The 60948-nt window shown below is 38.8% G+C and overlaps 2 protein-coding genes across 2 annotated transcripts; both read left to right on the forward strand.

The window, feature by feature from the left end:
- Positions 1-8529: 8529 nt before the first annotated feature.
- Positions 8530-23535, forward strand: EPHX4 (epoxide hydrolase 4; the record flags this gene model as incomplete). The annotated part of the gene is made up of 7 exons (XM_080623893.1): positions 8530-8772; positions 10980-11065; positions 14502-14659; positions 15855-15983; positions 18114-18217; positions 19074-19222; positions 23301-23535. 7 exons carry the CDS (start codon positions 8530-8532, stop codon positions 23533-23535), a joined length of 1104 nt encoding a protein of 367 aa, XP_080480019.1.
- Positions 23536-26454: 2919 nt separating this feature from the next.
- BTBD8 (BTB domain containing 8) lies at positions 26455-59689 on the forward strand (the record flags this gene model as incomplete). The annotated part of the gene is made up of 18 exons (XM_080623718.1): positions 26455-26564; positions 26643-26828; positions 34351-34619; positions 35517-35634; positions 38852-38941; positions 41091-41171; positions 42144-42240; positions 42873-42961; positions 43180-43282; positions 46911-47093; positions 47877-48014; positions 49060-49189; positions 51607-51668; positions 52707-53343; positions 53675-53762; positions 54314-54453; positions 55571-57907; positions 59220-59689. 18 exons carry the CDS (start codon positions 26455-26457, stop codon positions 59687-59689), a joined length of 5328 nt encoding a protein of 1775 aa, XP_080479844.1.
- Between the last annotated feature and the right edge of the window lie 1259 nt (positions 59690-60948).

Below are 60948 nucleotides of genomic sequence, written 5' to 3' on the forward strand. Positions count from 1 at the left end.
TAAGGCCTAAAGAGCTTCTGTGGGTTTCTCATGTTCCACCCACTCCATCACTCAGGATCTTGGAGCAGTTCATGCTCTAAATCCACAGTGCTGATGTAAGAACTCGCCCTCACTACCACAACACAAATGAAATCTAATTCTTCCCTGGTGTTTACAGAAGCTGGAGCTGCAACCACTGATCAGATCTTCTACATCTTTAATCCTGCAGCTGTAAGGTAAGAACCCACATGTTTAGCACTTCAGAACATAGTTTGAAGTCTATCTTCTCTTCAAGGTATTCAAGATCAAGTCCTTGGGTGTCCCCGCTGCTGGGTTCAAAAAAGGTGAGAAAAGAATAGGTTTACACAATTCAAATCAAATGCAGAACATGGCCGGCAAGGGAGCTGCTGATTCAATATCACAGAGTCAGTAACCAAGTATGTATTGTCACTGTGCTGATATATGGGTGGAAAGTTCTAATTAGCGGCTTTTTCATAGTACACCTGGATTTTCATCCCAGAAGCCCTTAGAAAGGAATAGAACAATACATAAAAATAAAAATTAAATTAAAAGCACAGCACAAACACCTATCCTACAACACTGCTTTTGTTAACTGAATGGTATTCCACCCAGTCCGTAGTATTACCAATGTCTCGTTTCAGGCTTACCATAGTGACTGTAGGAAACTTTTGTCTGTTCCTGCATTTTAAGTGTTTTGAAGTCTTGAAGGGGTTTGGGGAAGTGTTTCTCTCACAAAATGATTTGGCTCTTGTTCAGTAACACCACAAATCAGAAGTTTGTCTGAGGCTAGGACTGTCAGAATAGCACTTACTCTTTGCCTCTGTAAGTGGTGGGGCTATTTTCCATCCCAAGTACTGAAGAGCCAACAGCAGTATTCACACATGCTCTAGGCTCCTGGAAATGTGCCGATCAACCTTTCCTGGATGACCTATCTGCTCTAAACCAAAACAAACAGAGGCTGGAAAGCTTTAGGCAAAATGACTTTACATGATAAAGGAGTACTCCTAAAGAATGCTGGAGTCAAATGGAAGAGGTACTGTCTTGAAACTTTCTGACCAGACTTTTTGGGACCTCTCCTAGAATTGTCCAGGAGTTAATTTCTCATCTATAGTTGAGCTTAACCAAGCCCTTCCTTGTCCAATCTCAAGAGGTCCAGTCTAGTTCAGCTTCATCTTAGTAAACGTTTAGCAGCATTTCTGTCATTGTGAAACAAAGAAGAAGAAACTGCACTGTCAATTCTTAAGTCACCTTCTAGAACAACTACATTTTTATCACTGAAATTTAAGGAAACGTAGTCCATAAAATCAACATGAGTAAAAAATCTTCTTTCTTCTTCCATCAGGACACTGTACGCCAAATGCTAAACCTAATGGCACAAACAGGCTAGAGACAAAAATCTGAAGTTCTTCCAAGAAAGATAAGTATTGCTCAAGTTCTATTTGCTGAGCAGAGTTTGAGTATACTTACCAAGATCAGGAATTCCCTGTCCTGGGATCTTCTCTGAAAATCTAGTTTTGGGATTCAAACAGTTCCTGTCTGAGAGGTTCTGACAGGTCTCCGGTTTTGTTATAATCTGTGGGGATTAACCTCACCTCTAGTGCTATAAACAAACACAGAAACAAACATCTATGGATTTGGACCTCTGCAGAAGGTAAATAATATGACATTCAGTTAGAAGTAACACATCCATTTTGTCATTAGAAACACAGCTTACCTCATCCAGTTTTAATATTGAAACAATGACCAGCATTCCTGGAACTAGTTCTAATATTCAAGATATTAGCGTGCTCTCCCTTGCTGATCCAGCAACAGAAGTAAGAGTGGCGTGTAAACAGCCCTGGGTACTATTGGAAAACCTGCTGGAAACAGCCTTTTGAGCCCTTTTAAAACTAACTTACTGCTTGTATTGGTGTAGGCAACAAATGTTTCCTAGATGCTACCTTTACTACAGTAAACATTTTTTAAAACCTCATAATATTGTACAATGGAACGTAAGAACTGCAGTGTGAGTTCTTGCTAAATTCAGATACGGGCTACTGAAGCTTTCAATCTGTTCAGCTCTATTCAGAGAGGGCTGCAGGATCATGCACACATAAACTTGTAATAACAGAGGAAGCATATACTATTTGGATAGAAGCTTTGCAATTCTTTCTTAATTTTTTATTACATATTGAACCTGCATAGTATTCCTTGATATCTGACTGCTCTGAAAATATATTCATGTGCTTTCTTGCAGAAAGAGTCTGGATTAGATGTATATCAGCGGAGGGATATGTAGACAGCTTTTGAACAGCATCTTGAAGGAGACTCAAGTTTGGACAGAATTTCAAGACTACTAGAAACATTATAGTTTATTAAATGTTCTAGTTATGAGCTTAAATATTAATACAACTTTAAAAAGTATGGTATCAACTCTAAAACATTCAATAAACTTGTATATTGATAGCTGAAGCATCACAAGTTCTTTTTGCATTACATTCTGATTACAGGTTCATATGAGAAAATACCAGCTTCCCAATTTTTTGTCATTCTTGAAAAAGCTGTCTTACCCAAACTCTTGTTTGACTAATAGTAATGTTACAACCATTTTCAGTGTATGCAAGCTCCTCTGAAACACTAATAATAAATGTTTGTTCATTGACACCTGAAGCCTCACAAGTTCTTTTTGTTGCTTGCTTATGTTCTAGGTAATCTAGTCTGCTACACAGCAGAACAGGAGTTGTTCTTTTCATTACAGTTTCATATGTTGTGTGTATGTGTATGAGTAAGTATCAGCTGATTGAATTCTTCTCACTTTTTGAAAGACCTTTATATTTTTCAGAAGCAGTTGAGACTCTGTCGTACTGAGCAGAGCCAAGCTCTTTTCTGACTGTATTAAGTCATAATATACTAAATGAGCACAGACAGAAACTATTTGAAAAGTTCTTGTCAATTATGTGATTGCTATTAAAGCAATCACTTTACTATGGCACACTTGCACAGAATCTAGCCTGTGACAAAAGATCTCTATAATAGCGATCATTTCTAAAAGGTGTGCAACATTATTTATAATTGCAAAAAGTTTCCTGGAACTCTGTGATTTCAGCAGCAAATCCTCTGTACTTGCATGCCCTTTAAGGCCCTGACATGTTGATCTTCTGTTTCATGTATTTTATGTTAATAGAACATTTGGGTAAGGGTGCAAGCATGTTTGCCCAACAGTTCTGATTCTTCACAGAAAAAAATCACCTAAAATATCCCCCTTCTGTCCCACTTTGAAAGGCTTTCTGATCAATGCAAGACTTTATTAATGTTGGACTACTTGTCTGAAGTAGGCACTAGACTGTAAAAACCCTATGTTTGTTTATTACAGCTATTGCAAACGAAGTACAGGACTAAGAAGACATGGTTCTATAGAATTAATACCAAACCACAATATGTACAACAGAACTGTTGGGTGGAAGAGGTCCTCTCAAGATGGTACAGTTCAGTGGCCTCCAAACCTTTTTCATCATGCACCCACTTCATCATTAAAAAATTTTAAGCATGTGTATTTATTTCTTTGCAAAACATATACATGTTCTACTGTGCCAATATGTTGTTTATATTATAAAAAATCCACAAAAAGGGAGCTCAACTCTTTTAAATTGTGTTTATTTAATTTTGCTTACTTTTTTTTTTTTGTAATTTAAAAAAATATTTTTATTTTTATTAAAGATTTTCTTCCCACTCTCCACTTTGGGGACCAGAGATTTAGTTGAACCTCCCACTCAAAACTCCCTGTTCCTGTGAAGACCTCTGGCTCGCTGAGTTCCTGAATCAAAGCTGGCAGTGAAGGTAACACTGCCAGCATTGTGGTGAGGGTCTGTCAAAGGGCATCCAACCAAGTAAACAAAGTGGACAAGACTTTCTACAAATAACTGAATTTTCAGATGAAGGAAATGAATTGCATCTGAAGTCGTAAGTGACAGCTAAAACATGCTGAAAAATAGCAACCTGGTCTTTCAGGTCACAGGCTGATGATCTAGTGCTAGCTCCAGAATACCTATCCTGCAACAAAATCCTGCTCTCTATCTTCTACTCTTGCCATAGCTGGAATGGCAGTATTTCATTCAATAGCAGAAAGAGTATGTATTGACAAATGCTCAGCTTGGGGTACCACCCCTTCAAATGCCTACAAGGTCCTCTTACATGAGCTTTGCCTGGATGCATGCTCAAGCATACGTTGTCTGGGAGACGTGTACTTAAATAGGAAGGGGATTCGGGGTGAAAGATGGCTCCTAATGCAAAGTGATGCTGTTAGGAGTTTTGTTTCAGATCCACATCAAAAGTGATTTAGGCCTACCTTCATTTGTAGTATATACATCATTAATAGCTGTTTGTCCTGCAATAAAATATTACAGTTCATACTCAGGACTCCTACACTGCTGTCATCTAGACATACTTTCTGACTGGATTAATGCAAGCTCAAGACCTCTTGCTTTGGAAATAGGAGGTGATGGAGGGTAGGGCAAGAATTTATTTTCTGCATTTCACCCATTCTATATAACCCTATGGGCACTGCTGATAGTATGAACTGGTACTTTTGCCCCTTGAAAAACCAATTCCAGCTTCCACAACTCTACATTGTCATGAAGACTTAAAAGTCACAATGTCAGGGCTGCTAATGCTAATCTGATAAATCCTTCATCTGCAACCTGCAAGTCAGTTAAAGAGGATGATCAGTTCCTACCTCCAGACAGACGGCTGAGTTCATAGGAAAGAGATATGGCCTCCAAACTCAAGTAGCAAGCCTATAACGGCTGAGTTTGCCCAAAGCTATCACCACACTCAGGGAAGCAAGAATACCACTTGCACAGGCACCTCCTGCAGACAACAAGCTGCTTAAACTACTTTTTGTTGCCTAACAGTTAAAATGTATGCTAAATTCTGGCGCTAATTTCTCTTGATAATTTATGCAAATAGCTGCACTAATGTGTCCATTTTATACTTTTGTCTACACCAGTAATTCTTATCTGCATGTAAAAAAAGGGTTAGATAGTTAAAAGCTTTAACAGGTTCCTCAGTCACTAATAAACTAATAAACGGAACATTAGATTTTTCATTATCAACTAGCAGCTGGTCAGGCTGGAGTTCAGTGATGGGCAAAGTTGTCCTCTTTTGTCTCTCAGCTGAACTGACAAAAGATTAGCGAGCAGATGGCACGTTATGGAGCGCAAAGCACGCTGTCAAAGCACATAAGACTATCTACCCTGGGGTTGGCTTGGCTTGGCACCCATTAGAACAACAATTTGGAGCAGAAGATAGGAAAATCGAAGTATAAGGAAGCTGGAAAAACCATTGGGATTCTGCATTTTTCATATGCATACAAGATACATAGAAGATTTTGAGCTTTCTTCTGCAAGATGCAGGACAATGTGTGGAAGGTGTCTGCCTTGTATAAACAGGTTTGCTACACATGTAGCCAGCCTGGTCCTGGAGTACAATGAAAGCACTCCTCAATAAAAGGAATTATAATGCTTCCTTGGCCAACAGGACAGCAAAGATAGTGCAACTAGAGGTGCCCAGAAATGCTGAGCTAGGGCATACAGCAACCTCACTGTGCAGAAGCTGCTCAGAACTGCTAGGTTCCCAGCTCTATCTTCTTTCCAGCTCTGATACTGGATCCCTAATATCTGAAAATGACGCAGCTAACCTCCACAGGCAAAAAGTTTGTATAATTTAAGACATTTGGTATAAAACTTCCCAGGTAGTTAGTGATGTACAAATAGACTTATTACTATTCTTGCGAAAACACTGCTTTTTGTACAAGAAATGTGGCATAACTTGGCTAAGTAACTGCTTATAGTAAGGCACATCACACTTCCATCTTTAATCCTTCTGGCATTCTAGATGACTACTATCATTTTGTGAATGCTGTGTCTAACCTGTTGCTGGGCTTTCATTAACATTTCTTTAGCAGTAAGAGGAAGCTTGTGGTCAACTCCAGGATTTCCAGCCTCGGTTTACTGATTTTTCTTAGAGGATGTTTTCTGCTAATTCATTCTGATTACTGGTTTACTAAGGAATTTGATGACTATCATGATACAAACAACAACACTGGTTGCTTTGCTCCTGCCAAACTTTCTAATTCTTTTAACTGGGTTTACCGAGGTATACTGCAGGGAAAACCCTGTGGCAGTTAAGTCTGATATTGAGAAGCTGCAAAGTCTTTTTCCCTACAAAACAAAGATTATAAACACAAAGTCTGATTAGCTATATGCTAATCCTAAAGTTGGCACTATGAGTAATCTGAGCATGAGCGGAAGGCTCAGGCTTGGTAGACATGATTCATATAAACCTACTGGAGTCTGCAGAGGTTAGTGTCTTAACTGAATCATCAGCTTCTGCTGTTGTTCCTCCTCCTCTTGCCCAAGGGAATGAAGGAAGAAGCTTTAAACAGCCCAGCACCTTTTCCATCAGCAGCCTGATAAAGCTCCTGGCCTTAAGTTCATCCGGCTCACATTCAGACCATGAGCAGCGATGGTGAACAACAGGATTCAGTGTTGCCAGCTGATGTGGGCTAATGACACTTCCATCTGTGTTATAAGAAGAAGCTAGGCAGCTTTTTAAAGCCACCTGAAGATGCTATCTTTAGCAGTAAAAAAATAAATGCAGATAATGGTTTTGTATCTTACTTGAACTTTTAAATGCATGAAAACGCAGTAATGGATAATTCTTTGTAACATTCCTTTCCACTGCTTCTGGGGTTTTATTTGATGTTAGAAAAGAAAAATGTTGTACTTGTTGAAGTCAGTGTTAATTCTGTCACTGCCTTCAAAAGGACTAGGATTCAACATCAGTGTCTATATTTGCAACTCTGAATTTAGAACAAGTAGGAGAAAGCATTTGGTATGTTACAGACAAAAATTGCCTACAAGCTGCTGTGTTCCATGCACAGTGAAAAATGTGTATTCTGTCTGCATACATGCTCATCTGATTTGCTTCTACTGGACAGAGCAAAACAAATTTCCTTGGAAGTTAAGTTCTAATCCCTCAGACTCACCTGGACCAAGAATGAATTTTGGTCTTCGCCAAATTCAGGTAAAATCTGGCAATCCCTCTGCTCCCCAAAAGGCAGGCAGTAGCACCCAGGCTTGTGTCATTAGCTGAGACTCTCACATGGCCTCTACAGGTCTTAAATCTGCCTGTAAAACCTACCTAGCCTGAGAAGCAGGAGGTTTAGGTCAGGGAGCACAGGTGAGCAGGCCGTGCAAGGAATTGGAGCAGACTTGTCAGGATTTGACAGGCAAGCTCAGTTCTACTTTTCTTGAAGTCAGCAACTACTATGTCCACATTTTATTAACTTCCAGAACTAATAAACCCTAATTATTCATAACCTGCACTTTTATAACCTGTAAAATCAGTTACTTAATATAGTTACGCCTTTTCTTACAATTTTGAATTACCTGAACCATTCTGATTCTAAACTACCCTTTACCCTTCGTAAGAGTATGGTAATGTCAGGTAGGTGCTGACTGAAGCCTTTCTTCTTATCCCAGCACCTCTGGCCTCATCTAAGACTGTGTTTCCTTGGCTTGTGCATGTAGCAACTTACAACTGACAGGCATAATATTGTCCAGCTTCCAACGTCAGTCCTCGGTCGCTGAGCCCTCAGTTCTAAATGAACTCTGTTGGAGCAGAGTTCGTAATGATGACCAAACTTCCTCTACTAGCAGATTTCACTATTAAAATAAGTAAAAAAACCCAAATACATACATATACACACATACATAAATATGCATATATATGTATCAATTTGGTGCTGGAGCTCAAAATTTGTGTTTTTTTAAGAAATATTCATTAGTAATACCATGTACTAACTAAAGTTGTAATAGAAACATAGGATCATAGAATGGTTTGGTTTCATTAGGTACATCTTCTACTCGATCAGGTTACTCCAAGCCCTGTCCAACCTGGCCTTGAACACTGCCAGGGATGGGGCAGCCACAGCTTCTCTGGGCAACCCTCAACAGCCTCACAGGGAAGAACTTCTTCCTTGTATCTAACCTAAATCTTCCGTTTAAGTTTAAACCCGTTACCCTTTGTCCTACCACTACAGTCCTTGTTGACGAGTCCCTCTCCAGCATCCTTGTAGGCCCCCTTCAGATACTAGAGGGCTGCTATGAGGTCTCCAATACACTTACAAAATCACCTTTAAACCGGCAGTAGTGAAGCAGCAATGAAAGAATGCACAGGCTTGCAAAACACTAACTTGTAAGCACTCAGCCCCATACCCTGGTGCTTCCTTTCACGCGCAGGTAAGGCGAGTGCATCAAGTACGTGACCCGGTCAGTGAAGCCTCCGCCCGCCCGGACCTCCGGCAGGCACGAAGCGCTGCCCGGGGCCTAGCGAGCCTGGCCGGGGCGGGCGGCGAGGGCCGCGGGGGGCCGCGGGGCGGGCGCGCCGCCGCCGCCGCTCCCGGTGCCTCCGCTCGGGCGGCTCCTGGCGGCGGCGGATGCGCTCCGAGCCCCTCCCGGCCGGCGGGGACGGTGGCGGCGGCGGGGCCCGATGGCGAGACCTGGCGCTGCGTGCCCGCCGCCCGCTCGCCGGGTGATGGTGGCGGCCCGGGCGCTGCTGTTCTGGGCACTGGTGTACAGCTACTGCGGGGTGTGCGCCTGCATCGCTGGGCTGCGGCTGCTCTGGAGCATCGGCCGGCGGCCCGGAGACACCTTCCGCTGGGTGGTGCGGGAGAACCCCCCCGCCTGCCTCAACGACCCCTCCCTGGGCACCCACTGCTACGTCCGGATCAAGGTGAGGGCAAGGGCCCCGGTGCCCCGGGAGGAAACGGCGGCAGCAGCGGCGGGGGCGCGGAGCCCTCGGCGGTGTCTTGTCGCTCCCCGCACCCTCCGTTGCTCTGCTCGCTCCGGTATTTAGGGTTTGCCCGGCCGCGCCCGAGAGCGCCTGTCGTGCACCAAGCTCGCAGGGAAAATGTAGAGTGAAAGGGTAATCCCTGTCCCTAAGGTTGGACAGGTAAAGCCACCGCTCAGCTTTTATACTCGTCTCTGATCCCCACCTGAGAGCTGCTTCTCCGCCAAATGCTCTAGTGAAGCTGTATCGTTAGCTCGGTTTGCTTTGTAGCTATAGGTGAGCAGAGAATGCACGGCAAATATTGTCATGTGTTATTTTCAATAAAATAAGCACAGAGACCTCAGCTTTCAGGGATCTGTGCAGATGGGTTTCTTCCAGTACTAATATAAACTACAAAGCCTCTGAGTTTCGCATGATTCTCTTGTTTGCTTTTCCTGACATCATGAGGAGGCATGTGCATGCTGTGTTCCTCATATGCCATGTTCCTTTTCCCTATAACACCGAGCAGTGAATGAATGGGTTGCTGGAGAAGCAAGGGAAACGGCAATAATAAAAGAGCATTTCGGGGCAAATCGAACTGCTGTCAGTATGACAGTCTATCAGTACAGGAGATACAAAACCCTTTCTGATGGATAACAGCAGGGTAATGTGTTGCTTTCCAAGCGCATGCATCCCACAGATCTGTACAGATTTCAACAAAACGAAGAAAAAAGTCTGTTTCAGAAAAGATGGCAACATCCTACGTCTGTTGGGGGGCAGAAGAAAGGGGAGAGAAAGCAACAGAAAAGGTAGAGGATGGGCTTAGTTTGGGACGTACGACATTTAAACTGCTGCTGGTGGTGACTGAATTTGTATGAGGGAAGGAGATGTCCTTAAAAGCAAGAAGTAGATTAAAATGAAAACACTGAGGGTGAATCCCTAGAGGACAGAGACTGAAAGAAGAGGGATGGAGGAAGGCTTAGCCACTTCTCACTGAACTGAGGAGAGGAACTGTGGAAGGGAACTGAGAAACTTGTACTTTTTAAATATAAAAGTATCCAAGGTAGAGTGATGTGGAGAATGGTGAAGATGATCTGATGGCTCTAAAATTTGCCAGGAATTTACTTCTACCTCTAGGGACTTTAACTTCATTAGCATCCCAGAGGAGAAGTATCAGCGTAATTTTGGGCAGAACTGACCAAAAGTACCTATTAGTGAGTATAATGAGTATAAAAATATCCAGATGTTCCCTGTTCACAGCCCTTTCAAGAATCAAGCTATAGTTTAATGTTTTTGTAGCTGGTGAGTGACTGACGAGTGCTGAGGTAGCTCAGAGAATATGAAGCATCTACGTCAAGAAAAAGTTTTCATATGCCTTTGTGACCCCTGGCCTGATCCAAGCTCTTGGCGCACAGCAAAGACATGGGGGTTTTCTTCCCTTTTCAAAACAGCAGGGACAAGTGCAAGCTCTGACATTCACTCTGGAGCTGTGTAACCATTCTTCCTGCAGTTTCCTTCACATGACTTCTGAACAGCATGTTGTGTTTTGTGAGCTACCTCTTTCCCAACTTCTGTGTCCACTTCCGTGCCAGAATTCAGTAAACCCTCTGGGTCATCATTTCAGCTTATTTAAATTCTACTGGCTCTGACCTTGAGTTAGTGGAAGCTTGTGGATATCCATTCATTTCAAAGGCATTTCAGAGTTCAGCCTCAGCCCTGCTAACAATAAGGAACTTGCCTGCTGGTAATTCTCACAAGACCCATTTTCTTCAAAGATGCATCAGAAATATTGACTACAGACAGGGCGGAAAGAAGATTGTAACATTAAGGCTTTCTTTTCTGAAGCAAATCTGAAACCTTGAACACTAAAACCAAGCAAAACCTCCTTGCTTTCTCATTACTTAACTTGGATTGCTTCTGGTCCTAAGAATCCAGGCAGCCCTTTATTGTGCCAGAATGCAGTATGGTGGTTTTAAATAGTTGCATAATCTTATGAACTAATAGAAAGATTGGAAGTGCATTTAAGTATACTGTATCTTCAGCTTCAAAAACTGGTATTCTGGGCAGTGTATTGTTTCTTAGAATATTGTCTGCAAACATTTTCTTTCTCAAATCCCAGTATAGCAGTTCTATGCTGCAATAAAAACACACTTCTTTTTTTCTCATTTTAGGATTCAGGGTTAAGATTCCACTATGTGGCTGCTGGAGAAAGGGGTAAACCACTCATGTTGCTGCTTCATGGCTTTCCAGAATTCTGGTAAAACTCCCTACGCGCTTTCCTTGTACAAAAGAGGCTGTTTGAGACATCCCAGAGTGATCATCTCAGCTTAAGTATCCCCAGTGTGATCCGTTTTATGTATCTATGAGTACTAACTAATGGCATTGAGTTTTAGTAGGGAAAAAACATTGAAACATTTTTATCTGAAGCATCCACAAAAAATTCCTGATGCAAGCCAACCATCTTTTTTTTGTATTGTCAACCCATTTTTCCCAAAGTATGTACACTGTTTGTCAAACTTAAAGGAGGAACTGCTCATTTCTAATGAATTTCCTGTTTGAGTAATGTTTTTACTATATGGCTCAACTTATGAATTATAGCAGAGGATATTAAAATAAGGATCCATTATATTTTAAGTGCAATTTGAATTGCTGCATTTATTAAAAACACTATATATCAGTTTTTAACTGAGGGAGGAGGAGAAGAACTGTGAGTTCTATAGGCTATTGTGCAGCCTAATTTCAGGATGCTACTCAGGGAAAAAGGTTCTATTATTAGTACATCACAAGATGAATGATGAATCAAACCCAATCCTAAATATTTGCTTATAACAATGAAAAGCAGCCATGTGTCTAATGATTTAACCAAATTGCTCAGGCTGTCATTGCTAGGTTTAACTAGTGAGGCTTAAAGGACATGTATCAAAAAAAACCAATAAGGGAACGAGGTAGAAGTAATTCCATAAGTTAAATGATCCTCTTCCTTTCTAAACGCAGATATGGAGGTAGGGGCCATTGTTGGAACTCTGATCTTCCCAGCTGGATTCAGGCCATGAATGATAAGTTGACCCGGGTAAAACAGAGGTCAGTCCTCTTCCCTTAGCAATTTCCTATGGATACTAATGGCCTTGAGGATGATGGTACAAAGTCATACTTTAGATCAATTTTCAAAGAAGTAGATTGTTCTAATTATCAATTGCCATATAAAAGAATTAAAACTGTAAACTTTAAAAGACAGATGAAGGGTGCATATTCTATGCAGACACTATGCGTACCTTGTATAACTCATATTCTAACACAGTCAGACAGCTGAGGCTGCAGCTGATTTCCCCCACAGCAAGAATAATAACAGAAAATGTAGCATTTTACACACATATTCTGCAAAGATCCAGTATATTGTTCTACAAAAAGCAGAAAGATGTTGTTACAGTTGAGAGTGGTGAGTCATGCAGTAAGTGACAGTTAATATATTGTATTATCTGGCCATTCAAAAGGAATGAGTAAGAAAGTGTTATACAGGTCACTGGGACCATCAAGAGCATAATTTTTAAGGATGTTTACAAAAAGAAGACTACACGTCCATAGTCTATAAAATAGTCAAGCTACCAATACTGGTGTTGCTTTGGCAGTTCAACCAGTGAGGAATTTTTTATGGAAGAATACAGAGATCGTTGTGAGAGCACAATATAAAATAGTAAGAGATATTTAAAACAGCATCAAATTTTATCATTTGGCCAGGGAAAAAAAACAAAACCAAAAACCCAAACCAGATATGATTCACAGTTAGAAATGCTATAAATAGGACAAAAATAACCAGCCAGTACTGACCTTAGTATGTGCCTGGGAATGGCTAAAGGTGAAAGATCACTCGAGAGTATCATGCACCAGAGTCATTTAGTGCTTTAGATGCATAAGAACTTCAAAATCAGTACCAATGTTGTGGAAAGGCAATAATAAAGTATTTGGAATTGGGAATCGTGTTGAGACAGCTGGGTGACTGTAAGAACTGTGTGTGAGCGGCTACATATTTTACAAGCTGCCTTTCAGAAATAATGTGATCACAAAGTCACAAAATAGTTTCCATGATTCAACAATAGGAATATGAAAGCATTCACCAACATTTCCAAATTCTGCTTGCAAAGCAGTTATCCAGTTTATCCACATTTCAGGTGTGGGAAAAGGACTTCTTTGAATAGAAAATCTCCCCACTTGGTAGGTCAGACATTCAGTGACTGAGGTACTGTTGTGAAAACAGAAAATGAGAACAGCAAATAGATATTTTCCGAAAACAAAAATAGTATATTTATAGGCCTCACTGTTTCTTCTTACTGAATTATATAGGATAGTTACAACAGTTACCATGGCAAATTCAGCTCCCAAGCCATTGCATAATGCCTTTACAAATTTTATTTCTGGAGATCTCAGCTACATCTTGTATCTGCATTATATGGCACTGAAATGACAACGTTCTGACTGTTCTGTTTACATGAATACATATTTCTGTAACTAATGAATGTTACTGCAGTATTACTTATGTTCAGGTTTCCTAATCGGCTGGAGGCAAAACTGAATTAGAAGATCCAGTGCTGCGATATAGATAGTTTGAAGTAAGGTAGAATTCTGTGCATCACTCTTACTGTTGCTGATGATTCAAATCTTAACATACCTTAACATATGAGACTGCTGAAACAAGAGCAGAAGTAAAAGCTAGACCCCAGCATAGAGGGATGCAGCCATTATAAATATGGCTAGAACGATTTTGGTTTTCGTGTATCTTTCTATTACAGTGTAAGAGAAGACTGTGTCTGTCTTGGTACTGGCTATCCTGAAATTTATTATGGTTTCCATAACAGCTGAAAGGCTGTTCCTGCAGGATGAGACCCACCATTTTCTTGCTGGTTTTGCTTCATAACACATATCTAGTCACTATATAAGTGAGGAATAACCCAGGCCTTTGCCTGAGTTCTTAATTTTATGTTTTTCAATGTGTGTAATGTTATCACTCTTTTCCATAGGCACACAAGCAATGAAATACTTTGTGTAATACCAACACATTGAGAGATTATTCTGAAACAATTCTGATAGAATAGAGACACAGTTGAAACTGCACTTATATAATATAAATCATATAAACTTCACTAAGTTAATTTGTTATTCATTGTACTTCTTTCTTTGGTTTATTTGGTGTATGAATTATCTGACATTCCTTTTCTGAAAAAAACCCAAACCAAACCACAAAACAAACATGCCTTGAAGCATGTTTCCCTACTCCATCAAAATGTGCGTGGGAGAAGCCAGAGAGGAGAGAAAGCTTTTTAGAGCCTACTTTTTAGGTAATGTTACAGCTCTGAAGATAAAACAGACTAGTCCTCTGTATGCTCTGGTTTATACCTGCTTCCTTTGCATCAAAGGGACCATGCCAGAATACAAGAGCTGTTGGAACACCCAGGCTCGGGCTATGCCCCCTTTCTGGCAGTCACACTTCCTTAATGGAGAATTTAAGAAGGGATCACAAAACTACAAGAGCCACAAAGGACCATCAACATACCACAGAAAAGAGAAAGAATGTCACTGCAAACAAAGCCATGCTAATTTACCCTCAGCTATTTGAAAGCAAAAAACAAAAAAAAATCCTTGAGTGCATTTTGGTATCATACTTGACCTTGTAACTCCAACTTTTTTTCCCCCTTCGTTAGGTATTCTTGGCGCCATCAATTGCGGGAATTTAAAAGTGAATATCGAGTGGTGGCCCTGGATTTGAGAGGTTACGGAGAAACAGATGCTCCTTCCCACAAAGAAAATTACACGTTAGATTGCCTGATAACAGACATAAAGGATATTCTGGAATCTCTAGGTGCGTTAGTAGAGGACAAACTGCTCAGCTCATAGATCATTTTCTGCAGAAAAATACCTCAAAGATCCCCACACTATGTTTACATTTTCCAAACTTGGCTGCTTGTGTTAATCTCCATGGTAATGCCATGGTTATGCTTGAGAAGAGCTCTCATCCTAAGTCAATTTCATAGGGATTTAAATTTTTTTTTAAGAAGTATTTTTAAGGTTTGTTACGTTTATTTGTTCTAACCCCAAGTTAAATTCTTCTGGAGAACTCGATTATATCAAAAGTGCTTCAAAATATTTCTATTCAAGAGGGGTTCTAATGTGCTTTAACAACTGTGGCAAACTATGAACTGTTTGACTTTTATGCATTTCATTTGTAGTCTATGTGCTCAGCATTACAATACTCAGGGACGAGGGTGATGGTATCTGTCACTGGTATGTATTATATTCCAGCAGTAGTTAAAGGAGGAATGGTTAGGCTTTCTAAAAGTCAGTCATGATTTTTCTCCCCCCTTTTACTGCTGTTAAATTACCGTTTTTATTGATGGAGAAATAAGTCCGCAAATGCCAAGAATGTTAAAATCTGCCACCAAAATAGCATATGGAGAAAAGCTACAGGCCTGCTAAGTATATAAATGTGTGTATTTATGTGTGTATATATATATATAAATGATGTATGTATACATGGTTATTAAGTATAATGCCCACTTTTTGCATAATGATGATGTTCAGTGCTTAGATAACCTCCCATACTTAGAGAAATTCGTAAGGATTATTTTTGATCAGGACAGGCTTAGGAGATTGCTCAGTCCTTCTGTCTGCAAACTCCAAACTCCCTAGACATGACAAATGTACACACATCATAATGACTGCAAGTTGAACTGTATGTCTGACCCTGCATTGGCTGAGAACAGGGTGGCCATTTGGATACTGACTGACTTTAGTCTGGCATTGAGGTAGCATAGTTAAAGTGTAAGTGTTAGTCCAATTAAATAGTTGTAATTATTTGTGAATTTTTTAGCTATAATAGTGCACTATTTTTTCTAGCCATTAATTATGGAGACAGTGCAGTATTAAATAGTTATTAATTACATTAATTAAAGTGCTGAACCACCTATTTTACTAAGTAATGATTTTAATGCATTTGGTAATTTGTATGGATGCAAATTCCACTGACATAAACCCACACACCTGTGTTTATGTGGTAGGATACAACAAATGTGTGCTGGTTGGCCATGACTGGGGAGGAATGATCGCTTGGTTAGTGGCTATATGTTACCCTGAAATGGTGACTAAGCTGATTGTGGTTAATTTCCCTCATCCTTCTGTGTTTACAGGTGAGTTTTCTAGTAGTTTTTGTTAATCCAAAGTATCTCAATTTTTATTATAATTGTGTTTGCTTTGAGGTTGCTAAAGAAGAACCAACTACTTGCCCTTTAGATGTTCACTAGATGCTCTGCCAGTACATAGTGCCTTTCACAATCTGGACTGTTATGAAGCAGCCAGGTATCAAGTATTTGAGTTTTGGAAATAGGAGTGCTTGTAAACAAATTTACTGATACTTACCTTAATCCTTGAAGGTAGAGAAACACAATTCTCACACATATGAATCTGGTTTATATACTCTGACAGGATAAAATTCCCTGAAGAAGGGTGTATACTGCATTACACCTAGGTAAAAGTCTCAATGCATCATTAAATCTGCATAAAACAGCCTTCCTATAAATATGAATCAGACATTAGAATTTAATCCTGATTTAGGTGAAAAGTGACAATTTGTTGACATAATTATTATTATGATCTGGGACAAAATTCATTGGAACAAGAGAGCCTCTTCAGGTTCTTATCAGAGGCTCAGGAATAGACTAGCAGTGAGCTGAAACAAGGATTTAGGTGAACTGGCTTGTGTGATAGGCTTTGAGCTTGTATACTACCCAGAACATTTATGAAAAACATTTATTTTATGTTTATATTTATTATGGAAAAGCATTTCATAGGAATTAGATCCGTAGTCAGTAATTAAAATGAAAGCAGTATCTCACTAATTTTAATGTCTTCAGTTGCTGACCTTAGCCTGTTTCTATTTAAGCCATTTCCCCAGAAATAGTAAAAACTATTCAGTGCAGATTTAATTTGCATTAACTTTCACTACAGCTGAATGAAAATCAGACCTTACACTACTGTGGAATCAGAACCATTCACACATACTGTTCTCACAGTGTTCTTGGGCACCATCATAAGATATTAAAGAACATTTTGCAGGTAGTAAAGTCTCACTTACCCAAGGAAAGGTCTGTTCATCACCACTGGAGCAAGTAGGAGCTTTTTGCAGTATTTTCACTGAGAGCATGAGCCAGGCTGTATAGAAGACAAATACATTTTGTTAGAGTATTTCTTAGCATTTGTTTGCAGTTGAAGTACAAAATATGTTCTATAGCTTATTAAAGTCTCCCTGGCTAAAATTTCTTCTACCATGGATTAAATGAAAATATCCAGTTTATAAATTGTGCAGAGAAGTAAAGCGAGCAGTGTTGATGATGGTCCACCAAGGAAAAATATTACAGGTGATGCAATTTAAGAATGTATAAGATATGAAAGCTTAGAAGATAGCTGACACTTCAGTTTACTGTTTTAAAACCCATTCTTTTGCACTGTCAGAATTAATATTTCAGAGAGATCTCCCATGGCAGGAGTGCAATTTTGCCTTCTTGAATTTGCATCTGTAAAGGAATTTACAGATGAAAATTCTAGTTATACATGTAAGTACTAGTTCTACATTTCCTAGTAGCTGCATGCATTCTGTGCTTGCTCTGAGGAAGTCGGGTATCTGAATGTCAGTGCTGGCTCTTGCAACTCATGGGAGACACGAAGTTACAATTGAGAAAAAAAGACAAAAAGACTTAATGCAAATTTGGCAAATCATTTTCTTTTGTTATATATGCTCCAATGTCTTTAATAAGTTACACTATGTAACCTTGGCTACGGTTCTTGAAATTGCCAAGAAGACAACTGCTAGAACAATTCTGTACTTTTGTGAACAGAATCGATGCTGTCTTTAGAGTGTAAGTGGATTATCAGCTACAGATTTCGGTGCACCACAGTTCTGATGAGAGAAAAAGGCTTGTATTTATGCCTCTTATTCCATAGCTGAAAAAAAATGCTTTGGGCTCGCTACACAAATAGATCTCTAAGTGAAAACCTCTCATGCGGTTAAACTCTCCAATGTCACTTCCCTCACCCAACATTTGGCAGGCTTCTGGTTTGCTGACTGTATTAACACATCTAAAAGAAGTATGTTCTAATGGCCACATCGTATACTTACTCCTGAAATAATAATCATCTTTTGTCACATAGCATGCTCTAACGCAGTGTTTCTAAAACATTCATTTAAGTTTAAAAATAGTAATATTAGCAGTAATTTTGAGTCATCAGTTTTAATTTTTAATTCATGGGCATTTTTGTTTCAGAATACATTCTACGACATCCATCACAATTGATTAAATCTGGTTACTACTTCTTTTTCCAAATGCCATGGTTTCCTGAATTCATGTTTACACTAAATGATTTCAAGGTGAGCAAAATGAGTGCTCTTGTTTATATATTTAACTGTGAGTGTTGGGAGAGTTGCCACCCACATTGATCTCTTCTGATGTAGTTAGAATTACTCAAAAAAATTGAGCTTTCTCGTTTTTCTTTTCAAGCATTATATATTTATATGAGTAGGATATAAGTACACAGAGCCTCTGAGATTAACTTCTGCTTTTGCATTTCTGGGATACTTCACCTAGAAGATCAGCTGGTTTGACTTGTTCCCATGTCAGAGGGACATATTTGATGCCCGCGGAACTGGAGCAGACTTATTGAGGCCCCTGTGTGTGGTGGGACTTCCTCTTATCCCTCAGAGCCTGGACAGGGCAAGCAGCCTGGGAGTCTGGGCATCATATTCAGCCAGGTGATGAATTCTGCCTGAGCAACCAACAAGGCCAACACTTTACATAACTTTAAAAAATAAGTACAAACATATAGAAGGGGGAAAACCAGCTGCAGACATGTACTCCCCTACATGCACACAGCCCAGTGCAGAGCTCCCAGTGTTGCATACACACTGAGCACAGTGAGCTGGGGAGGTCCCCAAGAAAAGTGTGTGCCTGCACATGCCTTTGCCTGTCACACGTGGCAGCTCAAGGTGCAAGACTGAGAAACTTGGGAATACTAGTATTTGCCTGTACTTGATTATTCTGAACCAAATTATATCAGAAATAAGCTTAATATATGCTTTACACATAGGTCTCTAAAAAAGTTTTTAAACCATTCATTATACTCTAAAAAATGTATAAATAAGATTTTTGAAAGATGTGTCCTGTTGAAGGACAGAAATCATATTTTCTGCTTATCTTACGTAGTGGCTTTTTATGCTTTCTTTGTAGGTTCTGAAAAGTTTATTTACCAGCCAGGCCACTGGAATTGGAAGGAAAGGATGCAGATTAACAGCAGAGGATATTGAAGCGTATCTCTATGTCTTTTCACAACCTGGAGCATTAACTGGACCCATTAACCACTACAGAAATATTTTCAGGTCAGTATAACATTCTGAAGAAAAGGTAACATATTTTAGAGACTCCTCGAGGCCAACACTGTTACTGCATCTTCTGCCGCTGAAGTAGAAAAAACGCCCTCTGTCTCTGAAGTCTCAACAAGTAACAAGTGCACTCAGTGTCAAGCCGTGTGATGCAAAGTGAATTGTATCAGTTATCCACACAAAACGGTGAGACAAGCGGACTGCAGATAAGGACAATCTTTGTTTCAGAATCTCATAAAGCAAAGAGCCTGCCTCACGCACAGAACCCATGGCAACCACAAAAATCCACCTCTAAATAATACTTACAGAATTAGTATTGATTACTTGTTTGCATTACAGTTCATATTGTTTAATAACAATATCTATGAAAAGCTTATTATTAGATACTACTACCAGGTAATACGGCATCCAAGTACATTACCCTCATTTGTAAATTTACAGAACCATGTCTAACTTTAGTTTGTGTTGGGCCAGTTTTATGTTTTGGTTTGGTTTTTTTAAGGTGGGGTAGGTTTTTTTGTAACTAAGTATAAAACTAACCCTAACTTGTGGGGTCTGCATTGGTCCCATCAGACTCACCAGCAACAGTAAGCAAGTAGCAGGGAGCATGCACAGACTAAAACTGAGAGAGTATCACAATAGGAAATATTTTTGCAAGCTTCATCTCTAATACTTTATTTTCTCAAGCATTTTTCTGGTGGTTTGAACTTTCCTGGAATGAGCTGGCTTGGCCTTAGAGACTGATGCCCCCTTTTTACCTACCAAAAATGTAACAGGGCCAGAAAGTCTTTAACTGTGCATATCACATACCAATATACGTATGTACGACTTACAGCCCTAACTTGAAGGTCTGTACCAAGAAGAATGAGATCGAACTCTTTTCTTCTTTGCTGCCTCCAGTCTTTTAACAGCTCTAAATCTTCTGCATGCTTCTCTAACACAAGACCAGCTTTCCAATATTCTTTAAAAATGACAATTCCCTTCCTTCCCTAAATTCTGACAGCAGAAGTTTGAAGTAAATAAACTTTTCATTTTTCCTGGTCCAAATTTAGTGACACCTTTACTGCCCTTTCTGTGCCTTCCATGCTGTCACTGTCAGGAGAGCAGTTAGCAGGGAAATACTGTGAGGAAAATGGGGATCTAAGCTAGGTCCTGTCTTGTACAGGCGAAGAGATAAAACTGGAATGAGAAAGTAGAGAGATGGTATATTTTTTTCTAAACAAGGTAAGACCAAGTACAGACACCAATGGGGAATACATGAGATGGCTTGTGCTGGTAACAGTATAATTATTTAACGCTATTCACAGAGTGGTTGATGACATCAGTTGGGATGTCCAAGGGCAACAGGCGGCTCTTGGCCCTGCAACAGCACTGCATTAGCCCCCATGGTAGTGCTAAGGAGAAGCTGGAGAGGCATGAGCACTCTGAGCCCAGTTCTTTACATTTGCCACAGCACCTCACATCAGTGAGCACGCACATGAACCAGATGCTGCCCTGACGTTAACAGCGAAATACCTGTGGTAGCTGATAGCTTAATTGCTGTGGGATTCAAATGAGACAAATGTTAAGAGTTGGGTATGTTTAAACTATTGTTTCAGGCCTCTTCACACTCTAAAAAAACCCTAGTGTAAGTTTTTAATCAGAAAATATCTATCTTCACAGCTATTAATTCCACTGTGTGTGTGTATTTGTGCATTGTCTGGCTTATAGCTCTAATGAAAGTTACCTGTACTGAATTCAGAGAATATTATGTTAGGTACTGTCAGCCACAATGCAGGAAGCTTTGGACTGGAACGAAAAGATTAGTCTTCAGCTCATTCACTTCTTGCCACTGGTGTTGATGGTCGCACCTTATGGGATGTAAATCCTTAAATATGAAAATTGGGTTGGCATTTGCAGATCCTCCCCTATAAGACATTAAGCAGCACTTATGACTGGTATTCACCGTAACTACCAGTGGCTGGCACTGGTGGCGTATGTGTCAGAAGTATCCAACTCATTACTATCCACCCGGAGTTTCATTCTTCAGAACTTAATTTTTCTGCAGTTATTTCCAAAGAAATGACTGAAATCCCCACCTTCCATTCATCACCAAGACAACCTTGTTTAAACAGCACAGAAGTCATTCCCTTCACTCTATTTTACATACAAACACTTTTGGAATAAAAATCCTAGGTTTTGTTATCATGCAGTGCTTGCACAAAGCCCAGTAGAGTTTTCCTAAGTGAGGCTACATATCTTGCAAGGCACTCGGACACACAAGAAAAACTGTAAACCCTGCAATAGTGAAAAAATATACACAGAAATAGTGAAGAGAACAAGGATACTGGATTTAAAAGGTAAAGAGATTAAACGCACTGAATCAGAGCATCAGATTATCAATCTTTAAAACTGATGTGATGAATAAGCTATGGTTCAGCGGGTGACGTCAGGGTGTTTGCAAAATGAGATTTTAAATCCACTGCTACAAAAGCAATTTTAAGAATTTTCCTAATTAATCAAAAAGAAATTAAATTAAATCACCTTCTATTAGTATGTCTTAATATTATCTATAAGTAGACATAAAGAATGTCTGCAAAGTCTCCACTTCTTTGTCTTATTTTAAAAGTAATGCATGATATGTTCTTTGCCTTTCCATTTTTACATAGAAGAAAGAGGGCATAGTCTCTTAACTAACTCCTAAGTTCCAACCTAGCACTTAAGTATGTATAAAAATTTGTTCAAAAAATTATTTTTCTACATTACTGGTTTAATTAATCATGTTTGAGCATTAATGTAATAAAGATTTGTATCTGACCAGATGGAATCTGTTTTGAATTGTCACAGCTAGTCTGTTACAATGTGTGTAAGATTAAGCAATTCAAGCATAAACCAGATAAAATTTTCAACATCTCCGAAATAGATGAGCTGGAATAAATACTGGTGGGTTACTATGGTTTATGTGGAAACAGTCTTTCATTTCAAACTACTTGTATATTTTCTAACGTCTACATTTAATGTGAAGAAATATTTCTAAAATATTCCATTTAAAATCCTTGTATTAAGAATAAATAATTTTTACTGAAAGTTTAAACAGGTCATTGTGGTGGTATAATTTTTATTAACATTCTACTTTCTTCAAAGTATTTTCTCAGGGCTATTCTTCAAAGTATTCTTCAAATGTCTTATAATGTATTTATCTTTAAAGGCTTTCTAGTCTGCCAAATCTCTGGGTTGTGATGTTGCAGTTTTAAAGAGATTATGACTCCATGAAAAGCAAATTATTAAGAAGCAGTTTTCTTTCACTGCATACAGATGTAGGTATGTAAGTCCAAGGCCTTCAAAAACATACTGTAGTTCTTTTTAAAGGGAACTCTGATGTACTTTGAATGTAGCGTCAGTTTCATAGATGAGTGAATATAACTGAATTCTGTTCAGCATTTCAGACATTACTGGTCTACAGAATGTATTTTTCCACAAATATTTTTAGCTGTACTACATGATACGTACTTTTGACGAGGTCTGAAATACTCTAGCTGGTATCTTCCATAGTGGCCAGAAATGGCAGCCCACCTTTTCCTGGACAAACATTTTGTGGTAAGGCAGTCTGGCTACTTGGGTAGATAGATGCCTTGAACACTGTAGTCTAAATGTGATTCAAAGCATCATATTTCACTAAAATCTACGTGCAGTAAATAATACAGGTACAGAAATTTTCCACAGCATTCATCAACCAAGGGAAAGGCACTGACCTACAAAAATTCTGGCTATGTTGTTCTGTATTCCCTTCTACAGAGATCATGGGGCTCCTGAGTTTAAGCATCAATTGTGTTCCAAAAATAAGACCTCTGTTGCAATCAACTGCTGATTACAGACGTTACAATAAAAGTTATCTTCTAAAACATTCACCATCCTTAAAAACAATTCAAAGACTTTGAGTCACAGGAGTGTTTTCTTGCTATTGTAGAAGGTATCTTGGCACCTAGAAAGCCTGCAATGAGATTCACTGTTGATTTCAAAAGCTAAGCTGGCTGAAACCTGGTTTAGTGATTTTTTGTTAAAATGAGACCTAACTGCGTGTGTTTTATTTTTAAAGCTGCCTACCTCTGCAGCACCATGAAGTCATCATGCCAACCCTGCTGTTATGGGGAGAAAGAGACGCGTTTATGGAAGTTGAGATGGCAGAAATTACACGGATTTATGTTAAAAATCATTTCAGATTAACTATTTTGTCTGAAGCCAGTCATTGGCTCCAGCAGGATCAACCTGACATAGTGAACAAGTTAATATGGACATTTCTAAAGGAAGAGACAATAAGAAAAAGAGAGTGACTGTTTGTACATGTCTTAAGGGGTCTACATAAAAACTCTGCAAATTCAAAAACTAATTGTTATCAGGGCCATATTTCCAGCCTGCCTTCTATTTTGAGCTCTGTTAAAGAAAAGTGTTTTCAATGTACTGTACATCTGGACACTGATATTACTGCTAAAAGAAGAAATAAGTATAAGAATATGTGATGCCAACATTGGTTTTACCTGTATACTTGTATTTTGCACATAAAAACACCTGCCTTAAGATATACATGTATTTGTACAGAAAGAAAATCATAGAAAGTTGCTTGGTTTTGTTTTCTCCCTTGCTTTAGAGTTTTAATGTGTGGTGCCTTTTACAAATTTATAATGAAACAATAGAGTGGTGCCATACTGAAGGAAGTAATGAGTTTTCATTCTAGATTTGCCTGAATTTTTTTAATGTATTTTACCATTAAACAGTAACTAACTCTTTTTATTGATCTCTATTTTAGTGCACTGAATGACTGAAAACTTTCTGGGCACCTTTCTAGTCTTCAAGTGGGTAATGATACGTATCTTGTTGTACTGTTGAATGCAGTTGCTTTGTGCAATGTGTATTTCTTTCTTGACTAAAAATGGGAAACCTGTACACTTAAGATGTCTGACCAAGAAGAATGGAAAATTGAGATACAACGTGTATGTATTCCACCTCTGTCTAATAAAATGCAACTTAACACTACTCCCTTTGACTTTCTATGGAGAGATTTCTTACTGAAGCTAAGAACTGGGTTTGAATAGCTCAAATGTCTGCCCACTGTGCAGCCTTCCTCTTGCTAACTGTTGTAGTTTCTTGGAAATAATGCCTCATTGTTGGCGTTATCCTTCCTATGTTAGCAACCACTGTTCTTGGCTCCAAGAACTGCTGCCAAGTTCCTGTGTTTATAGGAAGAAGAAACAGTGAAACAGAGGGTAGAATTAACTTGCATGTGATGTCAGGGAGAACAAAACCGGATGCTAACTACAAAGATGAAAGAAGCACGAAACATGAGTTCCCAGAAGAGGTGAGTCACCTGCCTGCAGGGATTCCAAAGGCTCCCTCTCCACCTGCAGTGCTCTGGGAACAGGTAAGCATGAACAAGGACCAGCTGGGGAAGGCATCAGAGCCAGCTCAGCCTGAAACAACTGTTCACACCAGAGAAGAAGAGAACTGACAAGTTACTGATGAGTCCCAAACATACCACATTGCCACATGTGCCGTCTCTCTCAAGCCATGGTGTCCCCCATAGGTACTTGCCGTAGCCCCTGCTGACATGTTGCTTGGTGCAATGCTCAAAAGAAAGGGAACCAAGGCGTGCCATCAGTGACAACCTGCTCATGGCTGGCCAGCTGCTTCCTTTGGGTTGGACTCGATGATCTTGAAGGTCCCTTCCAACCTGGTAATTCTGATTCTGATTCTTTTGCGCTGTTCACAACACCTGAGGAAGCGTCCCCTCAGCATGGCGACAGCATGGTGGTAATGGTATTGGTGCACCTTTTCCATCCATGCCTGGTACCTGCCTTTCAAGGCTAATTTTCCCCAGAACACTGTCAGCATTTATCAGCTTAGATGGTTACATGCTTCTTTTACCTCAGGTTGGAGTGGCTCTTCCTTGCCTCAGTTAAATTACTTGACAAGAAAGCTGGCACTGGGGAGCACGGCTTTTCCTGAGGAGATCATGCTCACTGGGACTGCCACCCACCCGCTCAGCTGCTGAGAGCTGCCCACCAGAGCTCCTGCTTGCTGTGAGAGGTGGACCTGTAACAACAGGCAATAGCCCAAAGGCTCACACTGCTTTTCTAAAAACTGGGGCTGCTGTCCCAGTCAAGGCAGGCACCAACAGGCCTTTACGAGGACCAGGTCACAGAATCATAAATCACAGAATCAACCAGGCTGGAAAAGACCTTTAAGACCATCAAGTCCAACTTTTTTCCCAGCATTGCCAAGGACATCACTAACCCATGGCTCTGAGGGCCTCATCTAGACAGTTTGTGAACACTTCCAGGGAGGGTGACTCCACCACTACCCTGGGCAGCCTCTTCCAATGCCTGACCACCCTTTGGGGAAGAAATTGTTCCTAATATCCACTCTAAACCTCCCCTGGTGCAGCTTGAGGCCATCTCCTCTTGTCCTACCCCTTGTTCCTTGGGAGCAAAGAGCAGCCACCTCCTGGCTCCATCCTCCTTTCAGATAGTTGTAGAGAGCAATATGGTCCCCCTGGAGCCTTCTCCAGACTAAACCCCACAGGTCCCTCAGCCATTCCTCATCACACTTGTGCTCCAGAGCCTTCACCAGCTCCGTTGCCCTTCTCTGGACCCACTCCAGCACCTCAGTGTCTCTCTTGTAGTGAGGGGCCCAGAACTGAACACAGGATTCAAGGTGCAGCCTCACTCATGCCGAGGAACATCCATTCACTCCAGGAGTTTCATGGCAGAGGTGCAGCCAAGGCTGTAAGTATATCTCCTTCCCACAGCTGCATCCCGGTAACCCTCTGAGATGCAGCTTAGGTCCAAAACCACCAACCGGCGGCGGCTGCTGCTGCTGCCGCTGCTGCTAGCCACCGAGGCCTGCAGAGGGCTCCCTCAGCGCGGCATTGGAAGGCGCCCCCTGCCGGCTCCGCCCCGCACAGGGCCGCAGAGGAGGGAGCGTGGAGGACCTGCCGGCCCTGGGAGGGGGGCGTGGCCAGGCGGAACGCCGCTGACCCTCATTGGCGGAGGCCGGTGCTGGCCCCGCCCCCCCAGCGGGAGCGGGGAATGCACCACAGCAGGGCACTCCCGTGCTTTGCTGCGAGGAGGTCTCGTGGCTCTCGGTGTCAAGAACAGTACCGGTTGGCCTCTTGAGTATCACGTGACGAACCTGTGGCCTCGTCTGTCGATCCCCTGTTCCGGCCATCGCACCGGGCGCGGAGCGGTTGCGGGTACATGGCGCGCTGCGGTGGCGGCGCTGCGCCGAAGGGCCCCGGTCCGGCGGCGGTGGAGAGGCAGCGGCTGAAGGAGGCGGTGGCCGAGCAGCTCCGGCACGACCTCGGCAGGTAGGCGCGGGGCGGCGGCGCGGGGTGGTGGGATACGGTGTGGCGGGCCTGGCCGGTGGTAACGGTGCGCTTCTGCAGGCTGCTGGCGGAGGGGGTGTGCTCCGACGTGACCATCTGTGCCGGCCCCGCTACACTGCGGGCGCACCGGGCCGTGCTGCTGGCGCGGGCTCCGCGGCTGTTCGCCGCACTGGACGGCGGGCGGCCGCCCCGAGAGGTGCTGCGCATGGACAGCGTAGAGCCCGCGGAGTGCCGGCGCTTCCTGCGGTGAGTGCGCGGCCGCGCTGCGGGCACCAGCCTCGCTCCTCGGCGCTACCTCTCCTCTGTCGTTCCTCCTCTTTTTTCCAGTATTAACACCTGTTCTACAGCTTTCCCAGTATCCTCACAGCCTTCCTGCAGTGTCTGTACTTTCCTGTAACTTCTTTCTTTGCCTTGGTCCCTCTGCTGACAGCACGTGGATATACTCTCCGTATGTAAAGGCTTTATAATAGAACAAGAGAAAAAGCAGCAAAAATCCCGAATGTATCCTTTTAAATTAGCTGTGTTTACTAATACCCTTGTTAGCAAGATTACCTAGCAAAAACAACAAAGCAAAACCACTCCAGTGTAAGGTTAAAAAGAAAAAAAATCAAGTTACGGATTTGGAAATCTAGGAGGGCTTCATCATGTTAGATGAAGATGCATCAAGAGATGCGTCAAGTTAGAAACTGTGTGGTCAGTACTTCAGCCCTAGTGATCCATGGGCTAGGCTGAGCATAGCCCAGCTTTCCCAGCAAGGTGGGATCCTGGCATGTGGCATGGTGCAGCATGTGGGTCAGCTGCTCCCCAGGGACTTACTGGTGCAAGGGCCCACGTGTTCTCTCATTGCCAGCTATTGGCACATGTCTGGCATCTCACTCGTCTTGCTCATGCTTAGGTGACTACATGAGGGGTGTTGGCTGGTGCCGCCACCAGACCTTGCAATCATCCTTGCCTGTAAGTGCTTCTAATCCTTCTTTCAAAGAACTGAGCAGCGTTGGCTCTTCTGGAACAAAGCTGTGGTGGTGCCACCTTCCTCCTATAAAACAGCGTTGATGCTGGAGCCAGTCGGCACTTTGGAGCATGCATGGGAGCAAAGCAGTAGGCACTCTGGGACTACAGGTGAATTCAGGATGTATGCACTACAGGCTCTTGAGATTGTTCACCGAAAGAAGGGGAATGCATTGTAGTTTAGTGCTTAAAATAAAACTGAGGCTGACCTCTCCCTATTGGTTTTGCTCATTCTCTCCTTAGATCTGTGAATAAGGCAGCAGATGGCTAAAAAGATGTATTCAGGGGACTAAAATTATAATAAGTATGAAAGAAAACCTTTTGACCTGAGAATAATACGTAAAACACAGAATCATCATGATGGAACAGGCCGATAAACTGGCATTTGTCAGCTTACTGTCAAAGTCTGGCAGGAGCATTAGCAGAACAAGCAGTTAAGAAACAAAACAACGTGGCATTTGTCTCCCATTTTTCTGAACTCCATTATTCCTTCCATTTCATTCATTTTCTTCACATTCATGTGAGAGGTGATACAGAAGGTTTCATGCAGAAGCAGCATGTAAATTTAAAAAAATCCAAATTATTTTAATTTGGAAAATTATTATTTTGAATAATTAATTATTTATATACTGTTATACCACTCATTTGCTTTCCTAATGGTAAGCACTTACTATGTCTACAGTTTATAGAGCATTTTAACTATGTCTACAGTTCACTGATACTTGATTCCACTTCTGTCTGTGTTTGCTATACTTATCTCTGGAGTCCCGCATGTTCTCCAAAAAGCACACTATTGAAAAGCACCTTTAAACCCAAACCAGCTCATCCAATTATAAACCTTTTATCTTTTCACTGTGAAAATGAACTTCCACATATATTCTAAGCTATGTATGAAATGCATTTTGCACAATGGTTGGTTTTTCTTCACTTGGGTTTCAGTACTGTCTGATACTCCACTTTTTGAATCCTCTAATGTAGTGCAATCTGTGAGTTTGTGTCTCAGAATGCACTGGAGTTTGACCACAGTGAACCACTTTGGACCAAGGAAAGGAAGCAGCTTTGGCTGAAAAGAGCTTGATTTCATTGTTCAGATGATTTCTGCTAGTATCAGTGGCTGCTGAATCTCAGTGATTTCTTATAATTAAGATGCAAATTAATTAGATCTTCATAAATTCAAACCAATGCCTTACATTACTGCTTGAGGTTTACTGGAAACTAGCCTGGTTCTTGGAGCATGTGAATTGCCACCATGAGTTGTAACGAAGACCTGTAGCTGCAGCTGAACTCCTGAGAGAAAGTTGTAGTCTTCTACAAAACATCTGTTTTCTGGTTATAAATACTGTTTCCCTGCAGAAGTGGAATATTAGTACAGTATTGAAGAGTTCATCAAAACTGTAACAAAATCTCATTCCTTTTTCCCGTTTGTATTTAGCTTTTATCTTCCCTAGTAAAAAATATCTCTCTTTGGGGATTTGGGGATTTGATTTTCTCACAAGCTGTATCTGCCACGCATCTCAGTGAGATGTACTTCCTTTGGACCTCTGTCTCTCTTCATCACGAGAGATGTGGGCTACGTGTCACTTGTGTGCTGAAGGCTGTGCAACGTGGGGAATTTGATGGTACTGACTTAGACTTTGGAAATGATAAATCCTAAATTGTGGAAGTTAAAATGCTCTATAAAGGCCTATCTCCAGTGAACAGTGAAAGCTGAGAAAGTTGAGACCAAATTGTGAACCAGAACCTTTATTTCCCATGTTAGGGAATTAAGGAATTTACTCCTCTGACTAGCTGAGCTGTTCTAACTTAATGGCTTTAATTCATACAACCATATTCTCTTGTCTGAGTTTGTTACTACAGCACCAAGTTGTTTGTTGTGGTTGTAAGTATGAACTAAACTAGTCATTGAGAATAATTAGACTTCAATAACCAAGGAAGAGGGCAGCGAAAGAAGATGCTACATGAAGCTTGTAGCTTAGATTTTATGTTGGGGAAAGAAAGCCTTCACCGTGATGACTTGCTTCGCTTGACAAAAACAGGCTTTAAATACATGCTAAGTGATGGCAGCCTTATCTCCTTTCCATTTACATTGGAATGAGTTTCCCGTTTTTTCTTACTGCATTTTTTTTTCTTTGCTACATGTTTATATCCAACCTCAATTTCTCAGAGGAAGTTGAGAAGTTGAACTGTGAAGTCACAGTATATTTGGTAAGTGTGTGATGTTAACATCTTGCTTTGGACAGCATAGTATCTCAATGCCATGGATTTATGCCCAATGTGAGAAATGGCAGACACCTTTCCCTGGGACCATGGCTGCTTAAGAGGTAAATTCTTCTTCTGAGATGCTTGGCTTTCACAAGGAAGCTGAAAATTTAAACAGCACCTGTGTGAGGCAGAGAAGCAGTTGATGTTGCATCTCATGAGAAGAAATTTACTGGAATACTTGTCTCAAGAAATCAATTAAGTTAAAATAACTGTCTTAGCTGCAAAAATCAAGCAGATGGTTCTTTTAGCAAATCTAAAAGGAAATAGAAGAGTCTTAAGTGATTAAGGTAGCTTGAAGTTGTGCATATGACATGCCTAACTTGCATTAACATCAGGAACTACATAATCTTTAAGGTCCCTTCCAAACCAAATCGTTCTGTGATTTTGTGACATTCTGGTATGTGCTATGCCAAGTTCCTACTGCAAACAACACGACATCTGTACAACTTGTAAATAAAAGGAAAACATGATTTGTTTTGTCTCTTTTCATTAATTGTATTACACCTACACTGCCAAGGAAGTATCCCATTTGGGACACCTGTACTTGTCCCTCTATTCTAAAGTTACCATAGTATCTTTTTTTCAGGGCAATTAAACTGATGCACTATCAAATAGCAGAATTTCCCCTTTTCATGTGTCTGACTCTTGTGCTGGCAGTTTCTTACCATCCATAGTATTTATGAAGGAAAAAGTTTCTGATTTTCTGATAGACTTAAGCATGAACAGTCTGTGTTGCTAGCTGATAGGGAAAAAACCAAATCAATAGAAAAAATGGCATTAATGGCTTTTGTTCAAGCCTGCTTTGTAATCTCTTTACTAACACCCTATGAATCTGGGCATATATGGAACAAATCCATAACAACATATAAAAGCCTGTTTAAACAGCTAATGTCTAAGAACTCAAAAGCACTTCTCGAGTGGCATCAATGATGTGTGTGCATGTATAACTTGAAGGAGAATGTGGATAAGAAGGGAGAAGGTAAACGTCTTCTCCAGATGGGCTCTCAGTGAAGAACTCCCACATAGAGCAAGTGGAAGCTTCTGTAGGAAGCATTTCAAAGGTGGGGTGCTTAATTAGTTGATATTATTATTATTATTTAGTTAATAATTTATTTGGTTAACAAGTACTTTGGAATAACAGGAGAGGCTGTCCTAACAGCTTTCAGTAAAGGTTAGTGATGATGGTGCAAATAACAAAAATGGGTTCCTTGCGCTTTTAACGATGGTATTTCATGAAAATAAACCCTGCCCTTTCTTCCCTTTTATTTGTGTTGTCTCCATGTTTGCTAGTGGCATACAACATACCTGCTTGGGATTTTTACATTCCTGCAGACAGTGGGTATGGCCCATAGTAAAGAAATGTACCTCTTCATTGGAAGGACTAAAGAAGTGGATCATAACTCCAAATTCTTTTTCAACCCAACTATTAACATGGGGTTTCTTTGTGATTGTGTTTTTTGTATTTTTAGTGAGCATATAGATTTGTTACTGATTCTAGTTTGTATGGCTTTGTGGCTGTTCTGAGAACAGAACTGCTTGGTTGTTCTTATACTGAGACTATCATTTTCAAGACTGTGTGGAGTCATGCATCTACAATTGACAGAAGCAGGTGGGCCTTGAGGAGAGTTCTAAGGCTGGGAAACTTCCCAAAGAAATTTAGTCTAAGAGACTGGGAATGAGAGAAGATTCACCTTCAGGACACCTTTGAGAAAACAAACTGAATGAAATCTTTAGATGCACAAAAGTAAGTCTGGTTAGGCCGCTTAGTGTTTTCTTACCTGTTTGCAAGCTACCCACTAACTACATGCTTTTCTTCAAAGTGCATTTTGAGATGCTTACATATGCTATCAAAATAGTCCCATACTGCTTGTATGTTCTGGGAAGCTCTTTGATAACAGTAAGTACAATCTAGTACTTTCCAATCATCATTAGGGATATGTTGGAAGAACTGGAATGTTTTTATGCCTTCTTAGATTGTTCAAATGACTATGAAAACTGCTTCTTGTAAATGCTTGACTCAGTTAAAAACTGGTCAAGCTCTAAGACCTCCTGATGATAACCTCTGTGTGATTTAAAGAAGAAATTTTTAACTTTATAGAATAGTAATTTTCTGCACTTTAGCTTACTAAACTAAGGTGTCACATCAAGATGTTTGGAAGAAGAACTATTCAGATCATAATTCCGCAGTAAGGGTACTGGTTTCTTACAGCAACTGTGTTTTAAAGGAGATGGTTTAACATTATCACTAGAACATGTGAACTCCAAGGTCCAAGCCATGTGTTTTGCTGTGGATGAAACATTTCCCTAGCTTTTATTTATACAGGAAGATGCCATTTGATACTCTGTAGAAGACATGCTAGAAAACTTCATTCTGCCTTTAGAAATAAGCCTATAAGACAAAGGATATTGCCAAGCAAAGTTTTTTCTGTAACAGGTTTTAGAAAACTGCAGTATATTCCATTCTGGAAAGAACATCTCATGGGATTTAACTGAGATAAAGGAAAATTTCTAAACTTTAAAGATGTGCCAAAATCATTACTGTTTTCTGAGAACCATAAAATAGATGCCCCCCATGAATCTTTAAAAGTAGTAAAATTACATTCTGTGTTAAGCAGGACTCTTAATATACAGGTATTCTGCTGAGTTTCTGGGAGTAGTGAATCCAGGGCTGTGACTGAATTTTAAACATTAGCTGAAATAATCAAGCTTCCTTGACTTTACAGGAAAAAAAATCTGATTTCAAATAGAGTTAATAGCTCTGTGGCAACAGAAAGGTAAGTTAAGTTCCAGTGCAAATTTAACCTGACACGTTATGAATGGCAGTTTTCTTTCAACAAACCCTTACTGGAGAGCTTCCTGCACTTTTTCACATTCAGTACGTGTTACCAGTTTACTTTGTGACTGTGTATTTGCTTACACCCGGTGAAGATGTAGGGATAAAGTTCGAATTACTGGATTTTTTTCTAGTAGATGCAGTCTGTGTGACTTTAGTGACGTTTCTTGGAAGATCTAATGTGGAGAAACAACTTGAAGACAACACTTCAGAACACCAGAATACTTCTATGGAGTTTTGAAATCTGTAGGTTATTTTGGTTTCTACTCTGAATATCTGTTCTTGAGCTCTACTGCCACAAAGCTGTAAAACACAGATGTTAAGTACTAAGCAGCACAGTGAGTGGGGAAAATGTGTGGCAGACATGGTCTTGGATTTTTCTAAAGGATTGCAAAGTCTACTTGCTCAAGCAAGCAACCTGTTGTCCTGTTCTTGGTAATATGGCATGTCTTACTAGTCTTTCCCTCATCCTATTGTTATGCTGGGTTGGAAAGCACTGTAAATATGAAAAGCAATAGATGGTCAGGCCAGGTTCACAGATTAGGAGGTCTGAAAGCACATTTGGGTACAACCACCTTAAAAACCCATCTAAAAAGGGTCCACTGATCTTTTACTTTCAATGTGAAACAGTATTACTCTTGTCACACATTTTCAAAATCCAATAAAATATTAAAATTCCCATTGCCTACACTCTTGCTTCTCATCATTCTTTCTTAGTGAGAACCTGTATCACACAGATGAAAAAAGTCTACATTACTCAATCTTTTAAATACAGGAATCAAGAAGGAAGACTATTTCTTTGTATGTCTTCTCTGCCCTTCTAGAGGACAGTGTGCAAATATCACACTCAAAGTTACTATGTTCCCAGTATTAACAATAAAGCCTCTTTGCCAAGGAATGAGTGACTAAATGCATGTATAAGTACATCTGCTAAATCCAAAGTAACTGTAGCTCTTCTGTTCAACTTTGCTAACTTCATCTATATGGTATGAAACCACTGATAAAGCGTATTATCTGTTCACATTGACTTTTTCAGGCTCCATTAAGTTACTGGAGTGCAATCTTTCTATAAATACGACATCTTTGCAGTCACAGACTGCAGGCTTTGTTAGCCTTCCCAGATCTCAAGCCAAAAATAAGCTGGGGAAACAGATGGGAAAGTGGGAAGCTGGAATTACTATATGGGCAAAGTGAAAGCTCTTGGGTAATCTTAACTGCAGATTTTCATGCTTTCAAGTTCTTCTTTTGAAAATGAAATTTACCATTCATTTATATCTAGACTATTCTTATGGTTTTGTACTTGCAACCTTGATGTTGGAAGGTTTTTATGTTTTGGAGTTTGTAGATTTGATGATATTAAAGGACAATCAAATGCCTGTTCTTGATCATACTAAGATTTATAAATCTGTCATCTGTCATAATGAAACTGCTTGCTTCTGCTTTTGCCAGCAGATGATTATAATAGTTGAGCTATAAAGAGCAGACAAAAGGGGGTTTTAATTAATAAAAGCAAAGTGAGGGACAGAAACCTGTGTTCCTTTTAACCTGATTCTACATTCTATTTGCAGTACTTGTTCGTGCTTTTTGTCTTCATTAGTGACAAAAAAGTTATCTTTATTTTGCTCTATTAAAAATTACAGGAGTAAACTTGATGTCATCTTCTAGGCTTGTATATTCATCTGATAACAATCTCAAAGAATCTGAGGAGCCAGCTATGATTAAAAAAGTACTGGAACCCAAATTAGGACAGGAAGACAACACTGCTACTCTTCAGAACACTCAAACAAATGTAAATTGTCTTGGAGACAGCATAAACCCACCTGTTGATCAGGATGCTCCAACTGGAGCTGGGCAGAAAGTTGCTTCTTCACCTTGTATTGAAGAGGAACTTCCAGAAGTAGTCAGTGATGCAGAAAGCAACGAAGCCACTGTAGGTAGGTTTGGAGTTATGCTTTTGTTTGTTTATTTTGGGTTTTGTTGGGTTGGGTTTTTTTTTTCTTTCAAATAATAATTCAAAAACTTACATAGATGTAAAAATGCAGGCAAAAATTGAAGCTGACATGGATATTCTTTGCGATGGTCTACTTCATTGTCTCGCACTTTAAAGAGATGCATTGCTGCAGAGGTTTGGCAAGAGCAATTCCCAGCCAATGTGTGGCATAACAAATCTGAAAGGACTTGCCAGGCATTGTCCATGTTTATTGGCATTTGTCCCCTTTCTTTTTCTCTGTAATACAGCAAACTTGAGTCCTCACCATGTGGGACATCCACAGAGCAGAATCTCTCCATTCTTTTCCTTTTCTAGCAAATTACACTAGTTCCACTGTTGTTTTATGAGGATTTTGGAAGCTTTCAGAATCTTTCCCACTATGACTGAATGAAAAAAGTAACCCAAGGAAACGTGTAACTGCATCTATACCAGAGGTGTTTGATGCCACAGCTGTGTCAGTAAGACAGGATCAAGCAACAATTCTGTTCAAGCAGAAGTTTGTAGCACTACATGACTCTGAACTTCTTCAGAGTCTACTTTTCTTTAATGAGAGGTAACAGATCTTTAGAAGAAAGCTGGCTACATAATCTTATGAAAGAGTAACAACAGCACTTCTATAGAAATCAAGTATGAAGCACTGGACAAGTTGCTGATAGTTCAAGTCAAACTCAGAAGTAAAATGCACTGTCTGGAAAACCTTTCAAGCAAAGTTCTAGCTTGAATATGCAATATTGGAAAAAAAAAAATAATTGTCAGATTCTTCTTTTCCAGCACTTTGTCTATGTACTGCCAATAGTCTGCTCCAGACAAAGTGAAAAAAGCTATTTCTCTCCATCTGCAGGTAATTCCAAACTAGAAACTGCATCCGTGTTAGGCGAAGACTTAATGATGCTCTACAAGAAGTGCTGTTGCCCAGATACTAATATTTGCGTAGAAGGCAAAGAGTTTCAAGCTCACAGGTACATAAGTATTGACAGTAAAGTTTTTCAAGCAAAATCCTTCTAGTATCAAATGCTGCTGGTACTGTGTATCTATAGAAAGTTATTGCTGGTGCTGTTATCTAGCTGTGAACTGTTACAGGATTTAGGTCTCATGTGAGAAGTGGCCATAGTTTGATACTAATGAAAATTATTTATCTCATTAACTGCAACTATTGTGAAAACAACTGTGCTTTTAGGACTTGTAAGATTGCCATTGTAAGGTCATATAATGAATAGTGAGGCACTGAAATAGGCTGCCCAAGGATGTCGTAAATGCCCCATCCCTGGCAGTGTTCAAGGCCAGGCTGGATAGGGCTTGGAGCAACCAACCTGGTGTAGTGGAAGGTGTCCCTGCCCATGGCAGGGGGCTGGAACTGGAAGGTCCTTTCCAAACCAAACCATTCTATATACTTATGTATAAATACTGGGTAGGTTTTTTTGGCTAACCTTTTCTTAAATAATCCATGCTCTCTGAAGAGAATGAAAAATCAGCTTTTAATGCTGAATATTCAACTATAAATAATGAATAAATTACCATGCAGGTAGAAAGGTTCTCAGGTAGTAACTGTATTTTTTTCTGTTCCAGAGAATCTGTGCATACAGTATCTGATTTTTATTTCCATTATTTCAGTTATGTGGGTGTAAAGATTGTTAGCAGTCCCTGTAAGATCTAAAGTCCAAGACCAATTAAGAACTTTGGCTTACTGGACTTCCCTATCTTAAGAAACCAAATTAAAGTGTCAGTACTATTCCTTGTACCTTTGATATGAGTGTTTGCATTTGAGATAGCAAACTAGACAGCCTGTATTTTGTTCCCTTTGAGAATATAAATAACTGGGAGAGACTGTAAAAAAATTCCCTACTTTTAGTATTTTCTGAACACAAACCAATGGGGGGGTTATTACTGACATGAAAAATACCTTTATAGAAGATAAGTCATAATAGTGTGTGTGTGGTGGTTTAACTCTTAAGTAATAGAATCAGGATTATGTACTAAATCTCTAGAATGTAGTGTAGTCAGGCATGTTTGTTTCTTCCAGTCTACGCTATTATAAGACATGTTCTCAGGCTCATAACTTAGAGAAACAAATACTTTAATGCAAAAAGGAAGTCAACAAACAGATTCCATCAGCAGAGCTTCTTTAATTTAGGCCACTTAGTGCCTGGAGCAATGTATCTAGTCTAACTAGCATCAAAAAATATGGCAGTACGTCAGAGAAAACAAGGATGCTTTGGAATGAGCACAAAACTTGCTTGTGTTAGTACTGCATCATGTGAACGGTAGGAGTTAATAAGGGCCATCTAACTTTGGGTATCGTTGTGGTGAAAGCACCAGTATGATTTGCTTATTTTAAGGTTTTTTTGAAGTTCTTAAACACGAGACAGTTTAAGGCCCACTCCCTCCCACCCGCTTGTCTCAGTATTCCTTACTTTCTCATGAAGTCCTGTGAACTTCCAATAGACTGTACAGTGTCAGCAGCACTGCTCTGCTATTTGCCAAGTTATGGCTCTGTGGTGCTGTGTTGTATTCTTAGAGCTCTGAGGGGAGCAAGTCAGGTTTGTTCAGTAATAAACTTGTGGCACAAACCACAACACCAGGAAAGCAGGGAGAAATGAACTTCCAGTTCATATAGTGCCTCCATTATTTTGTTAAAATGTTATCAGTGTGTATGTAGGTAATACATACTTGCACATATTCTACTAAGTAGCTGTCTGACTTAAAATGAGTCTCTGAAATACTCACTTCAGCTATGCCCTTGAAGTTGATCTGGCCCTGATCACTGCTAAAATTTATTTGCAAAGGGATGACAGAATTGGAGGTAATGTATTTTGTATCATCTCCATGATGTTGTATTATTGTATCTTACAAAAACAAGATTGTGTTTGATTTCAGAATGTTACAAAGCTGTGATGTAATACCTGTTTACATGTGGACATACTACACATAGATATAAAACAGTCTGTAAAAAAATCATTATTATTGTTATTGCTGGATGAATCACAAGAGGAATGCGTGAGAAGTTCCTAATTTAAAGTATTGAGACTTCTGAAGCAGAAGGAGGGAGGAGAAATGAGAGATTCCAGAATATATAATGACTAGAAAAGAGACCATAAATAGCATTCTTCTTGCTTCTTCCTACACAAAATGAGAGTGCTCTGCAACATTTTTAAGAGCCAACAAATACATGTAGAAGAAAGGATTCTCAAGCCTACTGTAATACTTTTGCTTTTTCTGCCAAAGGAGATGCATGACCTAATTTTATAAATAACAGGAAGCTTAGTAAGTGTCAGGGAAAAAAAATCACATATAAGAGAATATTATCTACGGCTGCAATTGCCCAGATAAAATATACAAAGGTTCACACTGCAACTGCTGTAAATCTGGAAGGCTGAAATCATAAAGCAGTTTTCATCCACTATCTTCTCTTTCTTTCTCCCTTTCCACTTCCACCTTAAGAAGCTCCTGTTACAAAGATTTTCCCATATGGTTTTGTGAAGACTGTGATACGGGTGCAGATACTGAGCTCGACAGGCTACCTATCTGAGGTTTCTTTATTGTCCTTGATGGAAGCAGAAGTAAATTGAATTAGCCCGTTTATGACCAGTTATGCCTTTTGTAAGTGTAGTAAGTCTAAACAGAAGTAATGGATAGCTTTTCTTAAACAGTTCTGGAAATACAGGTCATATTGTTGTATCATATGTTAGGATCAAGTCTGTTAGATTTCAGGGATGTGCTGGCCAGCCAATTTTGAGTAGGAGAATCTCTATGCTTCTCTCTTCATTTTAAAATAATACACATTTTGTAGTATAAAAAGAATTTTAAGAGATTCAGGATATAATCATTTGGCTAAAGTGGGGGTACGTAAACAAGGTTATTTACTGTTATTCAGTAAATAAACCAAAGTAAATAAATTTGGAATTTTATATCATATTAAAGGAAAATGCTTGTGATGATAGATTTCCCCTGTGTGAATGTCAAAGTCATACTAGAAACAAGCTTTAACTGAGAAATTTAGAGTACTGTTTGTGTTTTCCTCTAGCATATTTTGAATTCCAAACATACTGAAGAAAAGGCATGCAGTATACAGATGACACCTTAATGCATAAAGGGCAAAGATTAAAGTCAATGTTATCAAAGAGTCTCATAATGGATATTTGTTATCTAGTGGAATAATGTTTACTTTTCCTCTCTCAGGGCCATTTTATGTGCCAGATCTAGTTACTTCGCTGCTATGCTGAGTGGAAGTTGGGCTGAAAGCTCCCAAGAGCGCATCACTCTTCAAGGGTAAGTGTTTTCTTTGCAAGTCGTGTGGGAGCAAAGGTAGGCAATTTAAGATCACTGCAAATATGTAACAACTGTGCTGTGTATAGAGCTCTGAAGATAAATCTGCCTTGATGCTTTTCTTCAACCTGATACATTTCCCAAGTACTGTTTTGACTTCAGTATGAAACAGCATATGTAATATTTGTTTATGCTGTCAGGTGGTGCAGGGAAGAAGTCTTTTTTTCATCAGCAGAAGGGAACTAATAATCCTTTGTTTTATATTCACAGTCTATTTTATAATTTTCCTCTTTCACTTCACATTGTACGTTTCATGAAAAGTATTGTGAATGTCTCAACAGTGTAATTTTTCATACCTGTTTGTACAATAAGAGTGTATTTTAAATGTGAAGACAAATAAGCAATTAAATTTCTTAAGTAGTGCTTAATAGTGGAATTTCAGCATCATGCACTAAACCAATTTTGACTAGTATCCTTTTTCACAATGGCTTTCTGTGCGAGAGCTGAAAATGGAGCTGTGAGTGTAGGAAGAATACTTAAAACTTCAGAGATAAAGTGGAGACTGCCAGGTTCTTTTCAGCATCAGAAAAATCAATTTAAATAGATTAAATTTTCCTTAAAACCAAACTAATACTGATACTTGTACATGTTAGCTTTTTTGTTCAGACAGGATTTTGGCTGACTCGGCTTTCTCCAGGAAGAACTGTGTACCTTACAGTGGTGCAAGACAGAACTGCTCAGTACTAATACAAAATTGCTTGGCCAAGTGATACTTTCTTGTGTTATCATCAATTTAGTTTTCTGTCAGTGTAGTAATATTGCTGCAAACTCAGGAAATTATCTGTTCATTTGGTTATAACTTCCCAATCCTCATAAAACAATACACTTTTAATTGATTCCTTAGCTTTCATGCTATACGTAGTATGGTTGAGAGGCCAATAGTCAACAATTACTGATTTTTACACTTCTGTCCTTCCAATTGGTTTCTTCATGGCTAAGAAAATTTCATCCTTATCTTTCAGTAGACGCTTTCTCCTGAGGAGAATTACTCTTTATACAAGTATATTCCCATGCCAGTGTCTCGTAATTTGTTACTAAGAATCATATTCATAATTTTACTTTTTCTAGTTCAGTTTTCTGTTTGGTACAGATTCCCATGCTGTCTGTTTAAACACTCATCAATAAGGTACATATGGCTTCCTCCAAAATAATGACAATTCTGCATAATATAACAGCTGCCAAGACTGTGGGGAAACTCCTTCTTGCTGATTTTACAGCTATTGTGTACTAATATAGACACAACTGTGCTCTGATTTTGCTTCTTAGCATGTTGAAGGGAGGGGTTTTTGTTTGTTCTGTTTGTTTTTAGTCATTAGTGTCTGTTGCTTAAATGCGTCTTAATGTTTTAAAGGGTCTTAGCTCAACCTGCATGACTATATTCAATTTATACTAATGTATACAGAACTTGGGGTTCTGAAGATTGCATATCAAGATGTACATACATTAGTAATATTGTTCAGGAGGTTGTGTCCAGCACTTAAATAGACATTCTGTGCCTGATGGAAGGATGAAAACAGTGCTCTGTGTAGGAATTCCGTATTTCTTAATCTGAATCTAGGCATACAGACTTTTTCTAAACATTCTGAGACGCGACATTGCTACTTAGCACGGTAATAAAAGTATTAGATGTATTTTAACTGTAGAGAAAGCTTAAATATATCATAAAATCAAGAATTAATGTTTATAAGCTGATTTTTAAATAAAGAGTTGCTTAGTAATTGATATTACAGGTAAAGAAGTTGGAGATGATGAAAAAAAACATTTTCTTCATACTATCAGTGTAAATACTCTAGATACTAGCATTAGTCTGCTTTTATATGCTATATATAAAACAAAAATACTTGTTTTCAAAGTATTAGAGTTTCAGCAAGACTACTGAGTAGCAAAATTCACCCCAAATATAGTCCATTTAGATCCTTTTACATTGCAGTGAAGTTGAAAATACGTTTGATTTTATCAGATCCTTAAACTTCCATTCACAGAACGGCTGGATGATGTACCAACATTCTTACCAACCGCTTTTGGCTAAGAAATGTGGTGTGTTTTATTCTGGACTTTATGTCTTTATTTGCCTTTTTTCTCTCTTTTCCAGCATAAGCCATGTAGAAATGAGTGTCATCTTGCATTTTATATATGGAGGTATTTTGGACTTCCCAGACAAAGTTGATGTTGGGTATATGTCAACTTTTATTCTCTTTTTTTAATTGCAGTTTTTGCTTGCTCTGTATTTTCTCAGTTCAAAGTCAAAAGGAAAATTCTTCATGTAGTGTTAAGACAAAGATGTCAGATATGATCATTACACTTAAAGACACTTGAGGAAATTCCAAAAATAAAGCTGCTGAAGGAACCTTGCTTATTTGTCAGCTACTGGAAAAGGTGTGCCAGCCATTTTTGGAATGTTACATGAGGACAGTGAAAAACAGGAGAGTGTTTTATACCAAAATAGTTCCCAATTTGCATGTACCTTCTTTTTAGCTTCCAGAATAATATATACTATGTGTCATAATATTTAGGAGTTAATATTTGGAATTTGTTTTTAAATAATCATTTGAACTGATGCATAGGCTAAGTAGTCTTAGATTCATCAAAGATTATATATAGCAACCAAGGTAAATGTTGGTATATCTACCTAAAATAAAAATATGAAATTGTTTATAATATGCCCAAATGTCAATGTTTAGGTAATGAGTTACTATAGAAAGTAAATTATGGTATTATTATATCCAATAATATTTTGCTCACTGCTTTTTAGTATTTGGAAGGGACATAATTCTCAGGTATGATGCAGTCAATAACATTTTATGTAATCTTCGGAAAAAGCCTACAAAATGCCAATACTCTGCTGGCACAAATACCCTTTTCACTTGCTACCATAAAATAGAGAACCTGAGAAGCAGTTTCTCAGCCAGTGGCTGAGGCTTACTTTTATGTACACCGAAGCCGGTGGTTGAGAGATTATGATTAGGTCGATGCCTGTTTCTGTTCAAAGACTATCCTTTGACAAGTTTCACACTTGGTCATCAGTCTGTTTCTGCTGTAAATCCTGACTGAACAAGGAGGTGAAATTAGCATGTAAACTGTCTTGCAAGCGAAATGCCTATGTGAAATTGAGTTTTGATTCCTCTTGCTACTGCTTCCTCTTTAGTCGCATGCTGAGCATTGCAGATATGTATGGCCTCGATGGGCTGAAAGAAGTAGCCATCTACATTTTGAAACGAGATTACTGCAATTTCTTCCAAAAGGTATGTCAGTTCTCATGCTATCTTGTGAACAGTAAAGCCTAGGAAGGATTTTTATTCTATTAGTTACACATCATATTGACAAAATACTTATCAAACTTGTGGCCAAGGTGTTAGCTCAAGTCAACAGGCCCTATTCTTGTGTGTAAATCTGCTAAACTCACTGGGATTGATGATGAGAGTAAGGCCTGTGGTATCATCCACCTATTTATAGAAACTTTAAAACCACAAGTAATGAAAAGCAGTATTCCACATGATTAATTCAATATACTAAGTTACATGGAGTATCATTTAATACATTCCATTATATATGCAATTGTTCTTAATAGTTATTTGGAAATACTGTGTACTTGCAAGTCAGATTTCATATATTTAGAAAATATTTGTGTTCAATTAAAACTAGTTAAAAACAAACAACTGCTTAGATTTGATCATTTTCATGCATTGGGCTCACTAGGTTGCATGCTACTTTATTGACATGTGAAAACAGATGAATTCCCTGTTCTGCATAAAGGCAAAAAAACTTAAATACCATGGTAGCTAACAGTACTTCCGTTTGAACTGAAGATTTTGTGCTTCTGTACAGTTAGTGTAAGTCAGAATGTACAATAATGATAATTTGCTAACAACTCTAGCCTGTTCCTGGAAAACACCAACCTGTACTAGAATGTATGGCTATTGCTCACTCACTGGGAGTGGAAAACCTATATGCTGCTTGCATGAAGTAAGTAAAATACAATAAATTACAGTTTATGTTTTTCATTTACCTGCTTTCTGTTCAAAGTATTTTATTTTGTGAGACTGGGTTTATTTTGGCATATAAAATGTTCACATTTTAAACATCTTTTTCCTCACAATACTTTAGACGTATCACTTATGCTACCAAATGAAGACAGAACATTTTTCCTCTCCCTTAACTAAGAAAAGCTCTTTTTTCAACAGATGGGTAGGAAAACATTTTGCAAAATGTTTGTCAGAGAGAAGCTTTGCCAGCTTACCTACTGAACTTCAGAACAACTGCCTTGTTATGTTGATTGACTCTTTGGTAAGTAGTAGTGTGCTTTGTATAAAAATACAGCAATGTGATTTATTAAAGATAAGAAATATAGAAGTTAGATTCTGTAGTACACTTATGCTATGTAAATTTCCCATTAAAATAACAATTTAAAACCAGATTTTGATGTGCAGGTGTCATTGTTATGCTTTATGGCACAGAGTCTAACAATAATCACATCCAAGCATCCAAGTCCAGCATAATAATACAAGACAAGTTTATGAAACACAGCTGTGACATCATAGCACAGCATTACACGTTCAGATAGCAAGGAACAGGAAATTGCTCTGTCAATGTTAGGTGGTGGCATACATCATTTGTGAGAGTCTTTCCCTGTTTGCCTATATTGTGCAAATTGGGGTTTTTTCCCAGACTTCAGGTGATCACTGGCTATCAGTGATCACAAACCATTTCTTTACAGGGAAGCTGGCTTCAAAAATAAAGTAACAGTATAGCATATGGCATACATAACTCCTGCTTCTCTGATAACAGTATAGAACCGGTCCCCTCAAAGCTCAGCATTCAATTTTTGTGGCATATACTTACATTGTTCCAATTTAGATCTAACCAAAGTACTTTCCAATTGTGTTTTTGTATAAAACAATGCTCAGAGCTGATTTAAAAGTAACTGATTTAATCTAGACTACATAACAGGAATTTGGTTCAGTAATTAGCCTGTAAATGCATTGAACTGGAACAGAGATATGAAGAATATGTACAGCTAAAGGTAAATCTGTACAGCTGCTGCCAAGCATGACTGTGTATGTGGCTGTAACGTGGACTGGTGTACACAAAGTTTAACTCAGGCAACATTCATAGGATGATTCTGGTTCTAGCACCCACCAGCCATCTAAGTATGTGATGCCTCATTTCATGCCAAAATCCTTGTCCCCAAGTCTCGTTATCCAAGTTAATAGCTCAGGTATGGCTACCCACACTGCCAAACATACCCCAGCTTCACCAGATGTGCTCTTAAATGGGTCTGGCCAAGAAGCACCCCTCACTGAGAGGGCTGTGAAGCCTTCTTGTGGTAGGTGTTTCTCAGCCCCTGAGTTTTTATGTTGATGGAGTACTTACCCCATCACGTGCTGAGGCCTGCAGGTCAGCTGTGAGTAGTGGCTGCTACTGCATATTCAGGTGAAAGCCTGAAAAACAAGAGATTACAAAGCTAAGTGGCTGTACCAAGAGAAGTTTGAGAGTATCCAGTTAGAAAAACCAAACAGTCCTTCTGCCAAAGTGAGTAATTTCTCAGAGTGAGAATAAAAATAGTAGCTATAGCTTTTAAGATGAGGTGTTCTGCCATTACATTAGATCAGTGTACATGGTTATTCCTAGAATACATACATAGCCTTGTATGTCGTATGTTGTATAAATGCTTAAGAAGTTTAAAGTAATGTTTTCAGGATTATAGATCAATTCATTCTAATCTCCAGCTATACATAGTTACACCAATATCCACCTCCAAACTAGCTCAAGTGTGTACTGTAGCCAAGAGTATATGTAGACACAGTTCTAAGCTCCTCCCCAGGCACCCTTGTGCAACATTATCAGGACAGCTTAAAGGTAAACCTAAGTCACATCAGGCCTTCCTTCCCCTCTGTGCCTATTATAATATATGAAGATGCTGTGGTTTTAGTTTGTGTGAAAATATATGAGCTATCTTAAAGCTACCAGTATTTGCAGAACTGTCGTGGTACTTAGTGCTGCTCAGCTTCTCTGGAAGATTTCTGCAGTCTGGACTCAAGTGTGTTTTGGTTCCTAGTTTAGTTATTTAAAAATCTGTGTTGGTGTGTTTTTGGAAGATTCACTGGTATTTTATGGACTGAAGCCTAGAAAGCCTTTAGAATTGCAAAATTAAGAAATAAAGCATAAGCCTCTTCTGCCTACAGAACAGTTCTGGGGAGTGAACATTTAACTTGGCTCTTAAGACAGTCAGTCCAAAAACTTGTGGAATTCCCAGTGAAGTTATACACAATCTGCAAAAATGCTTAAGGATGCTTGAGGGAGAAGGAATAAAGGGTCTGACATGAATTCTGCAGGGACTACTGTATGTTTTATGATCCTCTTTGCTGCTACAGTTCTCTGCTGTAAAACTTTTTAACAGTTACACCCAGCTAAACAGTATGACTCTACCGATTCTTCATTTACCAGTCTTGGAACAGTAAAACTCTGTTAATGTGGGGCAGCCCTCTGGAGAAAGAAAAGGTGCAAAGGAAAAGAGACTGCTGATCAGAAAGTCTCTGGGAAACCCCAGTGATGAACACAGAAACATTAAAATGGGAGTGCAGTTTAAAATGCTGTTCAGGTTCTTACCCCTGATGTCTCAACTACATGCAAGAAAATTACCTTTTATGTTTTTTAGCTAAGTAATGTGGACTCTGCTTTAGGATAGCTGGGGAAAAATATAATAAGAGAATTAAAATTCAGTTAGAGCCACTCCTACAACATGCTGATTTAATTAGAAGTCAATGAAGGCATTTTATATTTCACTGGAAGTGCCTAATGGGAGTAAATGCTTATTGCCTTGTGAGCAGGGGCTGAATTCTGGACCATTCAAAAAGCTTGTAATTGAGTCCAGCAGGAACAAGATTAAACCATAAGCATATACTTAATCCACTTTATATGCATACAAGCAAACTGGGTTTGCCCACAAATGAGTAAAATAGTAGAATATAGTTGAACAGTGGTTGGCCAGATTTTATGTTTTAATGATAATATACATAATATCCTCCCTGCTTTCTACTTTGCATGGGACAACCAAGATTAAAATCTGAATTTACAGTAGGTGTCTTTGTGTCAAATATTTATCTGAACTGTTGCTTTCTCCAGTGTTGCTGATCTTACTGCATCATTATCAGTGATCTGCTCGGTCACATTAAGTACAGACATTCTAATGGCTCTAATTCTAACGTGGATAACAAAACATTGTGAGTTCTCTTCAAGTGATGTGTTCGCCAGCAGAAGCTGCCTTCAGGTGCTGTGCTGATGCAGTGCATGAAAGAACCAAGGCACAGACCAGGGAAATAAATATTAGCAAATGTGTTTGCTTGTTTTAAATGTAAATGTAAAAATAACAGTTACATTTCTTAGCGAAATGTTAGCCAACAGAGAGTAAGTTCAGTGGGAAGACAAATATTTGATGCCTGACTCCTTGAAGGAAAGCAAAAGGATTTGTAACTATGAAAATGCTTGGGTATTTATGTATCCCAAGTGCTAGGCCATCCACACTCACCTAAAACTTTCACTTACCTGTTTCATTTTTCGGTGATCTAAAAGGGTTTTTGCAATTCAGTTTCTGCAGTTAGTATGTGCCTTATTTTGCTCATGACTGCAGTATGTAATGATACACAGATGAAAAAAATACAGTAAAAGCTACAGAGAACTTCACTGCCTAACACTTCAGTGGGCAAAACAGCAGCAGTAGATTTTTCTTTTTCTGCTTTAGTTTCAAAGGTAGGTATAAAATGATCAGAATTATCAAAATTCAGATTTATTTCAAGAAGGAAAATTAATACAGGATTTCATCCTGTGTGTTCAGTAACTAAACAGAGGCTATTTTATGAGCAGCAATTCTTTAGGTGATTACTTGGCAACAGGCTAATTTCTGTTTTATCTGAAGAGCCACAAGAATGCTGTTTTCCTTTTGATGGAGAGTGACCGCCTGATCAATAGCCTTCCCCAAGTGAAGTGGACAGAGCCAGCTGTGGCCTTGGCATCTAAGTTACAGGAGGAATGTGTAACATTTATTGTGGCAAACTTCCTACACATAGTACAAAGTGAAGGCTTCTCTATTCTGCTTCAGGTAAAAGTGCCCTCAAGCTATAATATGCTTCCGAATGAATGGAACTGTATCACGCTTTGTACATTTCAGGCTGACGAATAAGGAAAATAGTTTCAACTCTGGCTTTAAAGTACAATTGTATGGAAATTTAAGATAAAAACTAGGATGTGCTATGGGATTTTTTATGGAGTGGGGTTTTTTCAGTGTTGTTTTAAAGCACACTAATACTTTGATATGTAGGGTTGATGCTGCACTCAGGGTATGTGCCTCAATTAAGTTCCACATAATTTAGTGGGACACTTCCTGTGTTGGAGAGATAAGTAGATATGTAAGCTTCAAAAAAAGCTTTTGGACCCTTAGAACAACAGCATGTACTTACAGGGATGGTTGTATTACCAGTCTACTTAAACTTGTACTAGAATGTGGCAATGCTGCAGGTCCTGGTGAGAACATTCCCAGTCATGCAGCTGGTTCATCTCTCCCATTAAAGATTTACTTAGTATGTGGAGAATTAAAATAAATAAACAGGGAGATGTTAAAACATTCTGTCTTTGAATCTAGAGTTGCACTTGGCTGTAAATTCATTACAGTGTGCTTGTCCCTAAAATTCGGGTTAACAAGAGGCCTCAGGATGATTTGCTAGAGGCCTGGAGAGGGGTGGGGTGACAGGATGGATACAAAGGAAGACGCTCTGCTTTGGAATACCTCCTGCACAGCGTGAGAGCAGAGCCTCTGCTCAGTCATGCTTTTGCATACGAAGTACACTCTTTTGTTTTAAACGGCTGCCTTTTGTTGTTTCCCCAGGCACAGGCAATGAGCAGCAAACCTGACCTTCTAGAACTGATTTTTAATGCAACTGAAAAAAGTATTAATAATGAAAACAGCTGCTTTCTCCTTGTAGCTGTGGATATGTTGTTGGACTCCACAAACGTGAAGGAGATGGTAGGTTTTTCAATGTGCTGTGTTTGCACTGAGAAACTAGTCTGGTATTGTTTCATGTAATGGTTCAAATCAGATGATGTGCTTTGAGCCGGGATGGCTCAGCCCTGCAATTGGGGTCACACAGAAAAGCATCTGCATAAATCCAAGGTCTTATTGGAAGCACAGCGAATGTTGGCATTTGTGTAGTGGAAATTAACACTTTTCCGTTAGAGAAACCCTATCTATGGCAATAAAAACCTTACTGTGTATTACTGAGAATGTAAGTCCCACTGGCACCGCTGCTCTGTTGATTTTTGCTGTCACTTTAAATTTGCGATGAGAACTTATCAAGATGTTGCATTAAATTAAACTTAGAGGGGAAGAGAATTTATTCTCCTCTCTATGCATCCTTGCCCCCCCTAGTGTAAAAGTCACAGCTACATTTACTTTTGTTTAATAAGACTGCCCCCTGAAGCAAGGGCTGCCTCTTAATCTAGTGTATTTTTTGGACTGGGGGAGGTGTCAGTCTCCATGTGTGTAACATACCATGTACATCCACACAATCTAAATAATGCTATTTAAGCTGTGGTTGTCTGTAATGCTGAGGACAATTCATAAATAGAATGACAGAGAATGAAAAATAAATGCAAAATGAATTACTACAATCTGGTGCTATTGTAGATCATCTTGGTAAAAGCAATGAAAATTTAATCAGATACATTATTTTTCCCTAGAGGATTTGACCTTGTTGTGACACAGCTGACAGTAAAGGGCTGTTATGGGGTTCATTTAGAATTAAAAGAAATGGGAAAAGGGGAAGGGGGAAAAAAGAGCAATGTGGTGTTCTGTAGTGTTGTAGTATGCCTTGGTTTTCAAGTGCTGTAAAAATCACTGTGGTGAGCACTAATCCTTCAAAACCAGCATCTCTATCTCCCAGACCATTATAAAATATAAGTGATGACATCATTGATCTAGCTTAGGGAGTAAGTAGATTCTGAAAGGAATAATGACTGGTTGCTATGACAATCTGCCCCTCGCCAGCTGCTGATTTGTTACTTGAACACAGGGTTTTACGTGCAAGATCCAGGCGCTGCGTGATAAGCTCTGGGTCTTCCTGGTTCAGTCTTTTTATGCTGTTCGTCACACGGAAAGCTGGAAGCTGATGAGGCCAGACCACCAACAGAAAATACAAGCAGGTATGGCTGGCTTCAAATGGCATTAAAATTTTTTATCTATTTGTTTAGTAGATAAAATGTAGGCAGTGTTCTAATGCCAGATAGAAATTAAAGCAAAAATTATGATGCTGTAGGTTTTTGAAGGCATATTTTAGAACAGGAGTATGATAGCATGGTTACCTAGTTTCAAACATGGAAATCAGTAAGTCATTTTCTGTGAAAAGTCTCCCCTGCTCTTCTTTTTAGGAGTGTACATAATAGGAACCAAACCCATGTACATTGATTCTGTTCTTATTTACAGCTGCTCTGAACTATTGAAAATACTGCAATAGGATGAAAAACCTTAGCTGTCTCATTTTTAAGGAGATAAGCACTGGACATGAATGAAATTTGCACAAAGCAGATTACTGATTCTATAAATTCCACTTTTATCCTTTCTTGATTTCTGCATAAGGTATAAACATTGCTGTCTCTTGCATAATGCTTCTCTCATGCACTGTCAGTAAATGCAGACAGCTTGACTTCACAGTTGATTGGTATTGTGATATTGTGCATGCTGCTGCAGAGAGCCCCTAAGGAGCTGCATAGTGTTCTCTCAAGATTTTAACAGGCAGCATTTCCAACAAAAAGGAGGTTTTGTTCTGAAGGTTTCTTTGTTTTGAAGTACACAAGTATGCTGGGGATGTGGTGATGGAGTTCAGGTTATGGTTGAATATTAGCTCTGACAGTACAGTGTTAGAAAAGAAATCACTTCTGATTCAAAGGAGAAAGAAACATTTTGGTACCTTCTTTGTTAAAAGGATATTAATAGCTTAGGATTTGATAGTTACAAAATTGTTTACACCTATAGGTAGATAAAAAACGTATTCTGAAATTACATACTGAGGGAAAGATGCAGTGAATGTCTCTCTAAGAATGATTTAGGCATGTAGTCAAATAACATTCATTGCTACTGTATGAAACAGGTTTATGATTTCTTTCTGGATTATAAAACCCTCCAGAAGCTGAGGAGCTGCCTTTGGGGTGTTTTATTTTCAGAATGATTTTGTCCTTACTGTAGATAATGTTTAGGCTGCTTTGCACTAGTGCTTTCAATACAAAAAAAGGTGTGCCTTAGTTGTCCAAACTCCATCTTGCCAGAAATTGTTTTGTTTTCTTTTAGATTACATTATAACTCCGAGCTACCATACATTTTATGTGTAAACAGGCTGAGATGTTTGCATAAACTATCTGGGTTTAATTACAGGCAAAGAGATCACACCATACTAACAGACACACTTTAATCTTCAGATTAAGCATGTGTAAGATAACTTAAATCAACTTTCAACTTAAAAGATTTCTGGTAGTGGTTTATCTTCTGGAGGTTTAACCTACATAGAATTAGAGGGATGTAACAGGGAAAGAAAAATGCCGAAAGAAGACAGATGGTATTTTTCATTTCATGTGTTTTCTTAGGCATAAAGTTTATATGGATTTTGACTTAATATATTGATACGTATTAATGTGCAGAGTCATTGCTAGAAAAAGGATTAGGTCCCTGGGGTGCCATTTTCACAATACCTTTTGTGTGACTTTTTTTACAGACCTGTAGAAAAATTAGTTTTAATATCTTCAATAAGAATTCAGCAGCTTTTTGTTATACATAAAATATACATAAACTATGCACAAACATGAGGCACTGAACGTTTACATTTTTAAATGCCTTTTTTCAGCTGAAATATTAATGCAAACAAAAATGAAACCTTACTGCTGCTGGCTCTGTACAGTGCCTATAAATATCCCTTTTGTATCCTACAAGCGCAATTGATTTAAATGCTTTATTGAAAAATGCTTCCCTCACAGAGCAGTCAAAAGACAGGCATTCACTGCCTGAAAATTCCACATGACAATCACAGGGATAACTCTCATGATATGACACTGCATGCTATCTAAAGAGGCACTGTGATCTTTACTGTGTATATGTAGATATTTTAGCTATAACCGCTTCTGAAAACTAATATAACTGAATGTAATTAATCTCTTCTTTATAAAGAAATATTCTATAAAGTACAGTATGTCACCTTAAAGTCATGAGTACTCTACATTTAAAAATCTTCTTTTTTCTAAATGGTGCACACTTCCAATGCTCTCAGTACACTGCTCCAAGTGAGCTAAGCTTGGATAAACAAAAGTGTGTCTTGTGGGAAACTGAACAGTTAAACAACTTCCTTATGGCCACATGACTTCATTACAGATACCACATTTTTCTATTCTGAACATAAACCCATGTATTTCCACATAAAATTTGCCATGTCACCAAAATTAGCCTTCCTAGAATAGTTACAGGACCCAAAGAACTGCTTTCTGACTTCAGATGATGTTAGTTGAGTAGCCTGGATTGTTTTCTGTCTCTTTTCTTTCCTGCTGAATAGTAAAGAAACTACTTGTTCCTTTCACAGCTGCATTTGACAAGGGTGATGACCGAAGACTTGGCAAAAAACCTGTATTCACTAGTTCTCAGGTAAACATTTATATCCAAACATTAAAAATATTCAGGAACTTGCAAACAAAACTATTTTCATCGTGTGTTGTAAATTATGTATTAATTTGTTATATCATTTAATGGAACTTGCTTTTGAAAAATTTCTGGGGTTTTGGTGAGCTGTTACTTCTGCAGAATCAGTTATGTCCAGAACTGAAAACATTTTAGGACTCAGCTTATACTCTGCTACATTGTCAAGCAGATAAGCTCAAATAAAAGGCAGGAATTTGTGTTCAGAACCTCACATTCCCCTGTTGCTACATAATGAAACTGATTTGTTTCCCAGAGCTACTGAGCTAATGAATCTCTGCTACCATTGCAAGTCATTGAGTCTGATTCACTCCCTGCCCTGAAAAAATACTTTCTACTGCTCTCAACAACTCATCTACCGAGACTCACACTCAAAACTACAGTACTATTTGGTAGAACACCGTTACGGGTTTCATATGATTTGACAGTCTGGATACATTACAATGGCATTGGTATCATAAAGATTCCATTTCATGCACTTAATTCTCCCATGTTTCAGTATATTTCTTCACTCGAGAGAATTAATACTGTCACTTATCTGGTTGGATACACTGTTGGTAATGGTTAAAAACATCATGTATTATAAATCAGATGTATGTATTTTTGGTTTTATGTTTGTAAGAATTCGTAAGTCTTCACTTCCTTTGGAAAATATGCACATCCAACTCAACAAAGCCTTCCTACTTCAGCAGATACTAATAATAAAAACATTACAGAGTAATGTGTCCAAAGTAAAAGCAAACTCTACTTAGCTATTTCTACATCCTCTATATACAGCACTATTCACTCTAGTTATTTCTGGCACTGTTGTATCTTTGCAAGCCAGCAATCTGAGCTGAAAAAGTATTTTTTAAGTTATTTTTATGCTGACTTTCATTGCTTTAGATTTGTGTACTACTTAAAAAGTAGCTGTGTTTCAGAAGTGAAAGATAGTTTGTTATTAATGCCTTCTGTTTTGTTTCGTTTTCTTGACTCTTTTTTTCCTAGCTAAACAAATCTCTTACTGAATCTGTTGGTATAAGGAATACTTCCTTGATAGAACACAGCAAGAAAGATTGCTGGGGAGATTCTTCCACTAATCAGGATAAAATGAAATCTGATGGATTAGGAGCATCTGGACATACAGCTAGCACCAATAGAAACAGTGTTAATAAGGCTTCAAAGCATGAGGATATAAAGGGGAAAGATGGCAAAAAAATAGTTTCCAAGATTACTAAGGATTCTAAACCTGGGGAAAAAGCTGCTTCACCAAAGGCTAGAGCTGTCATAAGAACTAAACCAGAAAATAATGGAAATGTAAAGGCTGAAAGCATGCTTACCAAGCAAGAGATAGAAAAGACATCATCTGCAAGTGGCCAAAAAAATTCAGGAAGTGGCAAAGGACTAAAGAACCATGAAGGAAAAACTGCAGGTGCCAGACCTAAAGTGCTGTCAGTAACTTCAAGCATGCAGATTAAAACAAAGCCATTGAAAAAACCCACAGGGAAGGAATCTCCCTCCTCAGTGACTGTGGCAGGAACCTCCAGCAAGTCCCCAAACTCAAACACAGATAACCAGACTGCGAGTGAACAGACTGAGGAACCCAAAGACGAGAAATTGGTAGAGGAAGGGAAAAAACAGACAGGTAATTTATTTACTTCCTGTGTTTTAGAAGTCCACTTCTGACTTGTCCCAGACTGGTCACAAACTGAAAACCAGCCTAGGAAGCTTTTAAAAAACCTACTCTAGACTGGTGTCACCTTTTTCACCTAAATTAATATTAACTTAAGAATATTAAATTTCTCCTCTATTAATTGACTCTATGATGAACTGATAGCCATATAAAATGGTAGAAGTTCTGCAAGTTTAGCATCCATGCTGTTTTCACTAGCTGATCATAATATATTGGATTTTTTGAATACTTACATGCAATACATTTCTCCCCGATAATTAACTATGAATTTACTTTACAATAGTGAAAACAAAGTCATCTGTGAAAACACCAAATGGAGCCACCAACAAAACCAAAAAGACTGAGCTTGAGGCCAATGTCACCACAAGCAGGTCTGTTACAAATCAATGTGCTGCTTTACATCTGTGTGTGTATATGTTTGTGCAAAGAAGTTTCAGTTGAACTATTAAACTTATCGTTAAGTGAACATGTTTTTTTTTTATCTGAGAATGGTTGTCTATCATATGTTATTTCCAAAACCATTTGAGTTAGCTATTGGAAACGTTGTAAAGGTAAAACTGGCTTGGCTTTTGCGTTGGGATTGTTTCATACTGATCATGTTAAAATTGTTATAGGTCATTCAGAATTCTCCATACTGGAACAGTAAATGACCATACAAGGTGTTGTAAACTTACTATTTCTGGGATAGCTTAGATTAAACTGGACAGGAAGACAGTTAAAGCACTCCAAAAAGGGTCAACTGCGTATTTATATATGTAAAAGTATATCCACGCATACAGGTTTAGTTTTCAAGAAGTATGGCTTTAGGTTGCATTTTCAATGTCTATATGCGTTTTAATATGCACACATATATATTGGTTAAGTACAATTTAAACATTGCTAGAAAAGCTTGGAAATAATGGATATAATAATTTCTTTGCAGTCTGACCAAAAAATCAACTGGAAAGGGTTGTAATGAACAAAATGTACAAGGCGTTCTCAAGAAAAAAGTGAATGTGAGTAGCAATTCTGCAGCACAGCAAAAGGCTCAAAACACACCTACCAATTCTCCCAAGAACCAAGGTAAAGTTTCATACGGCAATGAAATGGTCTGCCATTATCATGCAACACTTTGTGTCTCTGTCTTTCCCTCAGCACAAGCATTTGGCAAAATCTTCTGAACAATTCTGAGTATTTTCCATGTTTAACTTTTGGCAAATCCTTAATTATAAAATGCAAATGAATGTGTGTCAACTTAAAAATATTTAAAAGATGGTCTTCACTGCCAATTGGTGTTTTCTTCGGCTTGTTTAATCTGCTTTGCAGTCTTTTATTTGCTGATCCCTTGCACTTCAGCACTTGGAACCATGCCCGACTTCAACAGCAATTCTGTAGGTCAAGCATTTCTAGTATGCACCAAAGATGTGGCATGCAGACTCCTTTATGCTTATGCCTTCCTTTCTTGATCATCTCCTCTAGGAGGAGCACTACCAATACTGACCTACCCCACATATACTTGATTTCTACAGCTATATTTATCAAGTGTGGGCAAAAACACTGAAGACCACAGAGAGGAAACCCTGTTCGAGAAAGATATAAAGCATTAAAGGATGGAACTCGTTAATTCCATTTGGACTGGGCACTTACTGGGGAGGGAAGAATATTCAAGTTATATTATCTTAAATGCATTATGATATGGAAAACACAGCTCCTGTCAATTTGTGGTCATTAAAGATTTTGCAGTATTTGCTGACTGAGCAGGGACATCAATTCTGGTATTCTAATCACATTATAACTAATGTAATTATTTTCTGCCTGCTTTCATTTCCTGTACAATATAAACTGAATACAGTACTTCTCACTTCCTGTGCTAAGCTGCTGTGCACTGCTTCTGTGCACTGTTAGCTGCTGCTTTCCGCTCTGGTGATGACTACTTCAGTTAGAGGTTGAAGTAATTCCTTTATGTATTGACTATGAAGTGCTTTGGTTTTAAAGATGGCATGTAAATGGAAGATGGTATTTTTGTCTACTGTTTAAGATCTCAATTCTTAATTCTTTAACAAGTCTTAAATCCTTTAGTTACATAAAAAGATGCATAACTTGCTTCTCAGCTTAAACAAACACCAACATAAATTTGGTGAATATACTTTTTACTGGCACATACAATCTTTATAGTCTCTTTTTTTTCACTGTTTATTAGGACCTCAGGGGGAATCACCCAATTCACTGAAATCAGGAATGTCCCCAAAACATAATGAAGAAAAATCTGTATTACAACATCTGGTTCAGACAGCACACCCAGAAAAACATCCTTCAGCCAAGAAGAAGAGTGTTAAGCAGTCACAAACACCTGTAGCAAAAGCCACTGCAAAAATAACCCCTAAAACTGCGGTTTCATCAAAGATGAAAGATCACGCTGAGATTACAAATAGTAAAGACCCAAAAATGAAAACAGCTGGGCAGTCTGTATTAAAATCTCAGTCCTCTGCCCCAAAACATCCCAGGAGTGAGTCTCCTGTTGTCCAGAAGAACATGCACACCTCTGAGCACAGAAGTTCAGGACAGAAACTTGAAAAAAATATGCCTGATGACAATAATGAATGCTGTTCTGCAAAGCAAAGTGAAGCTTTAAAACCTGGGATGCAGAGTAGCAGGGAAGATAAACTGCTGGCACCCTGTCAGTCCATTAAACAAAAATTGCCAGATCCTTCTGAAAATGTGGAAAATAAAATACAATCCAAATCATCTCTAATTACAGAAGAAGCTACGTCTCAACTGCATGTTGCACTGCAAAATGGAAAGGAAGCAAGTCAAATCTGTGGAGATCAGACTGGAATTAAACAGATGGAATATACACAGAAAGATAAGACAGTTGAAGTTCCCTGTCACACACAGTCTTCCAGTGATGGATACTCAGATTTTTCCAAGGAAATGAATCCAAAGGCCACTGGTTCAGGAGAACCGGTGAAATATTCAAAATCAACAGAAGTCTGTAGTGAACAAAGTGATCCATTAAACTCTGAAACAGGTGTTAACCATGGTGAAAATGCTTTACAAAGCTTTTCCAGAACCAGAACCAATGAAGAGGATGAGACATCATCTCCTCAGCTTCATATGGAAGAACTTCTTACAGCTGATGAGCTGTGTGACACATCAGCCTTGACTGAATACAAATCAGCTTCAGCAGATTTAGATGATGTTTCAGAATGTTCCACAGAACAAATAACAGAAAAATATTCGCCTAGTTACACAGAGCCTATAGATCCTACAGAAATGCCAGAAAACAATGAAAATGCACAAATTCCCTTCATGGACCACTGGAGTACTGGTGCACTAGATCCAAAAGAGAGTCCTGAATCAGATACTGGCAGTGCAACCACATCCTCTGATGATATAAAGCCAAGATCAGAAGATTATGATGCAGGGGGCTCTCAGGATGATGAAGGATCCAATGAAAGAGGCATTTCTAAATGCAGCACTACGTTATGCCATGATTTTCTCGGAAGAAGCAGCAGTGACACAAGTACACCCGAGGAATTAAAAATTTATGACAGCAGCCTAAGAATAGAAGTGAAAATGAAAAAAGAGGGTTCTGATCTCTTCCGTGTTAATTCAACAAGTGATGATGAAATACCAAGAAAAAGACCTGAAATTTGGTCCCATCAAGAAAGTGCGAGGACCAATACTAGAGAAAGCAAAAGTTCTACTTTCAGTAACACACAGTTTACTCAGGAAGCAGACCAGGTTTCTTCTTCTGCTGATGAAACAGAAGATGACAGATCTGAAGCAGAGAATGTTGCAGAAAAACTTCCTCCACCAAATGTTCCTACTCAGCAGTTCCAAGGAATCGATAATTTAGCTTTTGAAGATGCAACAGAAAATGATGCTGCAAGTCAAGAGTTCCCTAAAACTAAAAACTTCAAACGATCCGTTTTACTTTCTGTAGATGAATGTGAAGAATTGGGAACTGATGATAGAGTGGACTCTCATACTTCACGTCAGCATTCAATAGATTCTCTTACTCCTTCAGAAGTATTTGACAGTGTTTCTCAAGAGCACCATGGAAATACTTTCTATTCAGGATACTCACTGGAAATTGAAGATGGATTCCTGGATTCCAAACAGCATAAAGAGAGAGACAATAAATCAGATAAAAGTGAAAGTCCTCTCCTACATCCTCATGGCACTGAAATCCCAGGGAAGGGGGATCAAGATGTTTCAATGACTGAACAAAACTGCCCAGAGAAAGTATGCTCAGCAGCTAGTCCGTGTCCAGGAGAAAAACAGAAAGCAAACATGAAGAATGAGGTGGCAAGCGAATTTAACCAGTGCAATAAGTACTTAGACAATGATGCAAAATCTCAAGAAAGACCTTGTCATTTGGATCTTCATCAGAGAGAAGCTAATTCTGATGTGCAGAAGAGCAGCTCTGTAAAACCCATAGAAGCCAGTAAGAATCAACTACTGACTCAAGAAGGTCAAGTGAGAGACAGTCAACCAGCAACTACTGAATGCGCTAATACTGATTTACTTCCAGGTAATGTATAGAAATAGAAACATTCAGTAATTCAAAGCAAATTAATAGGGAGAGCTTTGGCAATTTGTCTGGGATTGAATCCTGAACTGAAGTAATTTTGGCTGAAACTATATTAACTATTTTTAAGTATTTCACTTGGGTAATGAATGCTTGTCTGTTTGAAATATCCGTCAATACCCTGCTGGTCAATGAGAAACTTCATTACAAGAAAAGAGAGTTTATGTAATGCTAAAAGATTGGATGCAGTTGTCTGTACTTCAGTTATTTTTGATCCAATCTAACATTGACAGCATCAGCTTTTGATGGAATCTCAGTATTTGTTTTGTCTGCTTGACAACGTATAGTATGTCTGAATGGGATGTGCAATAACTACAGTAATAACCTTAACTAAAGGGCACTGAACTGTTTACCTGAACAGCTATATGCATTATTATTATTGTAATTTATTTATTTATATATTAAACACAAATTTGGATCCTTCTCCCACTGAATATAACTGAGTATTTGCCATATACATCAGTGGGAGCAGGTTTGAACATTTAGAACTTACGTCAAAAATTCTCAATTTTACTAGTAAAAGCTTATTTCCTAAAAGAGAGATTATACTTAGAACTAATGCTTATATACAGAAATGTTCTAACCTGTTTCATGTAGCTAGATGAATACTTGTCTAGTTTTGTGCTTTGTCTTCTTTATACCAGTAATTCAGTCTGTTTATCCCATCACAAATATACAATAGTGTTCATTACTATTGTGTATTCAAGAGGAATGAAATGCTGATGATCTATGTTCAGCCAGACCACAGAACAAGACATTAAAAGTTGTACTGGTTTTCTTTAAGTTTGTTTGCCCTTGCCTGCAGCTGCCCTTGCATGTGCAGTGTAGAAATAAGCCTGTGGATAAACATTTTTCCTTTTAAATCTCTTCTAAGCTGGCATAGCTTAAGTCACCATTCTCTATTAATTCCTTCCATGCACCTCCTGGTCTAAATTTAATTTATGTAGTAAATGAGGAATTTCATGTGCATTAAGTGTATACTGACGTTGTCATTTTCTGTATCAGAAACTAATTCTGGAGGTTATTGTTAATTACCAGTGATGATCGCTGCTTTAACTTAATTTATAAATGATACTTTGGTTTTTATATAGGAAATAAATGCCTCAGATGTTGTCGATTTTGTATAACCTTCCATCCCCCTTTTTTTAACCTGGTTGGATTGTCCTTCTTGAATGAGTTAAATTTTGCTCTACACAGCCCTGAGGGGAGGATCATCTGCAATTTTTACATTGTACAGTATTGTGAATTATTTCAGGAGACATAGATGAGTATGACACAATGGCAAAAACCTGCATGTATGAGCATCGGCCTTCAAAAACCCTTTCTCCAATATATGAGATGGATGTTGGAGAAGCAATTGAACAGAGGATGGATTCGGAAACAGCAGTTCTAGATGTGGATTTTGAAGATCAGCAGTTTGCGGAACAGGACTGGACTCTTCTCAGGCAATTGTTATCTGAGCAGGACTCAAACATCGGGTTCAAAAACTCTGTTCCTGAAGACCTTAACCTAGCACAATGTCTCATCAATCAGACACTGTTTCTGGCACGAGATGGTTCGAATCCTCAGGGTACGTCACAAGTTGACACATTCAGCAGGTGGACTGAACTAATGTCTCCACTTGATGATTCTTCAGCAAGCATTACAGTGGCAAGCTTTTCATCTGAAGACTGCTCGTCCCCTCAAGGGGAATGGACAATTCTTGAACTGGAAACCCATCATTAAGGTGAACTCCAACCCCATTCCCCAAATCTTATTTTTGATGAGTTGTTTCCATACAATAATGATACTGCATCAGTCAAGAACAAGCAATTCTTGATACTGAGGCAATCTTTCTGGTATTATGAGGTAAATATGTTTATTTATAATCTAGATTTAATTGCAAGTACAATAATTTTTCAAGAGTTAAATGTATGTCTTTTCTAAAAATGAACTTTGAGCATGTATTTTCTAGGACTGTTAGAAAAATTAGATGACATGAAAGAAAAATCTTGGTTTCCACCTTCACTTTTATCTTCCTTTTTGATATCTAATCTTCTGACTGACCAAGAATTTCAAGATGACTGCACAATTAGTAGAGCTATTCTCCTTTTTTTTCCCTCTTCTCTCTATATGGTGACTTAATTTTACAATAATAAAGATACAGAATGGTTGTGTTGAAAGGTGATGTGTGCCAACGCTGCTTTAAATAATGGAAATACATACTTACATTCAAAGAAAACATTTCAGTATCCATCTGCCTTGGGCCATATTAATATGAGCAGCTTGTTTCATCCATTTCTTCCAGATTTTATTTTTTTTGTATTTTGGGTTTGCTTTGTTTAGAAATTTCCAATAAATTATTTAAATTGTCTTTTCTTTAAATACAAGACTTCAGAGGGTCTGTGCTACAGGAACAGCACCGCTTCTTTCTTAAAAATGCAATATTAAAGTAAATATCTGTAATGGCATAGCGCATGTATTCAGAGGAGTTGGTAGAATGCTGGTCCTTTTCTAAAAACCAGCATGTCTAGCATCTCCAAAAGTGTATCTCAGTCTGAAGTCATGAATTCATTACACTTGCACCCTTCTGGCACAGCCTGAGGCACAGCAAGATTCTCAGGAATTTGGTTTTGTCCTCATAGGTGCTACATTTTTGGAGGGCTAACAGGATTCTTGCATCCTCATTAATACCTCTGTAGTGTAGCTTTTATTTAAAGACTAGATGTCAACATAACATTTCTTCTGACTAAGAGTGAAATACAATATACTTCTCAGTATTGCTTATTCTGATGGGTCTGGCTATTAATTTGGGTGTGGATGGGGCTGTTTATTGTCTTTTCTGATTTGACAGAGGAAGGAGGGAGAAACTATTTGTGATTTCTACAAAGTCAGAACTCCTGAACCATACAGGTTTTTTTTCCCTGGAAAGCATAGGCCCTCTAAGATATCTGCATTATGAAAATATTAGGGCTTGCCTGTCACACAGCTTAAACAGAAAGTAT

This window comes from Psittacula echo (genome assembly GCF_963264785.1).
Source record: "Psittacula echo genome assembly, chromosome: 7".
NCBI lineage: Eukaryota > Metazoa > Chordata > Aves > Psittaciformes > Psittacidae > Psittacula > Psittacula echo.